Raw genomic sequence first — 72,089 nt, 5'->3', positions numbered from 1 at the left:
GTGGAGTGGGAAAGCCTGGGAGGTCCCAGGCTCATTAGCTCCCTCCGCTGTTCGATCTTTCTGTGGCTGCAGCCTGGTGGAGGGGAGTGGGTTGCGGCTCAGACTTTCCCAGGTGATGATGTAAGGGTCAGGATGGCCTTGAGGTTTGGGTTGAACAACCAGAGCTTTAACCTCCAAAATAATGGTTATATTAATGGTACCATCCCTAGGCCAGCCCACATTAAAAGTGGGTCATTCTGAAGAACAGAAAGTTTGCTATCTCTTCTTTCAAACCTCCATGGCTTCATCATGGGCCAAGTCCAGGATGTCTGGCCATTGATCTAAAGTCAAACTTAAGGGGGTTGTTAGAGATTGTCCCATGGGTACAGATGAAGACAAACAGTACGAAAGACAACAGACAGGCCGCGGCTATAAAGGAGATTCTGATTTTGGTGCGGGCACGAAATACAGGTCTTGCAGGCACTTCAGGTCCTCACGACTTTCATCTGAGGTCCCTGGCACCTCTGTCCAGGGCAAAATACAGGTTCCTGGAACTTTTGTCCCAGGGCACAATACAGGTCGCTGGGGCGCAAAAACCAAACCCGGGTAATACAGGCCCCCTCAGAGCACACATACAGGTCCTTCTCCCATATAGACTCAGACAGGAGAGAACACACAGAACATAAATTGTGAGCTCAGTCTTACCTCCAATTGGCAGTGGGGTTGAGTCTGGGGGACATGATCTCGGTGGGACCACCAATGTTGGGGTTCCCCAAATTGAGGAGGGGTCCGCAAGCTGGATTCATCGCCCCAAGAATCAAGAGTCCATGCACCAATTGATTCAACATGCAAGAGGCTTTTATTAGGCATCTGCAGATGGGCCTCTCAGTCAGCTTTTAGACTGACTAGCCCCGAGGTTTAGTTACAATCAGCTTTTAAAGACAAAAACCACAAGCCTTTGGGAGGGGTCCCTATCTTGTGAATGGGGGATATGTGACTACTGACCAGGGGAAGTAGATGTCTTCCTGACCTACCCATTGTAAATTCCTCAAACCTTGGTATGAGTTAATCATCTTTCCCTAAGTAAATGGTGGTTATCATCTCCTTGTTTCCCACAAATCTTGTTTGCCCATCTCTGACGCCCTGGTCAGTTCGTCACAGGTGGTCAGCAGCCCAGAATTTGGCCTTTTGTGGGTTTACAGCCCTTCTGCAATTAAGGTTGCTAAATCTTACATCCCATTCTGTGGTCTTTCAAATTGATAATCAATTTACAGCTCACAGGCGCTTACATCTATTTATGTTCTCCAAAATAGTAAAATATAGTCCTGTAAAAATTGTTGTGCAAGTTTTTACTAATTGTTATTCTAATGGAACAACAAATTATGGTATAGATGGTAAGACATATGTGGAGCAAGCAACTATATCTTCAGCCCAGATAGTTGAGTTATGAGCTGGTACACTGGTGTTTCAACTTCTAGTAAATAATTCATTTAATTGTATAGTGACAATCATGATGTTTTTAAAGCTCTTCAAATAATAAATACTGTTCAGTACATTAAAACTAACAATGGTCAGGTTAAAATATTATTTAAACAAATTCAAAATGCAATTGCCATGTTTTGTGGGTAATATAAGAGCTCATTCAAACCGTTCCAGCCCAGTCAACAAACAAATTAACAAAGTTGGTTACTTTGACTCATGTGGAGAGAGCTCTGCAGCCTCATTAATTTTTGTCATTATAAAAAAGTCTAGGACAGACTATGGACACCCACATCGAGGGCCTCACCCTCCCTGGGGAAATTAGAGGATAATGGGGGGATTGGTGGGAGGGCACAGGAGGAGGGGAGGGAAACGGAGAGGGACCTGGAATTGACATGTGAAGCAATCCTGTTTCTAATTTAAATTTAAATTTAAAAAGCAATTTTGTTTAACTAGAGAGACTGCTTATCAAAATTGTCAAATAATGAGGTGTGCCCACAATATTTATCTGTAACTAATATAAGAGTGAATCCTACAGGACTACTTCCTAATTATTTATGGCAATAAATTTGTGCATTCATGGTACAGAATTTGACAAGTTACAATATGTGCACATGACAGGATACATATTCAGGTTTTTGATTGTCACCACACAAACGGAAAAAGTTACTGACCATGTGATGAATCACTGTTTAAAATGTCTTACACATTGGGAATACCAAAAGTGATAGAGATTAGACAATAGGTCTGGATATTATAATAAGGCATTCAGTTATTTTGTACTCAACAGAAAATTGATTACAACAGGTTTCCTTACAATCCTCAAGTAATTTTAAATCATGCTCATAGCTCTTTTAAAATGCAACTTTCAAAAAGTAAATAGGGGGAGTTATAGTAATGTCACTAATCCCTACCTTGTAAGATTTTTACAATAAAAATGAAATGTCCAATTCCACACTGCCTACACATTTAACAGGTTTATGTGTATTAGACACCTTTCTCCCAGATGTAGAGCTTATTTCAAGAAGTGAGCCTGTTGGGGTTTAGGTCCCACAGGGTCTCTATGTTGTTTGTCAGGTGCATCCTGTTTTCTAGTCCTGGATTACTGCACTAACATTGCCCCATTGATATCAACCTCTAGCATGAGGAAAACACACTCTTCCACCTGGATTTTTCTACTCTGTTGTAAGACTATATATAAGACTGTTCCCTCCTACAAGATGGAGAATTGCAATAAACACACACACACAGACACAATCTCTCTCTTGGCAATAAAGGCAGCACATGCATTCTCTTCATAAAATCAGTTGGAAATCTGGTCTTTCTTTTCCTGATACCTCGGAGTTGTGTGTGGCATGGGTGCCACGATTGGAGGTTCCACCAAGATCCGGAGAGACTTGGAAAAACTGCGAAAGAGTGGCCAGAAAGAAGACACAGGAGAGGAGAGATTAGAGAAAGAAAAGATTAAAAACAGGTACCTCCCCTCTGGCATCATCAGGTAAACAGGCCAGCTTCCCGGCCTGGGTTACAGAGCCTGCAGATCACCTGGGAACTGCACAGAGCTCCCAATCCCGGCGGGAGCATCAGGTAAACAGGCCAGCTTCCCGGCCTGTGTTCCAGAGCCTGCAGATCGCCTGGGAACTGCACAGAGCTCCCAATCACGGCGGGAGCCAAGCACCCCAGACTCCAGATCTTCTCTCCCACCAACGAGTCCAGGAAACTAGAGAAGGCTGGGAGCACAGGGAAGTAGCTGTCCCTCTGGCATCATCAGGTAAACAGGCCAGCTTCCCGGCCTGTGTTCCAGAGCCTGCAGATCGCCTGGGAAATGCACAGAGCTCCCAATCCCGGCAGGAGCATCAGGTAAACAGGCCAGCTTCCCAGCCTGTGTTCCAGAGCCTGCAGATCGCCTGGGAACTGCACAGAGCTAACAATCCCGGCAGGAGCATCAGGTAAACAGGCCAGCTTCCCGGCCTGTGTTCCAGAGCCTGCAGATCACCTGGGAACTGCACAGAGCTCCCAATCCCGGCGGGAGCATCAGGTAAACAGGCCAGCTTCCCGGCCTGTGTTCCAGAGCCTGCAGATCGCCTGGGAACTGCACAGAGCTCCCAATCCCGGCGGGAGCCAAGCACCCCAGACTCCAGATCTTCTCTCCCACCAACGATTCCAGGAAGGAGAGGAGGCTGGGAGTACAGGGAAGTAGCTGTCCCTCTGGCATCATCAGGTAAACAGGCCAGGTTCCCGGCCTGTGTTCCAGAGCCTGCAGATCGCCTGGGAACTGCACAGAGCTCCCAATCCTGGCAGGAGCCAAGCACCCCAGACTCCAGATCTTCTCTCCCACCAAAGAGACCAGGAAACTACAGGAGTCAGGGAGACCAGGGGAGTAGAAGTTCCGGATCAGGTACAACAGGACCCAGCATAAGTCCAGGGGACCAGGTAGGAGGCTAAGCGCCCCAGATTCCTGTTCTTCTTCTCTACCCACGGACAAGCATTTGGACAAGGCATAGAAGAACCACCAGATTACTGGACTTACTAGCACCCACCAAAAGGGAACTCTGGTCCCCAGACCAGTAAGGGGCTCTTTCTGCACCCACTAGAAGAAGAGATGGGAAAGAGACAATACAAAAACACAGTCAGCAACAGAAAAACAAATATGACACCGCCAGATTCTAGAGACTCCACACCAGCAAGACCCCAATATTCCAACGCGAAGGAAGCAGAAGAGAACGACCTTAAAAGCACTTTCATGAAAATGATAGAGGCCCTAAAAGAGGATATTGGAAAATCCCTCAAAGAAATGGAAGAAAAAACAAACCAAAAAATGCAAGAAATGGAAGAAAAAACAAACCAAAAAATGCAAGAATTGGAAGAAAAAACAAACCAAAAAAGGCACGAAATGGAAGAAGAAATGAAGCAAAAAATGCAAGAAATGGAAGAAAAAGCAAAGCAATAAATGCAAGAATTAGAAGAAGAAACATACCAAATAAGGCAGGAAATGGAAGAAGAAACAAAGCAAAAAATGCAAGAAATGGTAGAAAAAATAAAGCAAAAAATGAAAAAATGGAGGAAGAAACAAACCAAAAAAGGCAGGAAATGGAAGAAGAAACAAAGCACAAAATCCAAGAAATGGAACAAAAAACAAACCAAAAAATGCAAGAAATGGAAGAAAGAACAAACCAAAAAATTCATAAAAGGCAACAAACGGACGAACAGATAAACAGAAAATTGCAAGAAGCAATGCAAACGCTGCAAGGGTTGAAAACTGAAATAGAGACACTAAAAAAAACACAATCTGAAGAAAGGCAGAAAATAGAAAAGCTGGACAAACAGTCAGGCACTACCAATACAAGCATTACCAACAGAATAGAAGAGATGGAAGAGAGAATCTCAAGTGTTGAAGATACATTAGGAGAAATGGATTTATCAACCAAAGAAAACCTTAAATCCAACAAATCCTTAACACAAAACATCCAGGAATTATGGGACACCATAAAAAGACCAAACCTAAGAATAATAGGTATAGAAGAAGGAGAAGAAATCCACCTCAAAGGGGCAGAAGGCATATTCAACAAAATCATAGAAGAAAACTTTCCCAACCTTAAGAAAGACATGCCAATGAAGGTACAAGAAGCCTACAGAACACCAAATAGAGTGGAACACAAAAAAAAAATCCCCTCGCCACAAAATAATCAAGACCCCAAACATACAGAATAAAGAAAGGATATTAAGAGCAGCTAAGGAAAAAGGTCAAGTAACATATAAAGGCAGACCTATCAGAATTACACCTGATTTCTCCATGGAAACTCTGAAAGCAAGAAGGTCCTGGATAGATATTCTACCTACACTAAGAGACCATGGATGCCAGCCCAGACTACTATACCCGGCAAAGCTCTCAATCACTATAGACGGAGAAAACAAGATATTCCATGACAAAACTAGATTCAACCAATATGTGTCCACTAACCCAGCCCTACAGAAAATTTTGGAAGGAAAATTCCAACCCAAGGAAGCTAACTACAACCAGAAAAACATAAGCATTAGAGAATCCCTCTCTACCAACAGCCAAAAGAACAAAGGGGTGAAATTCCACCCATAATTCCACCAACAACAACCATCGCAAATCGAAGAAGGATGAGCAATCAATGGTCATTAATATCCCTCAATATTAACGGCCTTAACTCACCCATAAAAAGACACAGACTAGCAGAATGGATTCGAAGACAGAACCCTTCCTTCTGCTGCATACAAGAAACACACCTCACCCTCAAAGACAGACATTACTTGAGAGTTAAAGGTTGGGAAAAATTTTTTCAATCAAATGGACCCAAGAAACAAGCAGGGGTAGCAAACCTAATATCTAGCAAACTAGACTTTAAAATAAAATCAATCAAAAGAGATGAAGGAGGTCATTACATACTCATCACAGGTGAAACCCACCAAGATGAAGTGTCTATCCTGAACATCTATGCCCCCAATACAAAGGCATCCACATTCGTTAAAGAAACATTATTAGAAATTAAATCTCATCTAAAGCCCCACACAGTTATAGTGGGAGATTTCAACACACCACTCTCACCACTAGACAAGAATACCAGACAGAAACTCAACAAAGAAGCAAAGGGTCTAATAGAAGTAATGACCCAACTGGGATTAACAGATATCTATAGAACATTTCATCCACATAAAAAAGAATATACCTTCTTCTCACCACCACATGGAACCTTCTCAAAAATCGACCACATACTTGGCAACATATCAAACCTCAGCAGCTACAAAAAAATTGGAATAACTCCATGCATCTTATCAGACCACCATGCCTTCAAATTAGAATTCAACAACAACACAAATTGCAGAAAGCCTACAAACTCATGGAAATTGAATAATGCTCAACTGCACCATCCCTGGATCAAAGAGGAAATAAAAAAAGAAATTAAAGACTTCCTCGAATTCAATGAGAATGAAGACACAACATACCCAAACCTATGGGACACTTTGAAAGCAGTGCTACGGGGGAAGTTCATAGCACTAAGTGCTCAATGAAGAAACAGGAAAACAGTTATACCAGAGAATTAACATCACAGCTAAAAGCTCTAGAACACAAAGAAGCAAACTCCCCCAGGAGGAGTAGACGCCAGGAAATAATCAAATTGAGGGCTAAAATCAATAAAGTAGAAACCAGGAAAACAATACAAAGAATCAATGCAACGAAGAGTTGGTTCTTTGAGAAAATCAACAAGATAGACAAACCTTTGTCCACGCTTACCAAACAGCAGAGAGTGAACACGCAAATTAACAAAATCAGAAATGAAAAGGGGGACATAACAACAGACTCTGAGGAAATCCAGAGAATCATTAGGTCATACTTTGAAAACCTGTACTCCACAAAATTCGAAAATTTAAAGGAAATGGATGACTTCCTGGACAGCAATCATTTGCCAAAACTAAATCAAGGACAGATAAGCAATTTAAATAGACCTATAACCCCTATGGAAATAGAAGCTGTCATCAAAAGTCTCCCAACCAAAAAAAGTCCAGGTCCAGATGGCCTCAGCGCAGAATTCTACCACAAATTCAAAGAACAGCTTATACCAATTCTTCTCAAAGTGTTCCACACAATAGAAGCAGAAGGGTATTTGCCAAACTCTTTCTATGAGGCTTCAATAACCTTGATCCCCAAACCACACAAAGATACAACCAAGAAAGAGAACTTCAGACCAATATCCCTCATGAACATTGATGCAAAAATACTCAATAAAATACTGGCAAATCGGATCCAAGAACACATCAAAACAATCATTCACCACGATCAAGTTCGTTTCATCCCAGGGATGCAGGGATGGTTCAACATACGAAAATCCATCAACGTAATCCACCATATAAACAAGCTGAAAAACAAAAATCACATGATCATCTCACTAGATGCTGAAAAAGCCTTTGACAAAATCCAACACCCCTTCATGATAAAGGTCTTGGAGAGATCTGGGATAACAGGGACATATTTAAACATAATAAAAGCCATATACAGTAAACCAACAGCCAACATCAAACTAAATGGACAGAAACTCAACGCAATTCCTCTAAAATCAGGAACAAAACAAGGCTGTCCACTCTCTCCATACCTTTTCAACATGGTACTTGAAGTTCTAGCTATAGCCATACGACAACAAAGGGGGATCAAGGGGATACAAATTGGGAAGGAAGAAGTCAAACTTTCACTGTTTGCAGACGATATGATAGTTTACATCAATGACCCAAAGAACTCTACTAGGGAACCCTTACAGCTGATTAACACCTTCAGCAAAGTGGCAGGCTACAAGATCAACTCAAGAAAGTCAGTAGCCCTACTATATACAGATGATAAAAGGGCTTGAAGAGAAATCAGAGAAACATCACCCTTTACAATTGCCACAAACAACATAAAATACCTTGGGGTAACGCTAACCAAACAAGTGAAAGACCTGTATCGTAAGAACTTTGAATCCTTAAAGAAAGAAATTAAAGAAGCCCTCAGAAAATGGAAAGATCTCCCATGCTCTTGGATAGGTAGGATCAATGTAGTAAAAATGGCAATCCTGCCAAAAGCAATCTACAGATTCAATGCTATCCCCATTAAAATCCCAGCACAATTCTTCACAGACCTTGAAAGAACAATAATCAATTTTGTATGGAAAAACAAAAGACCCAGGATAGCCAAAACAACCCTGTTCAACAAGGCAACGTCCGGAGGCATCACTATCCCTGACCTCAAGCTCTATTATAGAGCTATAGTCCTGAAAACAGCTTGGTATTGGCACAAAAATAGACAGGCAGACCAATGGAATCGAATTGAAAATCCGGGTATTAACCCACACACATACGAACATCTGATCTTTGACAAAGAAGCTAAAAATATACAATGGAATAAAGAAAGCATCTTCAACAAATGGTGCTGGCATAATTGGAGACTGGCATGTAGAAAAATGCGGATCGATCCATGTTTATTGCCATGCACAAAACTTAAGTCCAAATGGATCAAAGACCTCAACATAAATCCAGCCACACTGAACCACTTAGAAGAGAAAGTGGGTGGTACCCTTGAACGAATTGGTACAGGAGACAGCTTCCTGAACATAACACCAGTAGCACAGACAGTGAGATCAACAATTAATAAATGGGACCTACTGAAACTGAGAAGCTTCTGTAAGGCAAAGGACACAGTCAGCAAGACAAAAAGGCAGACCACAGAATGGGAAAAAATATTCACTAATCCCACATCTGACAGAGGGTTGATCTCCAAAATTTACAAAGAACTCAAGAAGCAAGTCTCCAAAAGAGCAAAGGACCCAATTAAGAAGTGGGCTGCAGAACTAAATAGAGAGTTTTCAATAGAGGAGTCTAAAATGGCTGAGAGGCACTTGAGAAAGTGCTCAACATCCTTAGCCATCCGAGAAATGCAAATCAAAGCAACTCTGAGATACCATCTCACTCCTGTCAGAATGGCTAAAATCAAAAACACCAATGACAATTTATGCTGGAGAGGATGTGGTGAAAGGGGGACACTCCTCCATTGCTGGTGGGAGTGCAACTGGTTCAGCCACTTTGGAAATCAGTATGGAGATTCCTCAGAAAAATGGGAATAAACCTACCACAAGACCCAGCAGCTGCACTCTTAGGCATATATCCAAAAGATGCCCATTCATATAACAAAGATGTCTGTTCCACTATGTTCATAGCAGCTTTATTTGTAATAGCCAGAACTTGGAAGCAACCTAGATGTCCCTCACCCGAAGAATGGATAGAGAAAACGTGGTACATCTACACAATGGAGTACTATTCAGCAGAAAAAAATAATGGAATCATGAGATTCGCAGGCAAATGGATGACACTAGAAGAAACCATCCTGAGTGAGGTAACCCAGTCACAAAAAGAGAAACATGGCATGTACTCTCTCATATATGGATTTTAGACATAGATTTGGGGAGTGCCAGCCTACAATCCTATTGCCAGAGAGTCTGGGAAACAGAAACTTCATTTACTGGCTGGTTAAGTACTGAGCTGAACTCAAGAAAGCCAGTATCAGAGAGGGAGGAGTGATGATCAAAGGGATTAAGACTGGGCTGGTTGAACCCCCAGAAACAGCTGACCAGACAAAGGTTAACTCTTGAATCCCAGGCATCAGCCTGGGAATCCAGCATGGGGCTGATCATGACCCCCTGAATCTGGGTGTCAGTGAGGAGGCCTAGGTAATCTATTGAGCCTTGGACAGCAGATCAGTACCCATCCCAAGTATACACACGGTCTCTGGACTCCCATAGAACAATGTGAGGTGCACTCTCACCCTGAACTCTTGGGGAAGGGTCTAGGCCCTGCCCTATATGAAATGACAGACTATGGACACCCCCATGGAGGGCCTCACCCTCCCTGGGGGAATGAGGGGATAACGGGGGGGATGGGGGGATGGCACGGGAGGAGGGGAGGGAAAGGGAGAGGGACTTGTGAAGCAACCTTGTTTCTTATCTAAATTTAAAATGGAAAATAAAAAAAATATTAATAAAAAAAACTGAAAAAAAGGAAAAAAAAAACAGGTACCTCAACTTCTAACAGTAAAATTGAATTGTCAAATCCCCAGGCTTTTGCTTGAGAGATCACCATCTAAGGAGAAATTTTATTGAGTTAGTCTCCAGCCTTTGCCTGATCCATTGAGGTCAGGAAAGTAAAGGGGAACTGATAGATCACCCTCAAAGGCTGGCCAGCAAGTAAAGCTATGAGGGTGTATTGGAAAGGGGTATAAAGTTAGGGGTACCAGGGTAAATCTCCAGGCTTTTGCCTGCAAGGTCAGGAAAAACAGGGAAACATGAGAGATTGCCCTCAGTTGGAGGGTGGATTGAGTAAATCTTAAGACTTTTGCCTGAGGGATCATCCTCAGTTGAAGGATGGATTCCTGGTCCCACATTGCCTGACTGACATCAAAATCTAGCATGAGGAAAGCAGGCTCTCTTCCCCGTGGGATTTTTCTACTGTATTGTAAGAATATATATATATATATATATATATATACGACTATTCCCTCCTTCAAGAGGGAGTTGATGGTGGCACGGGTGCCACATGAACCCATAGATTATCTTATTCCTAGACACAAGAGAGCCATCTAATTCATGCCCCTGTTAGTGGTACTTGGAGTATCGTGCCTTATCCACCGGTTCTGCAGGCATGGGATTAGCTACTCAGGCATATTCCACAATGAACCTTAGTCACATACCAACTTCAAAAAATGCTATCAAATCATCTATGTCTCCACATGATGCTTTAAAACAAGCACTCTTCATTTTAAATTTTAAAAATGTGGATGGCAGTAAAACAATCTGCTACAAACAAATTCTGGCATGATGGAACTCGAGCGACTTTGCTCAGGTCAGATAAAACACCCATACACTAGACAGTGGAAAAGACCCAATTTGGGATGGAGGGAATTTTTGTGTTTTCTTACAGGAAAAGAAAAAAGCTTTGTGGCTGACAAAACTTGGTGGGATGCATGGAGCAGAGAATACAAATGGACTTGAAACCATGGAAAGCTGTCCAAATCAGTTCCAGTGAAACATGCTGAACCAGTGTTCCTGACTCTGCATAGTCCCCTCCCCTGCCAGGTTTCCAAATTTCCTCAACCAATCCCCACCTCTACAACCTCACTCTCTTTCGGATACAAACTCAGCTTATGTGATCCCTGAGAACGGTGGGCCCCTCAGGATGGCCTTACTATCTCCTAAATTCTGCACCTATGTTTTACATTTTAGTTAAATTAATTCCCAGCCTTAACTATTATTCTAAACAAGATGTGCTATTAGGGCTGGGAGCCACAGGAGCAGGCACTAGGATTTCATTTCTTGTGCTCTCAAACAAGGAATAATCTGTCTCTTATGTTAACAAAACAGCAAGAGTCTAAGATAGTATGAAGAAAAACAGAAAGGGTCTAGAAAAAAGAAAAAAGAGGGAGCAACAGGAGAGATGATATAATATTTTTTTCTTCTTCTCCCTGGCTATCTACCTTATTACTCAACATTTTGGGTACAGTTTTAGGCTTTATATTACTTACTTCTTTTGGGCCATGGGCCCTTATTCATCTGACTGAATTTATTAAACAGCAAATAGATAATCATGCTGCAAGGCCAATCCAGATCCACTATCAGAGGCTGGCCATGAAGTAGAGTGGTCCTTATCAGAAAGCTGATGATAGTAATGGCAAGGAGGAAGGCAAACTTCGCTTAATGCTCCCAGTCTCCTCTTACTAGAAGGAGACAAATTCCCCCGGAGAACATAATATGCTCATGGGCCCCACGCTGCCCCAGCCAGAGACCTTGGAAGGCCCCTTTACCCACAGAATAGTAACCACCACTATTGATAGCTGCCCAAGGACAAACTCTCTTCTGATGCTTCCTCCTTAACACAGGAGTTTTCAAGGCTGGCAAAGTAATCTGATGACAAGTAAGGGATGAAACCTCTCAGATTGATCCTAAGACAGGCTACATCATTCTTGTGGTTTTTCTGGTAACTTACACTCTGGCTGTGCCTAATTTTTGTTTAAAAAGAAAGGGGAATATGTCAGGGGCCTCCAGCCATCAGTCAGGTAGGCTATATCACATACTCATAGAGAAGACATGACACTAAGGCCACCCTGAAACCTCTTCTGACATGAAGCAAATTCCAAGAAACAGGCCTGTGGTTTACCTGTCTGTTATAGATTAGCTTAACTGGAAAACTATAAGGTCCTCAGGAGATAGGCCTGAGCAATAGTAAATTATTAGATAGGATCAGACCCTGCTGTCAGGTTACCAAGCAACATAGGAGTTCCTCCCCCTGACCTCTTGCCCTGTAGATTAGGTAGCCAGGCAACACAGCAGACCACCTCTCCCACTGACCTGTTGCCCCTGCAACTGCAAGTACACCTTCTGCCCTTTCCCTCCTCACTTCTCCTATATAAATCCCTTTGTGATGAATAAATAGGTCACCTTGATCAGAATCTTGTCTTAGTGTCCATTTTTCATATCTCCTCTTCTCATCGTTCTCTTAGGTACACTCCAGCACCCATGTTGAATGTCCCACTGGTCAGGGCAGTTAAATATATCTGTTCATATGATCATGGGTGTGGTGAATTCTGGTATATATATTCAGGCATACAGAATTAAGGTCAACAACAGATTATTATTATTATTATTATTATTATCATCATTGATATCATCATCATCTTTTGGACTAAATCTATCATTGATCACAGAGCTCAGTAGTCTGTTAGGCTGGAAAACCACTTCTGAGACTACACTAATATTGTGTGTGTGTGAGTGTGTGTGTGAGTGTCTGTGTGTGTGTCTGTGTCTGTGTGTGTCTGTGTCTGTGTCTGTCTATCTGTGTGTGAGTTTCTGGGTGTTGGTAAAGAAGCAATGAATGTCAAATCTAAATGTATTTGTAGAAGACATAGTAATTTTCAGAAATATTGGGAAAAGTGAATACAACATGAAATATGAATTCCACACGAAACAACACAGAGTCACTTAGAAGGGCTAATATATTAATATATACCTAAATGCAAAAAAATTTCAAAGACTGCAATGTATATGAATTAATAATTGTACCATTAACGAAAGCAATAAAATGAGGGATACAGAAATGCCTGAAAGAAAGGAATTAATACAAAAATATGCATGTTATAAAATGAATTATATTGTCAAACAGATGTGATGACACAAATACAGGATTTGGGGAACAATATTTGCCAGTGAGGTAAGGTATGAGGAGGAGGTGTCCCTGAACAACAATAGGCAAGCTGCATAAAAGTTCCTTGAGCTGCAATATATCCCTACCAATCTCTTCTAACCCTTTCCTCTGCCAACTCCATTTCCCAGTATAATTATCTATACCATGGCTAGATTTCACTAAAGCTGCACCACTGACTCATATATCTTATCAATAACTAATATCTACCTAACCAAACAAAGTCCTACTTAAAAAGATATAACTCATGCCTAATATTATAAATCATAAAATATCACAAGACTCATGGTTTATGGAACTTAGAGGCCCCTAAGAGCACTTTAATAAAACATTAAGATATCTAACTGCATTCCAATTTTTGTGGTTATATCCACTGAATATTTGAGAGCTAGAAACAACAAATGAATTCATCATGTTATTCTTTTATATCATTAATATGTAAGTGGTCCTGTGTATATATGTTCAACAATAATAATTTATGAAGAGGTAATAAAATTGTGAGTAAAAGTTTGAGACATAGTGAGGTGGAGATTATTTAAATGTTCTAGCAATGAATTAAATTCTTGTATTTTTAACTGAAAAATAAGTAATATATCAAAAGTACTTGGAGAATACAGAGTAGAATGGGATAGAATGATTGGGATGAATATGATTCGCAGTCATATAAACGCATGAACACAATGTATTTTTAAGAAAGATTAATCCCCTTGTATTAAGGCTGGAAAAGGCAACCCAGTATGAGGAACAGGTGCCTGGAAGCCATGCAATGACACAGAGATAAGCCTTGCTTCCACAACTGGGAGTCCCACAAGTAGATTAAGCTACTCAACTGCTACAAATATGTAGAGGACCTAGGTCATTCCCATGCAGGTTCACTAGCTGTCTGTCTAGGGTCTGTGTGATCTTAAGAGCCCAGGATAGTTGATTCTGTGAGTCACCTTGAGATTACCTTCATTCTCCAGGCTTCTACAAACCTGCATCCCTGTCTTCAACAGGATTCCCCATGCCTTGGCCAAACTTATTACAAGGGGAGGTTCTTAGTCTTACTGCAATTTGATATGCCATGCATTGTTTAAAGCCATTGGAGGCCTATCCCTTTCTGAAGAGAAACAGAGACGGAGTAGATCTGGGGTGGGGGGGTGGTGAGGTGGAAGGGATTGAATTATGGGAGAGAAGGGATCAAAACTGTGTTTGGGAAGTAAAATTAATGAAAACATTTCATAAATGATAAAAACGACAAATTAATACTAAAATAACAATTGCAGGTGAAGAGTGACTGGTAATCACTCTTGTGAAGTTAATTTTGTTGCTGGACACCCAGGGTTGAATGGAAATATACTCTGGATGTACAGGTGCAGATGTATACAGAGAGGATGATCCACTAACTGTTTTATATATTGATGAATTAAAATATGAAAATCAGTAATCTATGGAAAGTAGAATTTCATTACAGAAATGGGTTTCCAAGGGCATACCTGTAGGAGGGTACTTCTTGGACCTGATCATTTATGGTCACTCCTCTCTGCTTCCTGGTTTTCATGAAATGAATATCTGTGCTTTATAATGCCCTGCAATCATGGCAAACTGCTGAACACAGCCCCAGAAGCCACACAGCAAGACAGCTGTGCATGGGAACCTCTGCAATCACAAGGTAAGTGAAATGTTCCTTTGAATGTTTTGTCACAATAATGAAATCTGACTGACAAACTGTGTTTTAGTGAATAGGGATGTATTCCAGCAAAACCACATTTGTAAAAGCATGCTATGGAGGATTTGACTCTCTGCACCTTGATATTATTGTGAATATAAGAGGACATTTTTCTTTCTAATATCTTTGTGAACTTATTGTGTAACATTCTTATTAAATAACGTAAAAATGGGCATAAATCCTTGTCTTGCCTAAGAAATACTTGGGCTTCCGTAAATGCGAGTAAGCATGGTGGTAAACATGTTCCATGAAGTATGACATGACTATTTCATGCTTCATAATTAAATGGAATGGAATTCATTGAACATATTCACTCTGTTAGGAATGAACTCACAAATAAAAGTATTATCTTGCTAATTAGGTAAAGGAAAGACTATAGCACACAGGGGTCTTTAGTTTGATGAACTCACTCAAACAAATCAACCAGGTCCTCACCTACTTCTCCAAGCATAACCTCCTATTCCATTCACTAGTTCAAGGTAAAAGATTACTTTCCAGTAGTGGAATGTTTTTGTTCTTATTTTGTTTTGTTGTTGTTTTTTTAAGTTCCTGTCAAATTCTAAGTTTAACAGAAATGACTATTGCCTTCTGTCAATAACACCAACTACTGGGTCTTTGAAACATTTGAAAAATAACAACAATAGCAATTCTATTTACCCTGAAAATATAATAAAAATACTTTGTTGTGGTTATGTAAACTCAAGAGGTTTGCAAAGGAAATTTCAGATGCAGTGAAAAAGACTAAATCTAAATTCATGCTTCTACTTCTAACTTATTAAAAATGTAAATTCAAGTTTCTGTTCATAAAGTGAAAGGAACAAAATTTCTTTGTAAATAAATAATCACATGAATCAAAAAAAGAAAAAGGAAAGACTAATCCAAGAAGAAAAAAGGCCTCAACAAATCAGGTCAAGTGTATAACTGTAATTTCATTAATTTAAATGGAAGAAAATACACACAATCCAAAAACCTTCAGAATATGCCCAAAAGATAAAAAGTGTATGCCACTTCACAGTACATGTATTGGATATTTTCCTCGTATCAATTACTGAAGAAAATTAGCAGCTGGTGTTTCTGTGGTAAAAAGCATAAACTACATCTCTGTGGAAAGAATATCCTGCGACATCTAAAGAAATAGCAATATATAGAAATAACATAAGGATTTTAAAATTTGGCCAGCATACATGATAACAAATGATGTATAAAAATGGAATTTTACTTATGAGAAATTAATAATGGAAATGGACAAAGCCTGATTTACAATACCACCAGGTAGTTGTGATGACTGCATCTTCAGAGAGAACGTGTCAGCAGATGGGGAGAACCATCCATCTTCCATGCCTGAGATAAGATTATCATGAGCCGGCTTGTGAAACCCAACCTTAGCTTCAAGAAATTAAACAGAAATATTTACAAATAAATAGTGAGAAAATGTAAATCATGTACAATTCAAGAGACATTCTACATAGGTTTAGAAAGTCCCACACTCCTAGACAAATAGTAAGTCATAATATTTCCATGAATGTAGTATTCACATGTAGATTTGTGGTACAGTGGCCATACAGCTCTCCATGTGAATCATTCTTTACTTGTAATGATCAACATTATTCTAAAATATTTACAGAACCACAAGAAAATGTGTATTGATAAATAGTTCCCAAATTAAGAACAATATAAGTGTATTCTCTTCACTTCCTGTTTTCAAAACGTATCTACGACATGACACTAAATACTAAAACACACACACTTATAAATTATTTGAGATAATTTACAGTTTCAAAAGTTATATATTGTATTAATGACTTTACTCATCTTATAAACTCACAAGTGGTAATCATGGTAAAATGTTTCTCATATATTCTCTAATAACTGGATAAAACAGTTACCTGGATTTTTCACATATATAGCACATATAGTTGATATTTGTATTCATGTATTTAGGAGTGTGAATGTGTGTGTGTTTGTGTGTGTGTGTGTGTGTGTGTTTGTGAGAGAGAGAGAGATAGAGAAAGGGAAAGAGAGAACAATGAAAACGACCATCAATTTAAAGTGATCAGGAGTGTCATATGCAAAGAAGACAGTAAATGGTAAAATATAGCAAATGCATGATAATGTCAACTATTCAAATATAGTTAATAAAAGCACACATATATAATTTTTTAGATAAGAAAAATTCCAATATCTTATAATTAACCTATTAATTATTAATAAGAACAATACATTCTAAGATGTACAGCAAAAATTTTTATTGCAAAAGAGATAAAGTTCATCTGTGCACCCTCTGGTGGATGAACTACCTCTGTGGTTCCATGGGCTCCTAATATGCCACATGATGCTGGAGAAATAAAAATTTCCCAAGGGTCCAGGAAGTAGAATAACAGAAAGCCTGGTATCAAATAAATAACTGAGGAATATAACTCTGAAAATTTGAGTTCCATGGATGCCAGATGGACTTTCATGTGGACTTTAGAAAAGTAAGTGTCTGTAAGAATGCTCAAAAGACTAAATTATTTTTTTCATCTGAGGTATATAAAAGATTGCTGGAGGAAATATAATTAAATCAGGAGATTTAGAAAGAAAGTTCCTTTAACAAGGAAAACACACACAAAAAAGTGTTAACGGTCAACCCTGAAAACATATAAAATTAATATTACACAGACATAGCAGGATGTAATTATTTACTTAGAAATAAACGTGCCCATGAATATAGTTGTATATGTGTAACATCAACTTATGTTTTAAAAATCCATGGAATTTAAGGAGAGTAAGGAGGCATGTGTAGGAGGATTTATAGCAAGAAGAAAAATATAAAGTTAAAATTAGCTAATCATATCATAATCAAAAACTGAATGATTTTTATATGAAAATATAAATTGCACCTTTGTGTGCTTTCCTGTTGTTTATATTTACCAATAGAAACAGGAAAAATGTACATTCAATCAGAATAGGACATCCATAAAATTAAAAGTAAATGTTCTATAATTCTGCTTGGTGGACCAGGTAGCTTATTAGGGCTTCAAATGGAATTCAGGAACACGCATAACCAAAAAAGCTCAAACCACCAAAGATAATGACTTGGGACACGGTCACAACTATATGTTCCCTGCTCTGACTGTCAGCAACTCCTCCAAATAAACACCACTCACATAATAATTATTTTGATAAGCATATCTGAAGCAATTTTAAGGAACATTTTCATGCTTGGAAGTTAATGAGCTTCTTTAATAGTGTAAGTGAATTCAGGGCCCTAGTCCAGGGTATATCCCCCAAAAAGGAAACACTTGAACTCTGCGAAAATGGATTCACAACAGAGAAAATACACTAAGCTGGATTATGTAAGGAAAAAACTTGAGGACAGAATGACACCATACAACACTTACAAATTATTAATTAACTCACCTCAGATTGAGAATCAGGCAAGGAAATGAGAAGATTGTGTGATTCTTGGTAGAATTTGATGTGTGAATAGAGAAATTCATTAAACTGTTAGCAGGTGTGAGCAAAGTACAGGTAGTAATTTGTAGTGTTAAACTATCATTTAAAAATGTGTAATTCAATGAATTCCCCATTTTTGAATTACAACTTATAAAAGCCATTAATAAAACATGGCATAATAAATTCCCTTTGTTCTTTATTTTTAAACTTTTATTTTTGGAGGGTCAACAGAGGGTTTCTCTGTGAGGCCCTGATGTTCTGGAACACAACAGGTATACCTGGTTAACCTCAAACTCTGAGATCCAAATGCCTGTGCCTTCCAGGTCTTGGGATGAAAGGTGTAAACCATGACTGCCTTGACAAAATGAATTCTTAACACTTCAGTTTTTATATAATTGTGTAAATATAATAACATTATTAAATTATAAGGAAATGGAGTAAACTAAATAGTCAGATCCATCTTCCTGAAGTGTTTTCCCATAACAATGTCCACCACTTCCCTACACTATCAGGCTCACTACTGATCTCAGGCTTTGTTGAATCAGCATTTATTTACAACTTCCATATTGCCCTGAAGCATTAGCTTTCTAAGCTATACTAGTCACACTAGAAGTTACTATAGAAACTACATCTCAGAAAGGAACTGATTGGATACTTTTAAGCAAACACCCACATGAGTATATAAGAATAATCTAATCAACAGAGTTTTCACAATAAAATATAATCTCTACGTGCACAGAATTCACTAATACTTGTGGATCTGACTGTTTTCAGTATTACCTGAGTCATCACAGAGCCAACATGTTGGTCTTGTGGCTATAGTAGCAGGAGTTTCCTCTCCATCCACCACACCTGGCTTCCGTAGAAAGCCCAGGCTGTGCAGGTCATGCTCTTTGCAGCATACCTTTTCACAGAAGACAGGAATGAAGATTTTAATTTCGAAGCATAGTTGTCCGCATCAAGGATAGGCTTGATTGTCATCACATATGTTGGTTTATCATAGATGCTCTCTGTGAAGTTCTAATGAGTGTTGAAAGCCTCCCAGAAGCATTTCAGTATGTTCCCATAGGAGCTCTACTTCAACAGAAATCATAACATCACAATATAGGCCTCTTGCTTTGCTTATACTTTGTTTCCTATCAAACAAGATACAATATCACTTTATTGACACGCTTTACATGCTGGTCTATGTCATGTAAAAATGCAAAAGACTTTCAATCTTTTAAAGGTGTTGCTGAATATAATGCTCAGCAAAGCCAATAAATGTCCATGATAGTCTCAAATCCTTGCTGTGAACACAGCACTATCACCCCAAGCAACTGGGCATCAAACATGACTATCTTCATACTTAGTTCCCTCAGAAGTACTCATCCCAATCTATTGAACTTTAGCTTCTGTCTTCCTTAGGGAATTCACTGTTGAAGGACAGGCAGCCCTGATGGCTACATGAGACAACCATCAGATAACAATGTGCGTTGTAATAGAGCTTTTCATGCATTCTGTTTCTCAAGAGTGAATAATAGGCGTACTTCTCCACAGCACTAAGATTGATCTTGTTTGCCCCTTGTTGCACAGATACAGAAGACAGCCTTTGAAATAGTCTCACTTTGTGGTTATTTAAAACTTGTTAACACAAATATTTTCTATGTTGAATTATTTTTATTACAATGTCTCACATATCTGATTCTAAATAATACCTGTGGGTAAATGCTTCCAAGCAGGTATTAAATTGTATTATAGACAGTACTCATGTGGTAACTTTTTTGCTATTATAAATCCCTTGTTCTTGATTTACTTCATGAATCTCCCCATGGTTGCTGATCCCTGCCGTTGTTTTATATTATTTCTTTACTATGTGACATTTCTACATATGCCCACAAAAACATAGGAATCCAACACCACTGTTAAACACTCAGTCTTAAATTGAAACCTGAAAGTAATATTACATGAATCAAATTGTTTACATATAAGAATATACATGTAGGTATATGTATGCAGCATCAGTTAGTGAAAAGGTAGGTTACAAATTTGAAGGAGAGTGTGAAGTGGCATTTGGAAGGCTTTGGAAGAAAAGAAAAAGGAAAACATAGGAAAATCCATATCTCAAGTATGCAAAATCTAAAAGAGAAAGAGTAGTTTTTCAGAAATGTGCTTTCCATGGAGTATGGACTGGTTTCTTCCCTAATCCAATCTCAAATTGTACAGAATGCACAGAAGCAGTAATCCCATTTAATTGTCACACATTGGAAACAATATTCAATTGATAATAGGATCTGGTTTGGAAAGAAGAATATTTGTGACTCCTGATAGTAGAAGTAGGGTAGGACAAGGTGGATGTAATTGTCATAGTTCCATGCACACTTAAAGATGGCCATTGGATACCAGGCAAGACAAATCCCCATCCCAGAATAAGAAACTATCTCTAATTGATAACTGAAATAAGAGGAAATAAGATTTCTCCAATGAAGACAAACTGCATATACATACCTCTCCCTAAGGCTGGCTCCAGATTAGAATGTCCCCAACAACAATCAGTCGGTAGCATTTTTTTCACATTCTTCATCTCACAGTGCTTCATCTGGTCTTTTTATTTAACCCTACAGTTTCTATATATTATGGTTTCTGATTTTGTGTTATTGTGAGATTTCTGTGACTGTGAATTAGTGTTGGGGGAAGTCCTGTGCATTTGTCAATAAAGTACTGTTGAGCCTATAGGGAACCAAGATAGGAGGGACTAGGAGTCCAGGAGAACTCTGGGAAGGAGAAACACAGGGAGTCGAGATGTAACGCCATTGGGGTAGGAAGCCCAGAAACCTCTCCAGTAAGAGACATACTTAGAATAACAATTATGGGGTAATTACTTAAGTCAGAGCTAGCCAGTAAGAAACAAGCAAGGCCAACAGCTTCATAATTAATATAGCCTCTTGTGTGTTTATTTGGGACTGATGCGGATCTGGAACCAGGCGGCGGGAAGGCTCCTCTCAAGGAAAGCTTCTCTTAACAAAAAATTAGTATGTGTTACGCTTGAGGTTTTCTTTTTCTATTTTATATCTGGTTGTTATTTTCTTTCTTTGACCTTATTATGGTTTGTTATTGGTTATTATTGCTATTGTTGTTCTTGTTATTAGCTGTACTACTACTAATAATAGTAGTATTATCTCTCCCTCTCTCTCCATCTCTCTCTGTGAGGGTGGTTGAAATGCACATGCCATTTCAATATGGGGAGGGGACACATATGTTAATGTAGAAAACAGAGCATATACTCTGCTAAAGGTTCTCTGGTGCCTTCAATTTTTATACACGTTTTATTTAATATGAAGCTTTGAATATTGCTTGTTTGTGAAAGTATATCATTCATACCCTAAGAAAAAATCCATCCCAATACCTATGAAAACTATTCTATGCTAACACTGAGAACTCTCTTCTTTGGGGGCATGTATGCATATATGCATGTGGTGTGTGTGTGTGTGTGTGTGTGTGTGTGTGTGTGCATGTGAAAATCTGATGTGAGGGATGAACATGTGTGTATATCTAGGCAACTTTCAGAGGACACACTTTACTACCCATTCTCTGCTTCCTTCTTTTCTTAAAAAGATTTTATTCAATATAAATATATAAATGCTGTATACTTGTTAAAAGTTAATCTTCATAAACCAATCTAAAATTCCTCCCATATCCTCATTAACACTATTTTATGTTAACTTGGAGGACTCCCTTCTCTCCGTGTCTGGGTCTGTGTGTGTGAGCATGTATGTGTTTAAGCACATGCATAGATTTCTGTGTATGTATATGTAAGCATGTGTAGATATGTGGTGGAGTATTACCTTTCCTTTATGCTTTTTTAATTTAAATAAGAAATGAGCTTCTTTTTCCATGCCAAACCCAGTTCCTTCTCCCTCCCCTCCTCCAATGCCCCCGAATGCCCCCCATCCCATCCCTTTTCTGTTGCCCAGGGAGGTTAGAGCTTCCATGGGGGCTCTTCAGAATCTGTCATACCATTTGGACGCATAGCCTAGATCCTCCTCCATGTGTCTATGTTAAAAGAGTATCCCTCTATGAGGAGTGGGCTCTCAAAGTCCAATCATGGACTAGCGATAAATACTGATCCACTACCAGAGGCCCCATAGATTAACCAGACCTCCAAACTGACACCCAGGTTCAGGGGGTCTAGATAAGTCATATGCTGGTTTCCCAGCTCTCAGTCTGGGGTCCATGAGCAATCCCTTGTTCAGGTCAGCTGTTTCTATGGGTTTCTCCAGCCTCGCCTTGATGACTGCTGTCCCTGAAAATACTCTTCTATATTCTTGAAGTAAACTCTGGAGCTCATAATTAAAAATGTGGTTTTGCTTGAAACTATGGCACCTAGGCATATTTGATTTTAAAGGGAAAAGTAACCATTTGAATAAAATTCAAGGATGATAAGACTGGCTGTTCTATGTAAAGATCAGGAATTCATTTAACAAATCTCTGAGTGGCTCCTCAGGTTCTAGTTTTCTTTTTCTGAAATGCTACAATGCAAGAAAATGTCTATGTTGTTCTACTGTGAGCCACTATGTTGTAGTGGAATATAAACTGCACATGAGAATCTCTGCTACATATTAAACTTTATCTCTGAGAAGCAGCTTTCAGAGACCAGGAAGGAAGTAGGAAAGCAGTTAAGGGAAGAAAGTGATGAAGTGTGCAGTCTATCCAGTCTAGTTATGGTGTCATTGAATGACCAGCATGGCAAGATATTATTAAAGATAAATAGTGTCTTTTACAGATTGTCCACAACTAACACCTAACAGATGGGAACCATGACTTTCCTAACAAGAAAATAAATCATGCCTCATGATAGAAAACAGCAAAGATAATGTGAGTAATGACCCAAAGAAATTAAATGAAATTAACACTGCTTTCATAAAGCATTATGAACTCTAACTGTAATGCAAACTCTTTCTTTATGCTCAATGGATATTATTAACCCAGGAATACTAATGGGAATCAGCAGATTCTGTTTATATATGAGTGTGTGTGTTGTGTATAATCAACAATAATAATGAATAAGACATGAATATGAAAGGAATGAGGAGTACACAGAAAGTGTCGCAGGGACAGAGATGTGGAAATTATGTAAGTACTCTAGTCTTCTGTGAAGTAGTTAATTTCTTTAAAAAGCATTAAGGAGTCTTAGAAAGTATGTTTCAGCAGAGGAGCGGGATAAGATGAGGAATTGGGATTAAATGAACAAAACCCATTGTACAAATCTATGAAAATTACATTTATTAATAAAAATTAATGAAAGATGAGAAAAGACTCAACAGATCAGGTCAAGTATGAAGCTGATATTTCATGAAATTAAATGAAATGCAACACTTATAAGCCAACAAAGGAGGAGAGCTTTACCAATAGTTACAAAGGAATAGAATCAAGTGAATGCCACATCACAGAGAATTTGCAGGACACTGTGCTCAGGTAAATTAGTGTGGAAAATGAACAGCACATGTATGTGTGTCAAGTTTTATAAATTACATATAGGTGTAAAGAACATCATGTGATATCTAGAGAAATAGTAAGACATACACAAAATGTATGGAATTAAAACTATGGTGAGAAAAATGATAATGCACAGAAACATAATAATTTAATTGTGGTTTACACATATGAAAGTTATAGTGAATCACAAAAGAAGATAATCCCCCAAATTACAATACCACCAGCCAGGTGCAGTGTCTGTGTCTTCAGCAAAAGCTTCTCAGGAGAAGGCAGAGAAGGACATCTTCAGTAATTAAGTCTGAGGTCATCATGAGAAGGAGGTTGATGTCATGTGTCAGCATCATAGAAGGAAAAAGAACATGTTTAAGAAATAAACAGTGATTATTATGTAAGATTACTAAATCCCAAATTCATAGGAAAAATGTGTTAATATTATTACAGATACCATATTCACAATTAATGTACACATTGGATGCAGTATACATTTAGTTTACCATATGTGCCATTCCTTTGTGCTAAAAATCAGTATAAATATAAAATATGGACAGAACCAGAGTAAATCTGGTATCAATAATGCTATCCTTAAAATAATCATATTTCCTGTTTAAGAAACTTACTACAATAGGACAGCATACACACATAGACACACACAGAGAAACACATACACACATTTATATAAATATCATACAGGGAAAAGGAACAAGTTTAAAAACAAATAGTGAGCAGAAAATACATGAATGTATGCAGTAATATACATGTATTCAGTAATCATTTTCATATGATTAGTAAAATCTAAATGAGGTATAAAAATGCCCAATTTGATATCCTTATAAATCAATATTCACACGTAGTGGAGATAAAGAAGGAGTTGGTGTTCAGGTCCCCATATGTGTCATTCTTTTTTGTGTTAATGAAGAAAATAACTCTAAAACTAGTTGACAACCACAATAAATCTGGTATCAATGAAATTATTCTTAAAATGGGAACAAAACCAATACATTATGTGAATTAAAAATTTACTGTAATTTGCAAACACAGACACAGAAAAACATGTTCATGTGAATAGAAAATAGAAAAATATTTGAGCTAAGCTGTGGTCCAAAAATCTTGTGAAATGCATCTTACAGATTTTGAAAATACATGCAAGGTAAAATGTCCCTCAAAAGTTTTAGTACAAATGGATACTACAAGAAAATTGGATTTTCATTCACATAAAACATATTATAGATATTTATTTGTGTATTTAAGAGAGTGTGTGTGTGTGACTCTGTGTGTGTGAGTGTGAGTGTGTGTGTGTTTGTGTGAATAATGGATGAAAAAGAAGTCATGAATTTGAACTGAATAAGGTAGATTGTATGGCAGGATTAGGAGATAAGAAATGGAATGGAGGATGATGAAATTATATTGAAATTTCAAAGACTTAAAAACATATAATTGAGAAAAAACAGATCCAAACAAAAATATAGCTATATATATATATATATATATATATATATATATATATATATATAGCTTGAGATTCATGGTAACTTTAGACAAATAAGTGTCCATAGAAATGCCCAAAATACTGAAATCTTTCTTTAATGTGATTTAAAGCAACAACAAATTCAGATACTACAACTCATCTGAAATATTTAAGGGGATAGGTAGGATATAGTGCTGCCTTGATCCAACATTTTTGTATAATCTCAGGATTGGGTTTTAAACAGTCCACCTGGTCTGCATTCTCAACAGAAGATTAGGCATCCACGTATTCATAAATGGTTCAGTCTGGACCAGATCTCCTACTAACTCATCTCTAAGTATTGGAAACAGGAATGCTGTTTAGTATTTCCTATTAAACTCAATCACTGAACATCATAACTTCATACAATATTGGCTAAAACTGGAGACTCTGCTCATATCTTATCTGTAAAGTCACATACATGATAAGTTAGTATCTGAAAACTCAGCAGGGTTTCAGAAGTTCATAAATTTTATGGTGTCAATGATATTTAACTGCGATCTAAGACTCCATCCTCCCTAACCATGAAGTCACAGAAGGTTAGGTTTGTGTATTATATGTGTTCCTTGAACTTAGTATTGTCCCTTCTATGTCATATTTCTCTGTGGTGAAGGTGTTGGAATGTGTGTATGTGTGTTTGTTTACCTATTCAGAGGGAAAATATTCCATACTACAATCTTTGTGATATATGAGTTAATAATCTAAATAAAACTCTCCAACATATAGAAAGTATGACATCATTAATGGAAGTTGCACATGTGCAGACCATTAAAAGACATGACTTCTGAATACAGACAACGTTCTTATTACTTTTGTGAAATTACCTAACCTGGTGCAAGTAAATCAGTCAGTAATCATGTAATGTACTTAGCTCTAATAACTTCAGCAAATTCCAGAATATACCTAGATATCATGCTCTATCTAATTATTTATATGAGTAATCCACAGTCCAAATGACATGTGGAAGCAGTTGGCTTTACAATCCCATAAGCTCACGGAAGTGTTCTCCTCCATTGTCAGCTTCTCAGGATGCCGGCAGGAATCATGGCTGTAGACCTTGATTGCAACTTCATTATGCAGCACTGTCAGAGTCTATATCAGAAACAAAAGACATTAATTAATGGGCATCAAAGGGTAAATGAATGTCAGTATTCTTAAAGCAATAAACATGCATTTAAAATAACTAAAATTTATATTTTTAAATGTCACAATTTATTGACTTTAAGAAGCCAATAATTCTCAAAGCTTTTCAGCGATTAATAGTTTCCCATCCGAGCTAAGGGGTTGGTGATACACAACTTTAATCCCATCACATAAGGGGCAGAGGCAGGGGAACACTCTGCCACTGCTGGTGGGAGTGCCAACTCGTACAGCCGCTTTGGAAATCATTATGGAGATTCCCCAGGAAAAGGGAAATCAGTTGGAATTCAGGCACATGCAAAACCAAAAAGTTCAAACCAGCAATGGCAATGACTTTGAAAAGCCGCACAGGTATATGTTTCCTGTCCTTAAGCCAGCAGCTCTACTGACTAGAGACTACTGTCCAGCAGCCATTATTTTCTATGTATATAAATGAGGCATCTTTAAGAAGCCTTTTCAAGCCAGGCTTTGGTGGCACATGTGTTTAAAACCATCACTTGGGAGGCAGAGGCAGGCAGATCTCTGTGAGTTCGAGACCTGCCTGGTCTACAGAGTGAGTTCCAGGACAGCCTCCTTATGCACAAGGAAACCCTGTCTCAAAAAACAAAAGAAAGAAGCCTTTTCAAACCAGTAAGTTCATGAGCATCACTAATAGGCTACGTGAATATAGGGACTCTAATCCATGTAATAACCCCCCAAAAGGAACTGATTGAATTTACATAAAATACTTTCAAAGCAAAGAAAATGCACTAAGCTGGGTAAATAAGGAAAGAACATGGGGAGAGAATGAGCACATCCAAGGTTCATCTATTCAATTATTACTTCTCTCAAGATGAGAATTAGGCAAAGAAATAATAAGAGTGCCTGATTCTTGATATAATTTGAGATTAGATTAGAGTTAGGAATCCAGTAAACTCTAGCAGTTAGTATAAACTGGTAGTATTGTGTAATGTTAATTCTTCTTTCACAAATATGTAATTCAATCATCAACTCCTTATTTTTGAGTAGCAATAAATAAAAGCAATGAATAAAATATGACATAAAATTGCTTTTTTGCTTTAATTTTTACTTTTATTTTGGAGGGCTCTTGAACAGGATTTGTCTGTGAAGGCCTGTTGTTCTATGGTGTTTTAGAACTGACCATGTAGACCGGGCTAGCCTGAAAATCAGAAGTCTCTCCCAAGACCTGGGATGAAAGGTGTGAGTAATGACAGCTCTGCAGAAATAAACTCCTAGCACTTCACTTCTTACCCACTTGACCAGTAAGTGTATTTCCATGGTTAAATGATGTAAAAACCCAATAAGCTAAACATTCTGATCCAACTCCATAAATGGTTTTTCCTTCACATTCTCCACCATTCCCCACACTGCTAAGCTTACTAATGATCTCATGATTTGGTGAAGCACCATTTATTTATAGCTTCCATGTTGTCCAAAAGCAATACCTTTCTGAACTAGAAAAGTCACGCTGCAGGATGTCATAAAAAGAGCATCTGTGAAAGGAACTTATGGGATATATTTGAGTAAACATCTGTATGAGTATGTAAGTATAATCAACTTAGCACTGCTTTCTCACTAAAATAATTTCATCCTTGCAGAATACACTACATAGAGATTATTAAACTTTATTGGTATGATGAGAGTCATCAGGGAGTCTAAAGGCTGACCTTGTGTCTGTAGTAGCAGTGATAGCCTTTCTGTCCAGCATACCTTGCTGCTGGTGAAAGCACAGGCTGTGCAGATCATCCTCTTCCCAGTATAACTTTTCACAGAAGGCAGGGGAAACATCTTAATCTGGAAGCATTGTTGCCTCCATTAAGAACAGGGCAATAGATTATCTTCAACTCTGTGAAGTCCTAATGAGTCTTGAAACCCTACGGAAACAATTTACCACAGAATTATTCTTTGTTTCAGTATTTTTCCATAGGAACTATGACTCAACACAAATCCTAACAACTTTCATTCTAGTACAACAATACAGACCTCTTCCTCTGCATATGCATTCTTTCATGACATCCAAGATGCATTATCTTTCTATAGACACTCAGTACATGGTGTTATATATCACTTAAAAGTGCAAAGGATTTTCAGGCTTTCAAAGATCATGCTGAATATAGGAATCGGCAAGGCTCCTAAATGTCCACAACAGTCTCAAAGCCCTTGCTGTGAACAAAAAAAACAAACAAATGGGCATCATACATGACTATGCTCATACTTAGGTCTGTCATAAGTGTTTGCTCCACCTCTAATCTCCTGTATATTCTGACTTTCCTGGTTAGCCATTGCTCTATGTCTAATATCCACTGATGACAGAGTACGATGCAATGTTTTTCTTTCTGTGTCTGGATAACATCATTTAGGGTAGTTTTTTAATTGTATTAAAATCAGTACTCATGTGGTAACTCTTTGTTTTTAAAAACATCTTGCTTCCTTTTTACTACATGATTTTTTTCCTCCAAAGGGTGCACTTGTTGGGATCCCTTTGCTTCAAATTATTTGCTGAGGTGGGATAATCCTTCTATTCACAGTGAAGAGATTCTGCTTTCATTGTTGTTAAAATTCTGATTGGCAGAAGGCTAGGCAGGATTTGTGGGCGATGTGAATGCTGGGAAGAAGTGTTCAGTTAGAAAGATGCATGTGACACAAATCTAGAATAATGGGAAGTAATGCATGAGGTAAAGGAGCCTCAGGTCCGCAAACACAATTGTTTTTGGAAATGTTTGAGTAGAAAGGAATGTGAAAAGGTAATAAGATCATGATCTCAAAGGGGTAAAAAACGAGAAAGGATATTTTGGTAAAAAATGTTCTTTCTATGGGAGTGTGGACCAATGATGGGATAATGAGATAAGAGGAAGGAATAATGGCAATGAAATTATTGAATGCATTATTCAATATATTGATAAAATATTGTATGTTTGTACAGCTCCATTATCTATACCCTAACCTAAAATCCATCTCCAACCCTACTATGACATAGCTACACTAAGAAGAGAATCATCTTCTTTGTGTGTGTGTGCATGTATTTTGTGTGTGTGTGTGTGTGTGTGTGTGCGTGTGCGTGCACATGCAATTCTGCCATAAGGTGTACATTTAGGAAACATGCAAAGACAAAAATTTACTAACTGGTCCTGGTGCCCTCATTTTTTAAAAAGTTTCATTCAGTGTAAACATATAAATATTGTATATTTGTAAAAAGCCAATTTCCATAACTTAGTATAAAATTCCTCCCCTATACCCACTTGTTGGGGAAGTCCTGTGTATATGTCAATAAAGCACTGCTGGTCAATAGGAAATAGAGATAGGTGGGACTAGGAGTCCAGGAGGACTCTGGGAAGGAGAAACACAGAGGGTCAAGATGTAGCACCATGGGGTAGGAAGTCTGGAAAGTTCTCCAGTAAGAGATATACTTAGATTAACAATTATCGGGTAATTACTTAAGTCAGAGCTAGCCAGTAAGAAACAAGCAAGGCCAACAGCTTCATAATTAAAATAGCCTTCTGTGTATATATTTGGGACTGATACAGCTCTGGAACCAGGCTGGCGGGAAGGCGTCTCTCAAGGAAAAGGATTCCCTTTACACTTATTAACACTATTATAAGCTGACTCTGAGGACTCCCTTCTCTTTGTGTCTGTGTCTGTAGCTGTGGACATATATGCATTTATGCACACATATGTCTCTGTGTATGTTCATGTGCACATGACTACATATATGTGTGTATATGTGGGGGCCCATTTCCTTTGCTTTTATTTTTGAATGTATAATAAAACTACAAAATTTCTCCCTTACCTTTTCTCTTTCAAATCCTCCCATACACCACTATATACACTCTTTCTAATAATCATTATTTGATGAATGAAATATGTTTATGAATACAGATATTATCTTAAATATACCCTAATGAGTCTAATAATGCTACCTCTGTGTATGTTCTCAAAGCAGATCTTGGATAGTAAACAAAACTGGTGTACACATCGCTAAGAATGGCATCTGCCTTTTACAGATTTCTTCAGTTACATATAGAACTTTTTGTAGTGTTGAGTCATTGCAGGCTTCTATTTGTCCAGTTTGGTAAGTTTATATTTGTCATGTTTAATCAGATGATTTTTAGCTTGGCATATTGTTGAGAAACTATTAGCAGTGCATCTTATATAACTAAAAGACGTAATGTCATACCCAAGTCCTTGAAAATCTGCCTCTTTCAATTTTTCTGCCACATTCAATTCAACATTGCCTGAACATTGTGTGTGGAAGAGTTTTCGAGATGTATCCATCATGACTGTGCAGGCTTCCAACAGAGCAATGCAATCAGCACTCTTACATAACTGCAAGTTATAAACAACATTAGTGAACAGCAGAGCAAAATAACCCAAAGGGTGCAATATTGACACACATACCTGGAGAAACCCAACATCTCTCAAATTACAATCATGACTTGCATAACAAGAAGGATATCATGCTATGTACTGGAAAAGTAGTTAAATATTCAGTCGTATGAAATCATAATTATTGGAGGATAATCTACTACTATAAATTTATTAAATAAAATCAACATGATCTCTGAAATTTATAACTATGTTCCCTCATATCCAAGAAGATTTTTAGCCTTCCATTCACACCAAGGAACTTCTCCTGAATGGAGACCATAAAAAATGAGTTGTGGAGCTCAATATCCAAAAGCTACATAAGAACCACTTAGGTTTTACTTTTTATACATCCATGTGCAGAAAACTGGGAAATCGTGGGTAGATTCTGCAAGCAAAGCTCCTGAAGAAAACTGACTGTCCCTTCTGCATAAATCCATAAAATGCCAGTAGCTACTAAAATATGAGTGAGATATCATGAGGTCCTCCACTAGCTCTTCTGAGTCTTTTACTAGCTTGACCTGAGACAAGCAAGTCTTGTACATAGATTTATAACTGTAGGGCATACGTGCCATTCTGCCACCATGTTCAGCAAATACTAAATGATTCAAATATCTTCTGCCTCTGGCCATTTGATACAATAATACTCACAAATTTACCAAATAATAGTATTTTGCTTTCCAGCTATACTCATGTATCTGTCATTGACCATCATCTACTTGTATTGCAAAATCCACAACTATCCATGAATGTTTACTTTTATATTCTAGAAATAAAATCTGGTGCTCATAATTAAAAGTGTGATTCTGCCTGAACGAACTTCACATCCAGGCCTATTTTGAGCTAAAGGAAAAAGTAACACATTGAATATATTTCAAGGTCTATTAAAGTTGACCACTGAATATAATTGAAAGGCCATTAGACTTAACCATTGAATAAAATTTATGGTCCATAACCATGAACATTCTATGTAAATCTACAGAATTTTCTTCCATGTCACTGAGTGATGCCTGAAGCTGCAATACATTTTTCTGAAATAATAAAATCTAGGGAGGTGTCTTTGTTGTCCTAATGTGAGCCACTAAGATTTAAGGGTACGTAAGCAGCACATAGGAATCTCTACTACATTCCACATCACGTGTGAGCCAAAATTCTCTGTAAACATTCATATTTGCTATACTTGCACATAAGTTTGATTTTAGAATTTCTTATAATGCTAATGTGTTAAAGAGAATCTTGTATGCTGTTCAGCTCATATTTCGTCTAAAATATAACCACACAATCATTTTTTAATATGTGCTTTTTTATTTTTATTAAAAAAATTTACCTCTTATCTTGCTCACCTCTATTCCTCTCCCCACTCAATCTTCCTGATGCCTCATATTCTCCCCCACGTCCTTTTCACCCCTCCTCCTTCTCCTATCTTCCTTCCCTCTTCTTCCATAATCCCCATTTGTTCATGGGCTCTTGTCCCTTTCTGCTTCACTGGGGGACTGTGTATGTCTAACTCAGGGTCCTCCTTGTTTCCTAGCTTCTCTGGAGGTGTGGATTTTAGGCTGGTAATCCTTTTCACTATGTCTAAAATTCATTTATGAGTGAGGATATACCATGTTTGCCTTTCTGTGACTGAGTTATCTCATCTAGGATGGTTTCTTTTAGTTCCATCCATTTACTTGCAAATTTCAAGATTCCATTGTTTTATTTTTTCCACTGAGTAGTACTCCATTGTGGAAATGTACCACATTTTCTGTATCCATTCTTTGGTTGAGGGACATCTAGGTTGCTTCCAGGTTCTGGCTGCTAAAAATAATGCTGCTATGAACATGGTTGAAAAGATGCCCTTGTTGTATGAATGTGCATCCTTTGGGTTTATGCTTAAGAGTTGAGTTATTTGATCTTGAGTTTGACTGGTTCCCATTTTCCAAAGAAACCGCCATATTGATTTCCAAAATAACCATGCAATCCTAAGCTGACCACTGCTGGCAAACTTACTGCAAAACTTAAATGAATTTCATGATATTCCAAACCTTCCATAAGCACCATCATTTCCAAATTCTAAGCCCTTACTCACATATGAGACTCCTGGCAGTTTAAATATACATGTGAATTGTTTGTGATATCTCTGGTCAATGGAGTAGACATATATAATGAGCATGGAAAAATTGTGTCAAACAGTGTACACCTGGCCAAATATCGACTGTCAGTCAGATAATGTGTATTTGAAAGAACCTACAGTCAGAAGTTTTTAAGGCAGTAAAATACATTTAAAACATGTTTCCTTTTATACACAGATCAGTGTAGCACTCACCCTCAGCAAACTAGCTTCATTTTCCATAGAATGATATGATAACAATAATCCACTGGTCAAAATACAACGGACTCTGCTATGCCCAGTAACAAAAAATAGTGTTTATCCCTGGCGTACAAATGGACTTTGTGTGTCCATAACACAAAGAGGGATGCTCTCTCTCAGCCTGGACTCTTAGGGGAGTGTCTGGACCCAGCCCTGAGCAAACTGGCAGACTATGGATATCCCCTATGTGGAAGAAAGTGGGGATAGGGTGGGAGGCTGGGGGGATGGTAGGAGGACTGTGGGAGGAAGGGAGGGAGAGGGAACTGGGACTGACATGTGAAGCAAGCTCCTTAAAATTAAAGTAATAAAATACTTTAATTATTGAATTAAAAAAAACCTCACTCAGCAATGCACACTTGGATACTATTGTGGAAGAAGTAGAATAAATACCATACAATACAGAGAAATATTATTCCTGCTGTGAGAAAGTATCTTCTATACATGACTGTAAAGGTTGATTGTTTATATTTCAAAATTGGAAGCATAAAGATTAATAAAAAGTATAAAACTCTTGGATTAATGGTGTGTGCTTAGGGCTGAGCCTAACCACAGCTCGAAGAAGGTTCTTCCAGTAAACAATTCCATCTCAGAATTCACACTGTGATCAAATATCTCACAACACATGATATTTTATAAATTTATTTAAAATTTACTTAGTCCTGACCAATAAGATTGTTTCTTTACTCTTTTGCTGTTTGATTCATCCATGCTGTACATTTTACATTAATTATGCCATATAAAGGTTAGAAGTATTGCCGGGCAGTGGTGGTGCATGCCTTTAATCCCAGCACTCGGGAGGCAGAGGCAGACGGATCTCTGTGAGTTCGAGGCCAGGCTGGACCAACAGCCCCGAAAACAATACAGAGAAACCCTGTCTCGAAAAACCAAAAAAAAAAAAAGGTTAGAAGTATTACCATGTTACTTGAAGTATTACTAACACAATTATTATAATATATTAAATATTATTTATGCTAGGTAAAATAATGCGGAACACATAAGAAATATAGTTGTGAAAAATTGCCTGTCCATATGCACACAAGTTTATGGAGCCATGGGATGCAAATAGGAAAAAATGAATTTGTTCTAGAAGGAATTGTCTGAGGGATCAGCACAGTTTTTGTCTGTGGAAAGGGGAACACCTGTCATATGCTGAAATGCCAGTGGGTTTTTATTTTTTTCAGGTCTCACAAAAGACCTTGTGATAATCAATTTCAAGTCTGTGAATAGATCAAGCGGATATAATCAATCCCTACATCTAAAACCTTACATTCATGCTAGCATAGGACCACCTCTTAACCTTAAAGGAAAGTGTGCATGGGAATGATATAATAATGTGGAATGTATATAGTTTTTTAAAGATCTGACTTACCTAATAAACAAGATTTACTTTTTATGATATCTGTACATGCATATTTACGTTGGGATATTTATGTTCTGATACTTTTTTGAAAACACAAAAAGAAGTCAGTGATGACAAGTATGCAGAAGAATGGATGCCTTCTCTCAGCATTCAGAGAGGTGTACATTCAATTAATAAATATTCTTCATAAAATGCTAGTAGATACATCAGACACTTAAAACTCATAAACACTTTGGTTTGGCAATTTTCAAAAAAAAAGATTAATAAAAAGTATAGTGATTCTTCAACTTTAAATGCCAAAGTAGACGGGAGATATTCACAGGGTCTAACTGCTAACTATAGAGCTACTTGTAAATGATATATGCTAAAATATGAAGAAGCAGGCTTCTCCAGGGTGAGCCCTTTGATGGGAGAGATTAGTCAAGAACACAGCCCTAAACTCATGCACACATGCTCTATATGAGGAATGTACAAATGCTGAAAGATTCAACAGTTTTTTTAAAATTACATTTAATTACATATATGATACTATAAAATTAATAAAAAGTTAAGTTATGTGTCAATTTTTCAAAACTCTAGAAATTTCAGTGTTGAATAATCTTTGATAATCATTACCACAGACACCTGAGATCATTACTACATGACTCCATCAGGCTCCATTTTTGCTGGTGCCAGAGGCTACTCTGCACTGTTGATCTAAAAGGTCCCCTATTTCACTTTAGACCTCCATACCTATAAAGAATACTACTGTAAATTTGCATGCATTTCTTTAATCCAATATACCTACTGTATGGGAAGCCATTGGCAAATTGTCAGGTTCACATTGCATTTTGCTACATATCTTACCTTACAATACAAGTATCTCTCATAGCTGAATCTTATCATGAGACACATTTCTCTGTAAACACAAAAGGATCCATGTTTCCTCTGCATCAAGTTGCTGATACTTCTGTTACTGACGTGGCATTCCCAGGTAGAAAACAGTCATGTAGGTATCAAGCATACCTGCCATCAAGGAGAAAAAGTCTGTTATTCTGAGATTTTTCAAAACATTGCCATTCTGCAGGTGGCCTCATTTTCATGATACACCTCATACTCGAGCCTGTATACAAAGCCATTTACATTCTTGCCAGACTCAGACTTGCATAAAAATTAGTGGCAAAGTAATAATATACCTTAAATGATAGTTCTGCAACAGTCAGATATTTGGGTAAATCCCATAGAGAAATTTAGAATTATTAGCAATTCATAAGTCATACCTGACTGTCCAGATTTGGCCTTAATCAAAAGAGTCAAATCATTTTACATTGTACTGCAAAAGTTCAATGACTAAAAAAATATAAAATATCTTACAATTCTAAATGTAAAGGACTATCAGAACTATGTAAATAAGTCTTGAATAAAAATTTCTGCAAATCAGTTCTATCCAGATTCAGGAGTTAAATCTGAAGAAAAAGAGAAACACAAGGACTGATGAAATAACAAGGTGATTATTTTATATTTACCCAAAAACATATGGTGTAATTAAATATATGTGAATATATTTAACTGAAATTATAAATTCTTGGAATGATAATACAGCCTCAAGAAGAATATATGTAATCTCACAGTACCTCTAGATAGAGGCAGAAGGAAACTACTTTTGAGTTGTTTGTAATTGGAGTCCAAGAGACCACCAAAAAGGTAAAGTCTATTACTAGTACACTTGGTTGAATCCAACAAGTGACAGTTTAATCCCCACTGCAGATATCACTGCATTTATCTGGATCAATGGGAATTTGAATTAGAATTTATCAAACTTTATCTCTGAGGAGCAGCTTTCAGAGACCAGGAAGATGTTAGGAAATCAGTTAAGGGAAGAAAGTAATGAAGAGTCCAGCCTAGTTATGATGCCATTGAATGACCAGTGTGGCAAGATATCATTAAAGATAAACTAGTAGTTTTTACAACTTGTTCACAACCAACACCTACCTGGTGGGATCCAGGGCTTGCCTAACAAGAAAAAAAAATCTTGCCTCATAATGGAAATCAGCAAATGTTGTGTGAATGATGACCCCAAAGAACTTAAATGAAATTGAAACTACTTTCATTAACGACTATAATCCCTAACTGCAATGCAAACTCATTCCTTATACCCAGTGGATATTATTGACACAAGAACACTAATGGGATTCAGCAGATTCTGTTTATATGTAAGAGTAAGTGTGTGTGTGTGTGTGTGTGTGTGTGTGTGTTGTAAGTAATGAGCTACAATAATGAAGAGGTTATTAATATGAAAGAGGAATGAGGATAACTGAGAAAGGATTGCAAGGATATGGAAATCATGTAAATACACTAATCTTCTATGAAGCAGGTAATTTTATAAAAAAATTGCAAGTGATCTTAGAATCAATGGTTTCAGCAGAAGAGCATGAAGAGATGAAAAATTGGAATGAAATGAACAAAACTTGTTGTACAAATGTATGAAAATTATATTTAATAAGAATTATTAATCCAAGATAAGAGAAGACTCAACAGATCAGGTCAGATATACAGCTGGAATTTCATGAAATTAAATGAAATGTAATACCTATAATCCTAAATGGTGGAGTGCATTCTCAATAGTTACAAAGGAATAGAATCAAGAGAACATTTACTGGAAGACATGCTCAAGAAATTGTTGGAGAAAATGAACAGCAGGTGTATCTCTGGCAAAATAAATAAAATACATATATGTGTAAAGAACATCATGTGGTATCTAGAGAAATAGGAAGACATGTATAAAATGTATCGAGTTTAAACTATGGTGATATATGTGAAGCATGCATGTTTCTAATTTAAATAAAAACATACACTGGGGGAAAAACTTCTAAAAAACTATGGTTAGAAAATAAAATTCATGGAGACATAATAATTTGTGATTTACACAAATGAAAGTTATAGTGAATTACAAAAGTAAGATAATCCCCCCAAATTACAATACAACCAGCCAGGAGTGGTGTCGGTTTCTTCAGTGAAAGCTTCTCAGGAGAGGGCAGAGAAGGACGTCCTCAGTTACTGAGACTGACATCATCATGAACAGTAGGTTGATGTCATGTGTCATAAAAAGAAAAAGAACATGTTTAAGAAAAAATAGTAATTATAATATATATGCTTATATATACATATATACTAGAAGTAAGTCATTTTCATATGATTAGTAAGATCAAAATGAGGATGAATAAGTACCAAAGTCTTAGAAGAATTGTGTTACTATTATTATAAATGCCATATTCACAATTAACGTATACATTGGATGCAGTGTACATTGAGGTTCCAATATGTGCCATTCCTTTGTACTAATGATCAACAAAAATATAAAATATGTACAGAAACAGAGTAAATCTAGTATCAATGAAATTATCCTGAGAACAAGAACAAATCACCAAATTATAAATCACATTTCTTGTTTACAAAACTTACTACAATGAGACAACATACTCAAACACACACACATACTTATATAAATACAAATTATTTGAGAGAAGTTGTGTGTTCAAAATTATCATATAATTATTATCATTTAACTCATATTACAATTGCGAAAATGCATACTAGGTAAAATATTTCTCTAAAGTCCTAGGACAAGTGGATACCACATGAAAATTGACGTTTTATTCAAATAAAACTTATAGCTGATGATAGATTTATTTAAATATTCGGGAGGTGTGGTGTGTGTGTGTGTGTGTGTGTGTGTGTGTACAATTAATGAAGAAGACATCATGAATTTTAAAGTGTACAAGGATTATATGGCAGGATTAGAAGACAAGAAATGACAGGGAGAAATTATGAAATTATATTAAAACTTCAAAAATTTTAAACAAATGTTCATGCATAAACTGAAGGTGAATCATAGGAAAATAAAGGAAAAATGGAGTTCTAAGGTGTGTGTTATGTTCCTAAAAAGGAAAAATTTATTGGGCTGTATTTGATACGGTGGATCATCTGGTAGACTACAATAGCTTTCAATTTTAATATTAGCATCAAAATAGCATCTCTGATTTGAGGTTATTTTATGTGCATATAAAGGAGATTCCACTAATTAATATGTATTCTAAATAATGTTGTGATATTATTTTAGTTCCTTACAAAACCAACGTGGCAGAGAGAAAGACAGTTTCATACTTATTTATCATCCTATTTTTGTACTTCATTCAGATATGTCCATGCAAATATAAACAAATAATACTGACAGGAAAGGAATTCACATAGAAAAGTCGATGATATCTAGTAATTCAACCACTTTGCTCATATTTAAACAATTTTCTCATTTCATTCACTACCATAAGAGCACATTGTACCTAATTTAAGATGTGTAACCATTTTTTTCTACAAACTAAGTTCTTCATGGGTCAAATTCATTTCTATATAATTCATCATCCCACAAATGAAAATTCATTTCATAGTCAAGGCTGGGGAGAATAATGAAGGTTCATCTCTTCTGTATCTCCTTCTAAGTTTATCTTTCTGTGGCTCTGTTTCATTTCCTGACCATGCAGGAAATTTTCTCTTGGGAACACTGGCAATAATTTTAAAAATTGTGCTAATACATAACTTTCAAAATCTTTCCTGGGGTCTATTTGATAACAAAATAGTTAAAACTATAAAAGGGAAGAAAATTATGAATCCACATGACAATAATTGGGAAAAATACCAACTAATAGCCAAAGCAAAACCGTCCAGAATATACAAAATGTTATGTATTACATATGGGAGTAGCACACGTGCAGATCTTTAAGGGACAGTAATAATCAAGAATATTCACCCTTGTCATCTCCATTTTGCATTTCCAGGAACGTTTCCTATACACAGTTGCTGTGGAAAATAAACACTGCACATTTCTGATTCTAAGATATCTGATGCAAAAGGCAAACAATATTTTTACCATTTTTGTTAAAGGGCATAACTTTGTGTAAAGTAAACACTCAGTAATCTAAACAATTACTTAGGTCTGATAATGTTCAAATTTCAAAATATAATATATGAGAAAATATAAGTTTGAATCTAATTATTGACATGAGAAATTACAATCCAAAATGAAATTAGGAAACAAGTGGTTTTACAATACCATAATCTAAGGGAACTGATTCTTCCAGTGTCATCTTCTCAGGATGCAGATAGGAAGCATGGCTTTACTGCTTGAGTTGCCATCACACTAAACATAATGGTCAGAAGATATGTCAGACATACACAAAAAAAATTAAGGCAAAGTACATGAAGAATTCACTATGAGTATTTCTAATGCTAAAAATATATTTAAGATAATTAATAACAAGCATTTATATTTTAAATGTTGCAATTCTGATTTTTAAGAAGCCTATAATTTTCAAAGATATTCAGAGATTAAAAGTATCCTATCCATATTGAAGATATATTAGTATTTTCTCTATTCCAAAACTTATTTATTGATCATAAGGTATACATGAGAGTTTTCTTGTCTCAGCAACCCACTGCGCTACTCTGCCCCAAATAAACATAGAGATGCTTTATTATTTATGAAACTGTTGACCGATGGCTAGGGATTCTTATTGGCTACCTCTGTCTTAATTGTTAACCAATTTCTATTAACCTATGTATTGCCACTAGCTGTGGCTTACCAGGTAATGCCCTGGCTTGTTGTTAATCCTTCAGCAGAATGGTGACTCTGATGGGCTCATGCCTATCATTCCCAAAATTCTCCTCATCTGCTAATTCCTCCTATCTTCCTTTCTCATTGGCTGAACTGTGTTTTTTATCAACCCATAAGAGAAATTTATATAAAGAAGATGATCCCAAATCAGTAAGGAACTTCCATGAGGGAGCCAACATTGACACAATATACAGATAGAAAATGAAAGATTGAGAACTTGATATATCAGTTATATTTTAAAACTTAGGAAAACCTGGTAGTCATGAAATCATTGGGATATGCCTAAATAACATCTAGTACAATGAAAACAGGTGCTTAAAATGAAGAATATATACGTGTGTGTGTGTGTGTGTGTGTGCGTGTGTAATCATTGGTGTCTGAGGGTTCTGCTATATGTACACAAGGGTATGGAGCCAAGGACAACACCAGATCACTTTCTCCATCCAGATCCTCGTCCTTTTCTTTGACACAGAATCTGCCATTTCTACTAGAGCTCATTAGCATGTTACCCTGGAAAACCAATTTTGAGCTAACAATGGTATTGTGTGTGTGTGTGTGTGTGTGTGTACGTGTATAAGACACTAAACAATCTCAAAATCACCTGATAGTTTCAGAAGACCTAGTAATTTTCAAAACCAAACGGACAACTGGATACAGCATGAAAATTGAGTTACTCATTCATGAGCCCACAAAATACATTTAAATTTCCCAAATACTAATACATACCTAAATATTAACACCTAGCACAGATACTAAGTTATGAATAAGTTAACATATTACTGATAAAAATTTTAAGTTGGAGGCAATAAGGACGAAAAGGAGAGAAAATACGACAGTCAGCACAAAATATGCATTTTGTAAAATGTTCTATAAACTCCAACAGGTATGATGACACAAATATAGGACTTTACAGGAACAATACTCTTCAGTGAGGTTGGTGTGGGAGGAGCCTAAGAATAAGAAATGACATTTTGCCTACAAGTCCCATTTACTGCAGGAAATCACCACCTGCCTCTTCAAAACCTTCCTTCTATTACATAAATTTCCATGTATAATGTCTCTTAAGGGATCACAAATCCTCATAAAGCAATAAATTCTAAAACAGTAGCCACCATCCATAACAGACAAAACAGTAAAATCAAAATCAAAATCCACAGCAGGTCCTGACATAACTAAGTAATAAAGATCTCTCAATCAAGGGAATGCAGTATTTTCAACATCACATTGGATAAGTTCACTGCTCAAATATTATAAAGGACTCTATAAAGGTAATTTAAAAGGATGAATATGTGAACTACATAACTAATCCTCTTAATAGTCATTTCTGCAAAGCAGTTTTACGAGGATTCTAGAAGTAAACTTAAAAATAAATTAATAGAAATCCAGACAATGAACAAAAATGACAAGAAATCATTATTTTATAATCATTCCAAATTATCTAATGCATACGAATTATGGGCACTGTTTACACAAAAAAGTGCACACACTTTGGAAGACAATCAGCCCATCAGTGGTCATGACTACCTATGTAGATCTTCAGAGACAGTCAGGAGAAACTCCTTTCAAAGTGTTAACGAGGGAGTCTACGAGACTACTAAGAATGTAGACTTTATTACAGCTAAGGTTTGCTTCAAATAAGTGGATGTTAATTCCTTATTGCGGAAATGCTGTGAATTATTTGGATCTATAGATATTTGAACAGGAACTTCATAAAACCCAGACACCTGAAGATTACCATTCAGAGACCAGTAAGCTAATAAAGCAGTTAAGGAAGAAAAGTATAAAATTTTCCAATTTAGTTTTGGTACCTTTAAGAGACAATAACTATCATGGCTAAATGTAACTCAAGTTACACAAGTGGCTTATATATCCTTTCAATAACTAATATCTCCATAACTGAACCCTAGTCCTGCCTAAAAGCAGGTAAATCATCCTGGTGTATGGGACTAACTTGGTGTGTTTCCACGAACCCTCCTCCCTACTACGTGTTGCTGAGAAGAAAAACAATTTTCCTAAGGATTCAGGCAGTAGAGGAAGAATAAGAGAGGGCCTGATATGAAAAAATAACTGAAATATATGCGTGAAAACTAAGAGGGTGCTGACGGCAGCTTGATTTACAAGGTAATTTTGGACAAATAATTGTCCATACCAATTCTCAAAAGTCTGAAATCTTTATTTCATTTGGAGTAATGCAACAAAAGTTTCAGACACTTTAACTCACCCAAAATGTTTAAGGAAACAAGTAGTTTTATACAACAGGGGAAGTACACACAGCAAACCCAATACCAAATGGTGAAATCTGAAAGCGTAACAAATTTATATGTACTTAACAAGTGTGTGTGTGTGTACCCATACACTTACATACATAAACAACAATCTAAAAAGACCATATGAATATGAAATAGAGCAAGTATGGATGTATAGTACGTATTGGAAAACTCAATTTGAAGATATAACTTTTTATTTAATGTAAAAAATTTAAACTTGGCTTAGACATACTTTCCTGCTATTTGCATTTTCCTTGAGATACAGAGTGGAAGGTCCATTCTTCCAAGACAGGGCATCCATAAAATTAAAATAGGGGCACTACACTGCTGTGTTTCTGACAATGAGCTTTGGGGTTTACAGATGGAATTCAGACACATGCATCATTCAAAGTTTCAAACCAGCAATAGTTATAATTTGGGACAACTACAGAACTGGAAAAATCCCATGCTGATGGAAGATAGAAAATAAATGTATTATTTTACTTAAGGACTGTTGCACATTTCTAATGTAAAAATGTTTATATATATCAACAAAAACAATAATATTTATATCACATCACAAAACTGACTTCAAATATGTCTATCTTTCACAAGTATTTGATAACTTTATTAAGCTTTAGCAATTATACTTACTGAACCATATAAAGAACTGTTATTTGGGGATATATGCTGTAAAAGGATAAGGAAAAGGAGGTTCCCAGTGTCTGCATAGATTCTATTTTTGGTTTAAGGATTATTTTATTACAAAAAAGAGCTTCAATCAAAAGATATAAATTTTGAGGCTGAAAAACTGGAGCAGGAATAAACTACTAAATCTGAATATTAAATGATGCATTACTTTGCTGAAACAATCTAGAACAAGTGTAACAAATATGGTCAGTTGTCTTATAAATGATTAAATTATTTAATGTGCTTAGAACTGTGTTTGTAACCTAGATAAACACAAATGTAACTCACTTTAATAAACAGTCTTCAGAAGAAAAATAATTTATAACTCCAATTATACGGCAAGAAACTCAAAATTAGTTTAAAGTAAATTAAAGTTTAATGGAAAATAATTTTCAAAAATATTTTAAATTTATGCAGATATATTTGCTAGCAAAACTTCTCAAAACTCAAGTATTAACCTTTCTCCTTAATGGTACACAACCTCTCCACAGTCAAGGGTTTGTTAGCCTCATTTTATGATAAAGATGAACAGGGAATAAGACTTGCTAGACTTCTGCTCCCCTTATCTTCAGAACCTGACCTTATGTGAAAACTATTGGTGGCAACTATGTAGGCCAGAGCAGGCAGTCCTCCCATTTATGTATATAAGATGAATAACTCCTAGAGTCTCTCAACAAAGGGTGATTAATTCTCTTCACCAGTGGAGGATCTTATGTTTGACACCCTCATGCAAAATGTCAAAACTACATGGGGGCCAATAGTAACTTAACTCAGCACGTGGTATTGCCCAAACTGACATGTACAAAAAAGATGAACAGCAGACACTTGTACCTAAGCCTACAAACCAATGATAATTTACCTGACCATGGCCTTTCTCTGTTTCCAATTCTACCTCTTTGCAAAAGCTAATTCCATTCTCTATAGCATAATCATCCACGTTCCCTGATTAAGGAAAACTTATAGATACTTGGATATTAAACTCACAGAAATAATTGAGTAACTTTTTAGAAATCAAAGTAGTGTAATCAGACCTTTCTAGGCAATCCAGATAGCCTGCTTTATTAGGTGCTGTGAAAAGAAACAAGGAAAGTGAAAAGAGAAAGACAGGAAAAATGCAATTTACTTTGGTATCTGGCTTGCATTGATGATGGACAAAATAAGTTAAAGGTGCTTAGAGGCTGAGCATTTCTCTGTCTTCACTGGCCTTCCTAGCTATTCATTGGAAAGCTTTCATTTCTGTCTGGGCCTTCTGATTATGACTCTGGGCTGACAATTATAGCATCCTGCTGACTCTTCAATTTCCCTGTGTCAGTTTACCCAAACACTGTGATTATAATCAAGAGTTATATCACTATGTGAGACCTTTATTTCTATAACAATGATCATAAAAGCATACTTGGATTAGATAAAGACATATGGTTTGCATCACTGTTTATGCAAAATTCTAAAGTAGCATTGAGTGTTTTACAGTGTCATAATTGTAAAGAAATAATTTAAGGGATATTTTAGAAAACCAATCGTAATCCAATGGGATGGAAGACTCAGAGCATAGAGTTTCTTGCAGACACAGCAATACTGACCCACATATGAGTGCGCAGAGACCCTTGCAGGGAGCACAGGACTCTCAACGACAAAGCCTGATAGCATCCTAACAATGAGAAGAGGAGTGGAAGGGAATAAGATCTCCTATCTCTAAGCAATAAGTTGTCTTCAACTGAAAACTACAAGCAAAGAAAAAAATGTTATTTTCCACTTCAGTTTCACTGGGTAAACAAACTACACTAATGACAGTGCCATGCCCAGAAACAGTTTCCCAAATCAAAATGACTGTTATTGTATTTTGGGAATTGGTTTTCACAAAATTAGTTGCTGGAACACTGTCTGTTTGTGTTAGTCATTTTAGTCACGGTAGTTTTTTTAAATTATTTTTTAATGTTATTGTGATGTTGCTTACATATTATGGGCTCCAAAATGACTTTTAAGGGTTTTCTGCAATTTCATTTCTCTCTCTCTCTCTCTCTATATATATATATATATATATATCATTTTATATATATATATATACCATTTTGTTGGTTTTTTCTTTGAAATTTTTTTCTGTTTTCTATACTATAATATATTACTTGTGTTCTTGCTTGGCTGTTAAATTTCTAAAAAGAGAAATGAAAAAATAATAAATGGAGTTAATTGGGTGGGGAGATGGACATATCCTGGACGCTTCAGGAGAAACAATGATCAGAATTGAATGCTGGAAAAAGTATTTTATTCAATGTTAAACTATATTATGCTTATAAAATTTTCTCCCATATTCTCAGTATCACAATTCTATATCAACTTCATGCTCACTCTCTCTGTCTCCCTGTCTATCTGTCTCTCTGTCTATCTGTCTCTCTGTCTCTCTCTCTCTCTCATACCAAATGAAGCAATTCAATGTTGCCCACATGTGCATGGATGAGGGAAAATCTATATGTGAACAGTAGCCACTCTGGGAAAATATAGTAATCTGACTGTCCCTTTCCAGCAGCCTTTCAACTGCCAATACCTACTCAGACATGATTAGAATTTCATGAGTCCCATCTCCTGCCATAGTGGGATTTTGGCTTTCTTGATCTGGCACAAGTCACATGAATGTTATCTTGGTGTTGGGAGTTAATGACATCTATAACCAGTATACTATTAAGGTGCATATATCTGGCAACTATAGCTCAGCTGAAACAGTGTTTCTCAATGGATTAGAAATTACTACCATGTCTAGGCCACCTACCCAACAAAACTCAGAAATCTGTCACTTCCCATCCTGTCTTGACAGAAAGAGCCCACACTAACAACCTTTGATTTTTCCATATATTATATATAATATTCAGCTGCCCATATCTGCAAGGTAGGTATGTGATAACTGATTAAAATTTCCCAGCACTGTATATTTTAATTTGGAAGGAAAAGTGCATATTGAATATTGTTGTGAATGTCCACAAGTAAACTGACCCATTTAAACTCCAACCATCTAATTTTCTACCACATCCCTGAAGCTTTACAATGAGGTCCTTAATTATCTATTTTACTTTTCTAATACTGAAGTTAAATCTTAGTAATTGATAATTGGGACTGCCATTCGCTTGTGAGCCCTATACATGTATTGGGAAAAAAAGCACAGAGAGAACTCTGATGTATGATCCATACCACACATAGTACAAACATCTGTCAATGACTAAAGAATACTCAATCTATTTCCCAATAATTTCTATATTATAATTTCTTACAGTAATACAGCAGTAGAGATTCTCCTATACCATTCACCTTGTTATTTAGTATGTTCCTTAACACTATGCTATGCTGAGGTTAAAAATGCATATAATACTGCTACAAATGTTCTAAGAAAATTTCATGAATTCATCGTCCTGACTTAGGAGTCATCATTTTCGGGAATCTTAGCCTTTCAAAGGGTGTCAGAGTCTTTGAGGCTACAGGACACTCGTGAATGGCTTACAATATTTCTGGTCAATAAAGTAGACTTAATTTCTGTGAAAAAGTATCATTTATTCGTATTGTGGAGATGCATCCACAAAATCTCAACAACAGAGATGCCTAAAGAAGGTTAACAAAATGACAGTACATGCTTTCATGCCAGGTTGGATGTCAGAAATCTCAAACTCTTTAGTGATACCTGAAAAGCTACAGGAAATTATTGAATGTTAAAAGAGGGAGAATCAGCCCGGTGGAGGCGGCAGGAGCCAAGCCACCACTATAGTTTCCTGCTCCACCCACAGAACTAGGACTAGACCGGCTGCCTGTGTTTAGGGTCAACTGCTGCATCTTCTATCACAGTGGCAGGAATCAACACACCATAGTCTACTGCTCCACACACGGGACCAGGTAATCCAAGGAACATTTCCGGCTGCCTGCTGGTGCTTGGGAGCTGCCAAGGCAGCTTCCATCACAGAGGCAGGAGGCAAGGCACCCCAGCAGCCTAATCTCCGGCTCTAACCATGGGGTTAGGCAGGTGCCTTTGCTTGGAGTCTACCACTCTGTCTTCCATCCCAGTATTGGAAACCAATGCACAATAGTCTCCTGTGCCATCCACAGAACCAGGTAAACCAGGTCCCATTTCTGGAACACCTGCCTGGACCTGGGCTCCACCACTGAGGCTTCCATCCCAGCGGAGACAGCAGGAGCCAAGGTGCCACCATAGTGTTTGTGGGGGGGAGGTGTTTGTAAGACACCAACAATTTTTGTCATCATATCCACAGAGTATTGTAGATTTAAGAACAATAGATACATTCAGATGGTTATATTTACATATTAATATATATGTATTTGTATGTGTACGTATGTAACAATAACAGTTAATGAGGGTTTAAGGTTTGAAATAAGATTGATGAATGCACAGTAAGATTTTGAGAGATAGTTATGTGGATATTATACACATGTCCACGAAAAGATCATGATTTTAGAATAAAAAATAATATGGCAAAGGGTCTGAGAAATTACTGCTTCAACAGAAGAAAAGAATAATGAGCCTGTAATCAAAATTACCAAAACTTATAAAAACATATGAAAACATACATATTAAGAAAGATGAATCCTAAAAGAAGAAGAAAATAGTGAACATATCAAGTCATAAATAGAACTAGAATTTTATCAATATAAAAGAAAGATATATGAAGGATCCCTAAAGGTTCTGTACTTTATCAAGAGTCAAAAAGGAAAGGTACTAGTGGATACCACATCAAAGAATATTTACCAGACATTGCCCTCAGGGCAATTGCTAGAGTAAATGAGCAGTAGGTTATTCTATGGCAAGAAATATAAAGCATGTCTTGTTGAAAAGAATATCATATTATTTCTACAGAAATAGTAAGACAAACACAAATATGTTTAGCCAACATGTTAATACATGAAAACTTGAATGTTGCATGAAAAAATTAATCCTAGGAAACAAGAGTTACAAAAAAAAACAAGTTTTATACTAACACAAGTTAGGTATAGTGAGCACGTCTTCAACGAATTCTTCCCAGCGTTTGGGGAGAAGCATTTCTTCTGTGCTTTAGTCTGAGGTTACCATGAGCAGGTTTGTGACACCTACATCAGAATCCTGAAATAAGGGCGGAAATTTTTAGGAATAAGTAGTGAGAAACTGTAAAACATATAAATGTAATCAAAATATCAATTTCATACAGTTAGTAAGATCTACATATGTTAGAGAGTCTCAAATTCTTACATAAATAGATTTAATATTATTATGAATTCAGTATTCACAAGTTATATAGAGATTATGCAGAGTGGGCCAATTAATCTCCATGTGTTTTACTGTTTTGTCATAATTAATTATTATAACATTTTTACAGAACTAAGAAAAATTAAATGTCATTAAAATTATGCAGAAAGAAAAGAGCAAAACAAGAGCATTATACACCCACTTCCTGTTTTCAAAACTTATTGCACACAAACACACACACACACTCTTATGAATACAAAAAAATGAGATGAATGAATCATTCAAAAGAAAAAATAATCATTAAAAATATCACATCCAGCTTCAGGAAAGACATCAGCCCCTCCATGACCCCAACCCCAGTGAGTCCAGCTTCAGGTGAGATTGGGGCTCCAGCGGGGACTGCCCGCCCATCACCCATCCCCCTTGATCTTCCGGGCGGCTCCTGGCATCCAGAAGACCCGCCCACACAGGAAAGACATCAGCCCTTCCAAGACCCCAACCCCAGCAAGTCCAGCTTCAGGAAAGACATCAGCCCTTCCAAGACCCCAACCCCAGCGAGTCCAGCTTCAGGAAAGACATCAGCCCTTCCAAGACCGCAACCCCAGCAAGCACAGCTTCAGGAGACCTGCACACACAGCAAAGAAGTCAACAATTCCAAGACCCCAACACCAGTGAGACCAGCTTCAGAAAAGACATCAGCCATACCAGGACCCAAACTCCGTGTCAGCATCCCAGCTTCAGCTGCAGGAATGAAGGAGACCAGTGGAGATGGAAAGACCCCACCAGCACCCACTGAAAGAAGAGATGGGAAGAAGACAGAATAAGAGATCACTCAGCAATAGAAACACCAACATGACCCCACCAGAATCGAGGGATCCAACACCAGCAAGACCTGAAAAGCACTACATAGACAAAGAAAAGGCGACAGACCTTAAAAATTATTTAATGAAGATGATGGAGACACTCAAAGAAGAAACGAGGAAATCACTTAAAGAAATACAAACAAAAAATCCATGAAATGGGGGAAAATTTCAAGAAATAAACAAATCTCTCAAAGAATCTAGAGAGCACCAAGAAAGAACAACCAAAAAAATTAAAGAAAAAACTCAAACAGTTGTAGGATTGAAAGCTGAAATAGAAACGATAAAGAAAACACAGAATGAAGGGATGCTGGAAATAGAAAAGCTGGGTAAATGATCAGGAACTACAGATGCAAGTATCACCAATAGAATACAAGAGATAGAAGAGAGAATCTCACGTGTTGAAGACTCATTAGAGGATATAGAGTCGTCAACCAAAGAAAATCTCAAAACCAACAAATCCTTAACACAAAATATCCAGGAAATATGGGACACCATGAAGAAGCCAAACCTGAGAATAATAGGTATAGAAGAAGGTGAAGAAATTCATCTTAAAGGTACAGAAAACATATTCAACAAAATCATAGAAAACTTCCCTAACCTAAAGAAAGATATGCCTATGAAAGTACAAGAATCTTACAGAACACCAAATAGGCTCGACCAGAAAAAGAATTCACCTTGCCATATAATAATCAAAACATCAAACCTACAGAGTAAAGAGAAAATATTAAGAGCAGCTAAAGAAAAAGGCCAAGTAACATACAAAGGCAGACCTATCCGAATTACACTTGACTTCTCAATGGAAACGATGAAAGCCAGAAGATCCTGGACAGATGTGCTACAAATGGTAAGGGAACAAGGATGCCAGCCCAGACTACTATATCCAGCAAAGATCTCAATTACCATAGATGGAGAAAACAAAATATTCCATGACAAAGCCAGATTTAAACAATACGTATCCATGAATCCAGCTCTCAGAAAATGCTAGAAGGAACACCTAGAGCCAAGGAAGATAACTACATTCACAAAGACACTGGCAATATATAATCACACTTTACAAAACACCAAAAGAAAAAGGGATGAGAAACTACACAAAATAACTTCACTAACAATAAATCAAGCACAAACAAGGATCACCAATCAATGGTCATTAATATCCCTCAATGTCAACGGTCTCAACTTGCCTATAACAAGACACAGACTAGCAGAATGGATATGAAGACAGAACCCTTCCTTCTGCTGCATTCAAGAAACACATCTCAACATCAAAGACAGACATTATCTCAGAGTAAAGGGTTGGGAAAAGATCTTCCAATCAAACGGTCCCAAGAAACAAGCGGGTGTAGCAATCCTAATATCTAACAAATTAGATTTCAAATTAAAATCAATCAAAAGAGAGGAAGAAGGACACTTCATATTCATCAAAGGAAAAATACATCAAGACGAAGTCTCAATTTTAAACATCTATGCCCCAAATACAAAGGCACCTACATTTGTGAAAGAAACATTACTAAAGCTCAAAATGAACATAAAATCTCACACACTAATAGTAGGAGACTTCAACACTCCGCTCTCACCGCTAGACAGGACCTCCAGACAGAAACTTAACAAAGAAACAAAAGAACTAATAGAAGTTATGACCCAACTGGGTTTAACAGACATCTATAGAGCATTCCACCCAAATACAAAGGGATATACCTTCTTCTCGGCACCAAATGATACCTTCTCTAAAATTGACCACATAATAGGAAACATAGCAAATCGCCACAGATACAAAAAAATTGGAATAATCCCCTGCATCTTATCAGACCACCATGCATTAACAGTAGAATTCAACAATAACACAAATCGCAGAAACCCTACAAACTCATGGAGATTGAGCAATGCACAATTGCACCATCCCTGGGTAAAGGAATAAATAAAAAAGGAATTAAAGCCTTCTCGACTTCAATGAGAATGAAGACACAACATACACAAACTTATGGGATACTTTGAAAGCAGTGCTGAGAGGAAAGTTTATAGCACTAAGTGCCCACATGAAAAAACTGGAGACCAGTCATACTAGAGGATTAATAGCACAGCTGAATGTTCTAGAACAAAAAGAAGCAAACTCCCCCAGGAGGAGCAGATGCCAGGAAATAATCAAATTGAGGGCTGAAATCAATCAAGTAGAAACCAGAAAAACACTGAGAAGAATCAATGAAACAAAGAGTTGGTTCTTTGAGAAAATCAACAAAATAGATAAACCTCTGTCCAAACTAACCAAAAGATAGAGGGAGAGCATGATAATTAACAAAATCAGGGATGAAAAAGGGGACATAACAACAGACTCTGAGGAAATCCAGAGAATCATCAGGGCATACTTTGAAAATCTGTACTCCACAAAATTTGAAAATTTAAAGGAAATGGACAATTTCCTGGATAGATATCACTTGCCAAAACTAAATCAAGAACAGGTAAACAATCTAAACAGACCTATAACCCCTAATGAAATAGAAGCAGTCATCAAAAGTCTCCCAATCAAAAAAAAGTGCAGGCCCAGATGGCTTCAGTGCAGAATTCTACCAGAAATTCAAAGAAGAGCTAATTCCAATACTTCTCAAAGTATTCCACACAATAGAAGCAGGAGGCTCACTGTCAAACTCTTTCTATGAGGCTACAATTACCTTGATACCCAAGCCACACAAAGACACAACTAAGAAAGAGAACTACAGACCAATTTCCCTCATGAACATTGATGCAAAAATACTCAATAAAATACTCACAAACCGGATTCAAGAACACATCAGAAAAATCATCCACCATGATCAAGTAGGCTTCATCCCAGGAATGCAGGGATGGTTCAACATTAGAAAATCTATCAATGTAATCCACCATATTAACAATCTGCGAAAGAAAAACCACATGATCATCTCACTAGATGCTGAAAAAGCCTTTGACAAAATCCAGCACCCCTTCTATATAAAGGTCCTAGAGAGATCAGGGATAACAGGAACGTACCTGAACATAATAAAAGCAATATACAGTAAACCAACAGCTAACATCAAACTAAATGGAGAGAAACTCAAAGCAATTCCTCTAAAATCAGGAACAAGACAAGGCTGTCCACTCTCTCCATATCTCTTCAATATTGTACTTGAAGTTCTAGCTACAGAAATAAGACAACAAAAGGAGATAAAGGGGATACAAATAGGAAAAGAAGAAGTCAAACTTTCACTATTTGCAGATGATATGATAGTTTACATATGTGACCCAAAAAACTCTGCAAGGTTACTCCTAGAGCTGATAAACACCTTCAGCAATGTGGCAGGATACAAGGTAAACTCAAAAAAATCAGTGGCCCACCGGGCAGTGGTGGTGCATACCTTTAATTCCAGCACTCAGGAGGCATAGGCAGGCGGATCTCTGTGAGTTCGAGGCCAGGCTGGACCGACAGCCTCCAAACCAGTACAAAGAAACCCTGTCTCATAAAAAAATATCAGTGGCCCTATTATATACAGATGATGAAGTGACTGAGAAAGAAATCAGAGAAACATCACCATTTACAATAGCCAAAAACAGCATCAAATATCTGGGGATAATGTTAACCAAGGAAATTAAAGACCTGTTTATCAAGAACTTTGTGTCTTTAAAGAAAGAAATCAAAGAAGATACCAGAAAATGGAAAGATCTCCCATGCTCTTGGATTGGTAGGATCAACATAATAAAAATGGCAATCTTGCCAAAAGCAGTCTACAGATTCAATGTAATCCCTATCAAAATTCCATCACAATTCTTCAAGGAACTGGAAAGAACATTAATCAACATTATATGGAAAAACAAAAGGCCCAGGATGGCTAAAACATCCCTATACAATAAAGGAACTTCAGGAGGCATCACCATACCTGACTTCAAGCTCTATTATAGAGCTATAATCCTGAAAACAGCTTGGTATTGGCACAAAAATAGGCAGGTAGACCAATGGAACCGAATCGAAAGCTCTGATTTTAACCCACACACCTATGAACACTTGATTTTTGACAAAGAAGCTAAAACTGTACAATGGAAAAAAGAAAGCATCTTCAACAAATGGTGCTGGCATAACTGGTATGGATATGCAGAAGACTGCAGATAGATCCATGTTTATCACCTTGTACAAAACTTAAGTCCAAATGGATCAAAGATCTCAACATAAATCCAGCCACACTGAAACTTTTAGAAGAGAAAGTGGGAGATACTCTTCAACGAGTTGGTACAGGAGACCACTCCAGGCACTGAAATCGACAATTAACAAATGGGACCTTCTAAAACTAAAAAGCTTCTATAAGGCAAAGGACACTGTCAAAAAGACAAAAAGGTAGTCCACAGAATGGGAAAAGGTATTCACTAACCCCACATCTGACAGAGGGCTAATCTCCAAAATTTACAAAGAACTCAAGAAACATGTCTCCAAAACACCAAAGGATGGGGTACAGAGCTAAATGGAGAATTCTCAGTAGAGGAGGCTAAAATGGCCAAGAGACACTTAAGAAAGTGCTCCACATCATTAGCCATCAGGGAAATGCAAATCAAAACAACTCTGAGATACCATCTTACTCCTGTCAGCATGGCTAAAATCAAAAACACCGAAGACAATTTATGCTGGAGAGGATGTGGAGAGAGAGGAACACTCCTCCACTGCTGGTGGGAGTGCCGACTCATACAGCCTCTTTGGAAATCAGTATGGAGATTCCTCAGGAAAATGGGAATTAATCTACCACTAGACCCAGCAATTCCACTCTTAGGCATATATCCAAATGAGGCAAGTACATACAACAAGAGCATCTGCTCCACTATGTTCATAGCAGCACTGTTTGTAATAGCCAGAACCTGGAAGCAACCTAGATGCCCCTCAACTGATGAGTGGATAGAAAAAATGTGTTACATTTACGCAATGGAGTATTACTCAGCAGAAAAAAATAATGGAATCTTGAAATTCGCAGGTAAATGGATAGCCCTGGGAGAAACCATCTTGAGTGAGGTAACCCAGTCGCAAAAAGACAAACATGGTATGTACTCTCTCATATATGGATTTTAGACATGGATCAGGATAGTGCCAGTCTGCACTTCCACTGATAGAGAGTCTAGGAAACAGGAAAGAACCTAAAAGATATGTATATATGCATAGTACCCAAGAGGATTGAGACAAGATCCTCTGAATGGATGGGGAACACAGCCAGGGGTGGGGGAGAGCGGGACCTGGGAAGAAGAGAGGGGGTGAAGAGGAAGAGAGTTCTTCATGGGGAAACAGGAAGTTGAGGGGGTGGGGGTAGAATAGGGGGAAGAGGGAATCATAGGCTAGAATACAGATCAGGCACCAGAGCGACCTCGAGTGATCTAAAGGGATAACACCAATTTGCAAGCTAAGCAATAGTGGAGAGATCACTTCGAATGCCCATTCCTGATAATGATCTTGATGTCTATAACTATCCGGGAGCCTTCATCCTGTGACTGATGGAAGCAGAGGCAAGCACACAATTAATCACTGAACTGAACCCAAGGAACCCAGTGACAGAGAGAGAGGAGTGATGAGCAAATTGGCAAAGAATGGGCTGGCAAAACCAGCAGAGACAGCTGATCTGAACAGGGGAGAGCTCTTGGACCCCAGACCGACAGTGGGGAGGCCAGTATGGGACTGATCTGGACCCCCCCAAATGTGAGTCAGCAAGAAGGCCTGGGCAACCTATGGGGCCCTGAGTTGTGGATCAGTGTCTATCCCTGATATACAAACAGTCTTCGTGTGCCTATAGCACAAAGAGGGATGCTCTCTCAGCCTGGACTCTTAGGGGAGTGTCTGGACCATACCTGGAGTAAAATGACAGACTCTAGATATCCCCTATGTGGAAGGATTTGGCAATAGGGTGGGAGGGTTGGGGGGAAGGGGAGTGCCGGAGGAGGGGAGGGAGAGGAAACTGGGATTGACATGCAAAACAAGCTATTTAAAATTAAAATAAAAATGATTAAAAAATATCACATACTAATAACCATTATTCTCCTTTAAAATGCCAAATGATATACGAGGTTAAAACATTTTTTTCAATAATTATCATAAACGGATGGAAGGAGAAGCAGACTGCCAAACTAAACACTAAGCTGAACTCAAGGAACCCAGTGACAGAGAGGGAGCAATGATGAGAAAGGGGTTAATTCTGAGCTGGTTTAACCCCGAGAAACAGCGGATCTGGCAAGGGTTAGCTCTTGACTGATGGGTGGGAATCCAGCATGTGACTGATCAAGAACTCCTGAATGTGGGTGTCAGTGTGGAATCCTAGGTCATGGGACTTGGGTAGTAAGTAGTTCAGTATTTATCCCAGGCAAACAGATGGAATTTGGGTGCCCATTCATCGATGAGAGATGCACTCTAAGCCTGGACTCTTGGGGGAGGGTCTAGGCCCTGCACTGGATGAAATGACAGACTATGTACACCCCCATGGAGGGCCCCTCCCTCCCTGGGGAAATGAGTGGATGTTGGGGGGTTTTTGGTAGGGGGTGGGAGGAGGGGCAGGAATGGAAGATGGACCTGGGATTGACATTTGAGGCAACTTTGATTCTAACTTAAATTTAAATTCAAAACTGAAAATTAATAAAAAAGAATGTACCTGAATTACAAAGAAAACACTGCACACTATTCCCACATTTAGAAGGAAGAGGCTAATCTTCCTATTGTTTGCTATCTCATCAGATATAAAATACAAACATTGACTCTGCTTGTTTTCTGTGGCCTTGGTTTTGTTGGGCCAACAGAGCTTTTCCTTCCTGGCATCACCAAAGTCATCACCATTCAGTGCAACAGCATAAGAACATGTCAACAGCAACATGGACAGGAACTACCTTACTTGCAATTCAAATGACAATAAATTCACTTCAGGCGATATGGATGAATGTCAGTTCACAAGCCCATATTTCGGGTTTGAAGACTTCTACTTAATATCCTTTATTCTTTTTTTAATTACATTAATTTTAAATAGCTTGCTTCACATGTCAATCCCAGTTCACTTTCAATCCCTTCCTCCTGCACCTCCCCACCATCCCCCAGAGCCTCCCACTCTATCGCCACTTCCTTCCACTTAGGGGATATCCATACTATCTAAAACCACTGGGAGGTAAAAAAAATTTTCATAAATGAATAATACATTAAAAATTTATTATTCTCTTATCCAGGGCATATTCTTTAATTTTGTATTATGTATTTAACAGTGCATTTTCTCTCTCTCTATCTCTCTCTCTCTTTCTCTGTGTGTATGTGAGAGAGAGAATGAAAGAGAGAGAGAGAATGAGAGAGAGAGATCATAAATTGACAAGTGAAAAAGGAGGGTTAAATGAGAGGAATTGGAAAGAGGGGAATCGATAAAATTATAAAATAAATTAAAAAATTAAACATTTTGTTCATTTGCATCCCCAATATTAAGGAAGAAAAGTAAGCAGCATGTCTTATGAAGGGAACGGAAGTTTCAAATATTACTTGAGAGAAATTGTGAGTTCAAAATTATCATATACTTATCATTTAACTCATATTACAAATACAAAAGATATACTAGGTGAAAGCTTTCTCAAAAGTTCTAGGAGAAATGGATACCAGATGAAAATTGGAAGAGAGAAGTAGATCAGGACAAGAGATACCATAATAGAGGGATCCATATTAGGTTTGAAGAGAAATCTGGAACTAGGGAAACATCAAGATTTCTACAAGGTCAACCTCAATTAACAATTTAAGTAATAGTGGAGAGGCTACATTAAATGCCATTCTCTGATAATGAGATTGACGACTACCTAATATGCCATCCTAGAGCCTTCATCCAGTATCTGAGGGAAGCAGAAGAAGACATGAACAGCTAAATATCTGAGCTGAAGTCCTGGAATCCACTTGCAGATACAGAGGAGTGATGAGCAAAGGGGTCAAGATCAGGCTGGAGAAACCCATAGAAACGGCTGACCAGAAAAGGGAGTAGCTTAAAGAACCCAGACTGATAGCTGGTAAACTAGCAAAAGACTTATCCAGATCCCCTGAATGTGGATTTCAGTTTGGAGGTCTGAGCAATCTATGGGGCCTCTGGTAGTGGATCACTATTTACCCAAAGTACACAACTGAACTATATGGTCCCACTCTAAAAAGAGAGATAGTCTCTCAGCCTAGACACATGGGGGAGGGTCTAGGCCATGCTGCAAATGGTTTGACAGACTTTGAAGATCCATTATGGAAGGCCTCACCTTTCCTGGGGAGGAGAAAGAGGATGGTATAGGGGGCTTGTGGGGAGAAGGTAGTGGAGGTAGAGGTAACAGGGACTGATATGTAAATCAAATTTGTTTCTAATTTAAATAAAGAAGAAAAAAATTCTAGAACAACTGGATACTACTATTGACTTATCATTCACATAACAATCATAGTTGACTATTTTATTTGTATATTTGTATGTCTTTTCTTTTTCTCTCTGTATATTGTGTCAATGTTGGCTCTTTCATGCAAGTAGATCAAAGTGTTCGTAACAAAAAACTGCCTGCATTACAGTAATAAATTATGTCTCAAGATACAGTTTACCAATATACCCAGTGACAATGGAGAGTCCTAAAATGACATGATGTTATATAAATGAGTTAATATGTGTTTTAGAAACCCTGTCATTATCTCTCAGTCTCTCTTACACACTCTCTCTCTGTCTATGTGTGTGTGACTGTGTATTCTTTTGTGTGTGTATGCAAAAGCAGTTTTAACGTGGGGTTAGCACACACAACTTCATGGAGGAGACAGCCAGAGGACAAATCCTTCTATTGATTCTTTGGGATCTTAACTGCTTAAAAATATTTTATACAATGTAAACACATATTTACATACATATTGTGTGTTTGTATAGAACCATTCTACATGCATTAACCTAAAATCACTACACAACCCTAATATCGATACTGTGCTAAAACTGATGACTCTCTTCTTTGTGTATAGGTATCTGTGCATGTATATGATCTCTGTCACTGTCTCTGTCTCTCTCTCTGTCTCTGTCTCTCTGAGAGAGAGAGAGAGAGTGTGTGTGTGTGTGTGTGTGTGTGTGTGTGTGTGTATGTTTGTGTCAATCACAGCTCCCTCTCCTTCCCCTCTTATATCCACTCTGATCCCCAGGGAGGATGAGGCGCTCCATGGTGGATATGCAGTGACTGTCTTTTCATCCATGGCAGGGAAGAAAAGAACAATCATATCAAGGACAAAATCCTGGTCCTTCCCAAGCAAAACTACAATTGTGGAGTATTCAACTTCAATTTGCTTGGTCTCTCACACAAGTTGTCATCAGATTGCCTTTGCCCAGCAGTTGCTATGGATTTTATATAGGTGCACAGATAGAGCCTTCTAAGTTCATAATCTATATCCTGTATCCTCAAAGCTGTGTATAAAGCCATTTTCATTCTTGTCAGACTTGCATAAAACAAGTCGGGGCAAAGTAGTTACATGCCTTACATGATAGTTCTGTGAAACACAGATATTTGGGGAAATCTCAAAGGAAAAGTAGAATTATCAGGCCATTATCTTTCCTTTTTCCTTAACCAAATAGTCAAATAACTTCATAATATAATAAAACGACCAGTGACAAAAAGTCTAAAATATAAGTTAAAATAAATCCTTTCCTCCCCCCACAAAAAGTCTCAAATACCTTACTATTATAACTTAAAGACTGACAGAACTACATAAATATTACTTTATAAACAGTTCTGCAAGTCAGGTCTATGAGAAATCAGGAAGTAAACTGAAGAAAAACAGAAACACAAAGAATGATAAAAAACAATGAAATTATTATTTTATATTTACCCCAATTAAATACATATGAATGTATTTACTGAAATTAACATGCTTGGAAAGGTGATACACCCACCAGGAGATTATATGTAATCTCAAAATACCTACAGATATAGGCAGAAGAAACCACTTTTGAGTTTTTTTCAAGTGGAGTCCAAGAGAGTCACAAGGGAGTACAGTATATTACTGTTGGACCTGGTTGATTTCAAGAAGTGACATGTAAATACTCACAGCAGATGTACTGCCCAGCCTAGTTATGTATCATTAAAGATAAACTATTGGCTAGGCACTACCCTTGATGAAATGACAGACTCTGGAGATCCTCCATGGAGGGCTTCACCCTCCTTGAGGATCAGAATGGAGATTGGGTGGGGGACTGGGGGCCTGGTGGGGGACAGCGGGGTGGAGGGGAAGGAGAGGGAGCTGTGATTGACATGTGAAACAAGATTATTTCTAACTTTGAAAAAAGGAAGAATAAATATATAAAACAGTGGCTCTTATAGCTTGTACTCAACTAATACCTACCTGCTGGTATCCAAGACTTGCCAAACAAGAAAATCATCATGCCCCATAAAGTAAAAAAGTAAAAGTCATTTGAGTGATGACCCCATATAACTTGGATGAAATTGACATTATATTCATAAATCATTATGATCCCTAACTGTATTTCAAATTCTTTCCTTATAGCCAAAGAGTATTATTTACCCAGTAATACTAATGGGATTCAGCAGATTCTGTTTATATGTGATTGTGTGTTTATGTGCGTGTGTTTATGTTTGCTGTATAAAATCAATAATGATAATGAAGAGGTTCTGAATACGAAAGAGGATTACACAGAAACATTTGTAGGGACAGAGATGTCTAAATTATGTAAATACACTAGTCTTCTATGAAGTAGTTAAGAAAGGGCAAAAGAAACCATTGTTTCAGTAGAAGAGTAGGATGAGATGAAGAATTGGGATTAAATGAACAAAAATCATTGTGAAAAATGTATGAAATTATATTTATTAATAAAGATAAATTCAAAATAAGAAAAGACTCAGCAGATCAGGTTAGGTATGAAGATGGAATTTCATGAAATTAAATGGAAGGTGATATCCATAATCATAAAGGTGGTGTGCTTTCCCATTAGTTACAAAGAAATAGATACAAGTAGATGCCACTTCACAGAACATTTACTGGACACTGTGCTCAGGGATATTAGTGAAGAAAATGAACAGCAACACTTTCTGTGGCAAGTAATATAAACTGCATATAGGTAGAGAGAGCATCATATGATTTCTACAGAAATAGGAAGATGTGTACAAATGTATGGAGTTAAACTATGGTGAACAAAAATGTGAATACGCAACCATAAAACGTTCATCGAGTTTTACACACATGAAACTAATAGTGAATATATAAAAGGAAGGAAGGCCTTAAAATTGCTGCACCACAAGCCAGGTGTGTTGCCTGTGTCTGCAGTGAGTGAAAGCTTCTCAGGAGAAGGCATACAAGGATGTCCTCAATGCCTGAATCTGAAACCATCATGAGAAGGATGATGACATCATGTATAAAAAACATAGAAAAAAAAGTTTGTTCTTAGCCTCTATGCCAAATTATAAGCTCATGGAAACAAACAACAAAATGAAATACTGTTTTATCCTCCTTTGTAGTTTTAGCACTTCATATAGACTAGTGGAAGAGAGCCCATTAAAAATCAAGCAGTGTTCTCAGCATTTGTAATAGATTATCTCATTGAATCCTCAGAACAGCCCTGTAAACCCTGCTGACATTTCCATTGAACACTCTGGGACAGTAAAGATTATGTCGTTGTACTGGTTAGATTCATGCCAACTTGACAACAAACTAGAGTCATTGGAGATGAGGAAACCTCAACTGAGAAAATACCTCCATAAGATCAGACTGATTAATGGGTGAGGGCCCATCCCGTTGTGAATGGTGCTATCCCTGGGCAAGTAGTCCTGCGTTCTATAAGAAAGCAGGCTAAGCAAGCCATGAGATAAACCAGTACACAGAACCCCTCCATAGTCTCTGCCACACTTCTGCCTTCAGGTTCCTGCCCTGTGGGGGTTCCTTTCCTCTCCCAAAAATGATGTTCTAGGTGAAGAAGGAGTAAGGCAAATTAAAAAAAAAACATCAGGATGGCTAAAATCAAAAACGCCAACGAAAATTTATGCTGGAGAGGATGTGGTGAAAGGGGAACATTCCTCCATTGCAGGTGGGAGTGCCAACTTGTTCAGCCACTTTGGAAATCAGTATGGAGATTCCTCAGAAAAATGGGAATAAACCTACCACAAGACCCAGCAACTCCACTCTTAGGCATATATCCAAATGATGCCCATTCATACAACAAAGATGCCTGTTCCACTATGTTCATAGCAGCATTATTTGTAATAGCCAGAACTTGGAAGCAACCTAGATGCCCCTCACCCGAAGAGTGGATAGAGAAAATGTGGTACATTTACACAATGGAGTACTATTCAGCAGAAAAACACAATGGAATCCTGAGATTTGCAGGCAAATATATGACACTAGAAGAAACCATCATGAGTGAGGTAACCCAGTCACAAAAAGAGAAACATGGCATGTACTCTCTCATATATGGATTTTAGACATAGATCTGGGGAGTGCCAGCCTACAATCCCATGGCCAGAGAGTCTGGGAAACAGAAACTTCATTTAGTGGCTGATCAAAGAAGAGGCAGACTCCCTCGGGTAAGTACTGAGATGAACTCAAGAAAGCCAGTAACAGGGAAGGAGGACTGATGACCAAAGGGATTAAGACTGACCTGGATTAACCCCCAGAAACAGCTGACCAGACAAAGGTTAACTCTTGAATCCCAGGCATCAGCCTGGGAATCCAGCATGGGACTGATCAAGAACCCCTGAAAGTGAGTGTCAGTGAGGAGGTCTAGATAATCTATTGAGCCTTGGGCAGCAGATCAGTACCCATCCCGAGTATACACACGGACTTTGGACTCCCATCCAACAATGTGAGGGGCACTCTCACCCTGAACTCTTGGGGAAGGGTCTAGGCCCTGCCCTATATAAAATGACAGACTATGGACACCCCCCATGGAGGGCCTCACCCTCCCTGGGGAAATGAGGGGATAATGGGGGGGTTGGGGGATGGACAAGGTAGGAGGGGAGGGAAAGGGAGAGGGACCTGGAACTGACTTGTGAAGCAACCTTGTTTCTTATCTAAATTAAAAAAAAGAGTGATTACAATACGACATATAAATATATATATATATATATATACATGCTGTAAATCATTTTCTTATGAGTAGTAAAATCAAACTGAGGATTAATAAATACCAAAGGAGATACAATAATAGAGGGATCCATAATAGATTTGAAGAGCGATCTGACACTATGGAAATATCTAGAGATCTACAAGGATGACCACAGCTAACAATCTAATCAATAATGGAGAGGCTAACTTAAATGTCATTTTATGATAATTAGATTGACTACTACCTTATAAGCCATTCCAGAGCCTTATTCCAATATATGAGGGAAGCAGAAGAAGACATGCACAGCTAAATATCTGAGCTGAAGTCCTGGAATCCACTTGCAGATATGGAGGAGTGATGACCAAAGGGGTCAAGATCAGGCAGGAGAAACCCACAGAAACAGCTGACCTGAAAAGGGAGTAGTTCAAAGACACCAGACTGATAGCTGGTTAACTAGCAAAAGACTGTTCCAGATCCCCTGAATATGGATATCAGATTGGAAGTCTGAGCAATATATGGGGCCTCTGGTAGTGGGTCAGTATTTACCCAAAGTACACAAATGAACCTTAGGATACCACTCCAAATTGAGGGATAGTCTCTCAGCCTAGAAACATGGGGGAGGGTCAAGGCCCTGCTGTAAATGCTTTGCCGGACTTTGAAGAACCACCATGGAAGGCCTGACCCTCTTTGGGGAGCAGAAAGAGTATGGGATAGGGTGCCAGTGGGGAGAAGGGAGTGAAGGGAGGGGTACCTGGGACTGATATGTAAAACAAGTTTGTTTCTAATTTAAATAAAAAAGAAGAAAAAAATCTGTATTACTCATCATCCCACTAATGAAAACTTATTTCATAGTCAAGGCTGGGGAGAGTAGTGAAGGTTCAACTACTCTGTATCTCCATCCATTTCATTTTCTGACTATGCAGGAAATTTTCCCTTGTGGAAAGTAGATAATATATTTTGGGGAAGTCCTGTGCATTTGTCAATAAAGCACTGTCTGGCCAATAGTGAATCTAGATAGGAGGGACTAGTAGTCCAGAAGGACTCTGGGTAAGGAGAAACACAAGAGAGTCAAGATGTAACCACCACGGGGTAGGAAGCCCGGAACTACTCTCTGGAAAGAGACATACTTAGATTAACACTTATGGGGTAATTACTTAAGTCAGAGCTAGCCAGTAAGAAACAAGCAAGGCCAACAGCTTCATAATTATTATAGCCTCCTGTGTGATTATTTGGGACTGATGCGGCTCTAGAACCAGGCTGGCAGGAAGGCTCCTCCCAAAGAAAAAAGCCTCTCTTTACAGAATGGTATCAGAGTGGGATTGAATTTCCACGTAGAATGACAAAAGCTATAAAGGAATTTTAGAAACAGAAGAATGGAGAGAAGCACAGATTTTTGATAGCAGCATTTTTCTCAGGTGTTTTGTTTGTGACAAGCCGAGATTCACGTGGCTCGCTTACCGGAGTCTTCCTATCTCGACATAAAAAAAAAAACAGCAAGGTTGTTTTAAGAGACTCTGCTAATGATTAAAAGGTGTGTACGTACAGCTGGAAGTGGCAGCTTTTGCTGGATGTCAGCAGTGACTGAGGCAGTAAGCTGGAATCACACTTACGCCCGCCATCTTGGAAACAGCAGTTTAAACAGCCGCAGTTTTAACAGATAACACATGTGGCCAGAAAAACATAAAGATTTACAGTAAAGGATTACAGTAAAAGACTAGGATGAAGAAAAACCTCTAAAAGTTTACAGTGTGTTTAAAAATATGAGTAAGATTGACAGAGAAAATAAAGAAGCCGGTTGTGGTGGCGCACACCGGTAGGAATTGCTCCAGAGGCAGAGGCAGTCAGATTTCCAAAGAGAAACCCTGTCTCAGAGAAAAATAAATAAAAGTGAAAGAAATAGAGTAATAATAATAATAGATAAATAAATAAGCCACGTAAAGATGGAAAATACACAGAGAGTATGGATACTGTATGCTATTGTGTTTTTCAGTTTTTTGGTTGCTCAGGAAGGAACTGCTACTAAAGTAGTCTTGATTATAAATGCTGCTAAATTAATCCAACTTCTATCTTTTGAAAATGCCTTGACTTCAAAATTTAAGTATAAGGATATGTTACTTGGAAAAGGAGATTTTGCTTATGTTTCTACAGAAAATGAAAAGCTGAGGATTCCTTCCAGGCTTCTGTGGATGACGAACCAAGACCCCCGGAAGCAGTGGAGCAGGTGTTCCAACAATTGAAACAGCTAAGATGATGGAGCTTTACAGACCCTGAAAATAAGGACTTATACAGGCTTCTGTGTTTTGTCATGATCCCCATGGTATGAACAGTGCCCCCTTCCAGCACGAAGCAGTTTGGAATGAGCGACGTCCTAATTCCAATCTTGTTTATAAATCTTTGTTTTCACTTAAATGGGGTTGTTTATAATTGGCTAGTAATCACAGCCAATCTTTTTAATGGTAAAAAAGGGGAATTATGGTATGGGTATTGTTTTTCATTTATTGATACAAATTCAGGGTCAATTTTGTGATGTGTATATTTCTCCTCTTGATTAAGTATTGTGCTTATACTGATCTTTTAAAACATTATGCGTAATTAAATACAGACTATAGATAGTTACTTATAATAGTCAGAACTTATAGTTAGGTTAGTTTGGTTTTCTAGATATACAGAAATATATTTGAGATAGATAAACTGTCTTCAAACCTCTCAAAGACCTTCAGAAAATGCCATTTAAAATGGTTTAGGTTTTTCTTGACAATGAGAAATGTCTGCTCCTGGCAGCACCAATTATGTCTGAGAGGAACATGGGCATCGAAGAAAGTTGTTAGGGAGTTTGCTTTCAACATGCCAAGATTAGCCATTTGGCAAGGAACTGCTCTTGCCTGAACTGTTTGTTGTTGTATAATCTGGACATGAAGGACCCACAGGAAAGTGTCTACTAAACTCAGTCTTACAGGGTTCCTGCTTCATGGAAGAGTCTACAGGACTTTCTGCAGGACACAGAAAAATGACTGACAGACTGCTGATGCAGATGGAGAGTTTGAAATTTCCTGCTTGGCTGAGAAATCTTCTGGATACATTGTGGCCTATGGGCTGAAGATGGATGCCCCAACGTTACAGTGGAACTTCGGGTGACTGTCCAGGCAGTAAGATGTCTCTATCAATCCTAGTGTTTATATATTATCCTTCTGTGGTCTTTGATGGAGTTGAAGACAGATAGTTATAATTATAGTTTTCCTTAGTTATGATAAAAGATAAGCTACATATAGGACTTTGGACTCACAAGAATGACATAGATGATATTTTCTTTAAATCTTGCTAAAATATTGTAAATATGTTCTTATTTGATAACTGTTCTGTTATATATAATTTGACTGTGTTAAAGTTAAGACTTTCTTTTTGTTTAAACAGAAAAGAGGAGATGTTGGGGAAGTCCTGTGCATTCGAGGTGGTATCTCCACTATTGCTTAGCTTGCCAATTGGTGAAAAAAAACAATGGAATCTTGAAGTTCGCAGGTAAATAGATACCACTGGAAGAAACCATCCTGAGTGAGGTAACCCAGTCGCAAAAAGACAAACATGGTATGTACTCACTCATATATGGATTTTAGACATGGATCAGGATAGTGCCAGTCTGCACTTCCACTGATAGAGAGTCTGGGAAACAGGAAAGAACCTAAAACATAAGCATATATGCATAGTACCCAAGAGAAGAGGATTGAGACAAGATCCTCTGAATGGATGGGGAACAGGGCGAGGGGTGGGGGGCAGTGGGATTTGTGAAGAAGAGAGGGGAAGAAGATGAGGAGAGAGTAGGTCATGGGGGAACAGGAAGTTTGAATGGGTGGGGGTAGAATAGGGGGAAGAGGGAATCATAGGTTAGAAGACAGATCAGGCATCAGAGTGACCTCTACTGATCTAAAGGGATGACTACCATAAAATCTTAAGGCATCCACTGCTGGTAAAATTACTACAGAGCGTATGTGAAATTTATGATTTTCCTAAACTTCCCCAAGCATCATCATTTCCTAAAACTGAACCCTTTCTTGGTTATCAGAGTCATTGCATTTCAAAACCAAATATGAATTGCTTGTGATAACTTAAGTCAATGGAGTACACGTATATAATGTTAAGGGGAAAATTATGACAAACACTGTCAATCTGGCCAGCTATCCACAGACAGTGAGATAACAGGTATTCGAATAGAACCTACTGACAAAATTTTTAAGACAGTAAAATTTCTATATGCATTTAAAATATGTATCTATTTACCCACAGATGAGTGTAGCACTCACACCAACAAAGTAGCTTCATTTTCCAGAAGATGGATACCATAACAATAATCTTCTGGTCAAAATACAACTGGCATTGCTATGACCAATCAAATTTAAAAAATAGAAAAACTCACTCAACACTGCACACTTGGGTAATATTGTGGAAGATTTGGAAGAAAGACCATAAGATGCAGAGGAATATTTTTCCTGCAGTGAGAAAGTATCCTCTATGTATGACTATAAATATTCAATGTTTATATATGAAAATAAGATACATAAAGTTTAATAAAATATATAAAGACTCTTGAACTGGAAATGGCAAAGTAGACAGGAGAATACTCACAGGATCTAACGGCTAGTTGAAGAGCTACCTGCAATGATAGATGCTAAAATATGACGAGGTAGACATCTGAAGGATGAACGCTTTCATGGCACAGATGACAAAAAGGATAGAGCGCTAAACACATGCACACACGGTCTATATGAGGAATATTCAGCAGTTTTTTAATTATACATAATTACATATATCCCAAAACATTGTGGAAGTTTTTCTTAAGCTCTAAAAATCTCAGTGTTTAATAAACTTTGACAATCATTTCCACAGACACCTGAAATTATAACTACATGACTCCATTATGTTACATCTATATGGGTGCAAGAGGCTGCTCTGTACTATTGGTATAAACTGTATCCTATTTCCATTTTTGATCTCCATACCTATAAAAATACTACCTGAAATTTGCATGTATTTTCTCTATTCTAATACACCTGCTATATGGGAAGCCATTGACAAATTGTCAGGTTCACATTGCATTTTCCTACATCTCTTACCTTAACACAAGTATCTCTCAGAGCTGAATCTCTTCATGAGACACATATGTCTGTAAAAACAGAAGGACCCATGTTTCCTTTGCAGTGAGTTGCTGATGCTTCTGTCATTGATGTGGAATTCCCAGGTAGAAAACAGTCACAGAGGTATCAAGCATACCTGCCATCAAGGAGAAAAATTCTGTAATCCTGGGATTTCTCAAATCGTTGCAATTTTCCAGGTGGCCTAACCTTCTTGGTATACCTCACCTTCTCTGTTTTCCATGTCCCTTAAAGGAAACTTTGTCATCTCTTCCAAAGACAAAAGAAAGGACAAAAAAGTGACTCTGTAACATAAAGTTAATTTCCACACTTTATGTTCAATTACACTTCACTTTCCTGATATCAAAAACAAAATCATCGTTCATCCCAAAAAAAACCTGCAATTTTTGTGAATTCATATTTATTGACACAATGTACAAATAGATAGGAAACAGTGAGAACTTGAAATTTCAGAACATAGGAAAAGCTTGTTGTCATGAAATCAGTTGGATATTGTTAAAGATTAGTAAAATGAAAAAAGGTGCTCTAAATGAAAAATTAAATATATCTTTGTATATGGCCATGGATGTATGAAGGTTCTGCTTTATTTGCACAAAGGTTTGGAGCCAAGAACAATACTAGGTCATTTCCTCCATCCAGATCCTCGTTGTTTTCTTTGACACAGAATCAGTCATTGCTCTTAGAGCTCAGCAGCTTGTTACAATGGTAGGCCAATTCTGAGACAACAGTGTGTTTTTGTGTGTGTAAGACACCCCCGATTTTTGTCATCATTTCCACAGTATATTATAGATGTAAGAACAACAGAAAAATTGAGAGAGATATGTTTACATGTTAGTATATATGTATTTGGATGTGAATGTGTTTAACAATAATGATTAATGAGGGGCTGACGAATTTGAAAGTGGACTGATGAGTGCACAATAATATGAGAGATGGTTATGTACATATTATGTAAATGACCATCTCTTGTATTGAAATCTCATATTTCTATAATAAAGAAAAAATTTTGAAAAGGGAGTTAAAAAGTACAGTTTTGCCAGAGTGGGAGAATAAGAGAATTGGGATTAAAATTACTAAAATTTATATGAATGTATGAAAACACATGCATTAACAAAGATTAATTCAATAAGAATTAAAAGAGACTCAAGAAATCAGGCCATACAAAGAACTTGAATCTTATCAACTTAAAAGAAATAAATACCCAGGATACTAAAGGTTCTGTACTTTCCCAGGAGACAAAAAGAAAAGATACAAATGGATGCGACTTCAATGACAATTTACAGGACATTCACCTCATGGCAAATACTGCAGTAAATAAGCAGTAGATTTTTCTGTGGCAGGAAACATAAGCCATGTCTAGTTGGAAACAATTTTCATATGATTTCTACAGAAATAGGAAGACATACACAAATATGGTGAGCAGACAAGTTAACACATGAAAATGTAAATGTATAATGGAATGTTGTGTGAAAGGAATTAGTAATATAATATGAACTTTAAAAAAACAAGATCTACAATACCACAGGTTAGGAATGGTGAGCATTTCTTCGATGATGCATTCCCAGATGTTGGGGAGAAGCATTTCTTCCGTGCTTTATCCTAAGATTACACATGAGCAGGCTTGTGAGACCTTATATCAGGATCTTGAAATAAGAGAGGAAATTTTTAGTAATAAATAGTGAGAAATTGTAAAATATATAAATGTAAACAAAATATCAATTTCATATAGATAGCAAGATCTACATATGTTAGAGAGAGTCCCAAGTTCCTAGATAAGTAGTTTTAATATTATACTAAATGCAGTATACACAAATATGTAGAGATTATGTAGAGTGGGCCAATAGATCTCCACAAGTTTTATTCTTTCGTCATAGTGAATTATTATAACATTTATACTGAACCAAGAGAATTCCAATATCAATGAAAGTGTGCTGGAAAAGAAAAGTACACCACAGTAATTCACTTTAAACAGTCTTGGAGAACAAAACTAACTTATAACTCCCATTAAATAGTCTTCTGTATATGACCTTAAGTTCAATTTAAAGAAAGAAACTCAAAATAATTTTAAATATATGAAATGACAGACTATGGACACCCCCATGGAGAGCCTCGCCCTCCCTGGGGAAAAGAGTGGATAATGGGAGGGTTGGGGGGAGGGCACGGGAGGAGGGGAGGGAAAGGGAGAGGGACCTGGAACTGACTTGTGAAGCAACCTTGTTTCTTATCTAAATTTAAACTGAAAAAAAATGTAAAACTAAATTTTAAGGGAATATAATTTTCAAAAATATCTATAATTTATGCAGATATACTTGCACAACATGATATCTCAAAAGACAATTAGTATTCTTTCTCTTAGAAGGTACACAACCTCACCAGAATCAAGGGTTTGTTAGCCTCATTATATGGTAAAGATGCCAGGGAATCAAGACTTGCTAGACTTCTGCTGCCCTTGTCTCCATAACCTGGCCTTATGTGAAAACTATTGGGGGAACCTTTGTAGGTCAGAAGATGCGGTCCTCCCCTTATCTACAGAAAAGGAATAACTCCTAGAGATTCATATTAAAAGGGTGATTAATTCTAGGAATTTTACTCAGCAAGTGGTAACGCCCTAACTGACATGTACAAATAAGATGAACAGTAGACAATTGAACCTAAGCCTACAACATGACTTTAAAAGACATGACCTGGTGTAAGTGAAGCACTAATTAATCAAGGAATAAACTTATCTCTAATATCTTCAGCAAATTCCAGAATATAATTAGATATTAAGTTCAATCTAAATATTTATATGAGTAATCCACAATACAAATGAAATGTGGAATCAGTTGGTTTTATAATACCATAAGGTCAAGGAAGACGTCTGCTCCAATGTCAGTTTCTCAAGATGCAGAAAGGAAGCATGGTTGTAGTTTTTGAATGCAACTTCATTAAACAGCACTGACAGACTCTGTAACAGAAATAAATGATATAAATTAATGAACATCATAGGGATAAATATCAGTTTTCTTAAAGCTATAAACATGTACTTAAGATTACTAATAACTTGAACTTATAGTTTTAATGACACAATTTGTTGACTTAAATAGAAAATAACCAAAAATTATAACTATAAAAAGTCAATAATACTCAAAGCTCTTCAGAGATTGAGGATAACTTCTGAAAACAAAGGCCTTGAAAAAAATTAACAATCCTTTCTCCATAAATCCATAAAATTCCAGTACCTTCGAAAATATGAGTGAAGTATCATGTGGTCCTCCACTAGATTTGCAGAGACTTTTGTTAGCTTGAACTGTGCCAAGCAAGTCTGGTACATAGAGTTATAACTTGAGGGATTCATGAGTGCCATTCTGCTATCGTGTTCAACAAATATTAATTGATTCGAATATCTACTACCTCTGCCCCATTTGAGACAATAATTCTCATTAAATTTCACAAAATAATCTTACTTTGCTTGAAACCAATATGTATGTTTCTGTCAATGATCATCATGGACTTGGATACTAAAGACACAACTATCCATGAATGTTTACTTCTGTATTCTAGGAAGAAACTCTGGTGCTCATAATTAAAATTGTGTTTCTGCCTAAACCAACTTCCCACCCAGGCATATTCTGACCTTAAAAGAAAAAGTAACCCATTGAATATATTTCAAGGTCTATATGATTGAACAATGAATGTAATTCAAAGACCTAAAGACTGACCATTGTATAAAATTAAAATATCATAAACGGGAATACACTATAAATCTATGTAACTCTTCTACCATATCTGAGTGCCACTTCAATATTCAATTTATTTTTCTGAAGTATTAAAAATCAGGAAAGTGTCGATGTTGTGCTACTGTGAGCCACTAAGATGTAAGGGAACATGAGCAGCACATAGGAATCTCTGCTACATTCTACATCCATGTGAGCCAAACTTTTCTCCAAGCATTCACATTTACTATATTGCATGTAAGTTTTTTTTCAGAATTTCTTACAATATTAATGTGATAAAGAGAATCTTGTATGTGGTTCAAATTATATTGGTGCTAATCCTTACAATCGTGCAATCTTAAATTCACTAAATACTGGTAAAATTAAGTTAGAATTTAAATTAAATTCATGATTGTGTTACCTTCCCCCAGCATCATCATTTCCTAAATCTTAGTCCTTACTCAATTATCCGACTCCTAGCAGTTCAAATCCACATGTGAATTTTTTGTGATCTCACTGGACAATGGAGTAGACTTACATAATGGGCATGGAAAAAGTTGTGGCAAACAGTGTAAAACTGGCCAACTATACACCGATGCTCAGATAGCAGGTATTTCAAAAGAACCTACAGAGGGAAGTATTTAAGGCAATAAAATGTATATAAGAATTTAAAATATTTATCCATTTACCCGCAGATCTGTGTAGCACCCCCCCTCAGCAAAGTAGCTTTATTTTCCAGAAGAAAGACAACAATAATTCACTGGACAAAATGCAACAGACCCTGTTATGCCCCTTAACAATTGATAAACACAAAAAGAAAACACTTTGATAATATTGTGGAAGAGGTGGCAGAAAGACCATAAGATATAGAGGAATACAATGCCTGCTATGAGGAAGCATCATTTATATACGACTATAATGCTTCATTGTTTGTATCTCAAAATTTAAAAGAAAATGCCAAACTAAATTGGAAAAAACATCACAGGGTGTAACTGATAGTTAAACAGCTACCTGCAGTGAT

The 72,089-nt window shown here is 37.3% G+C and overlaps 2 long non-coding RNA genes across 2 annotated transcripts; both read right to left on the bottom strand.

The window, feature by feature from the left end:
- Positions 1–23,579: 23,579 nt before the first annotated feature.
- Positions 23,580–35,924, bottom strand: LOC121134781. The gene is made up of 6 exons (XR_005872008.1): positions 35,381–35,924; positions 30,634–30,782; positions 28,443–28,622; positions 28,170–28,333; positions 26,316–26,411; positions 23,580–24,113 (listed from the first exon to the last, which is right to left on the bottom strand). It is a non-coding gene; the product is annotated as an uncharacterized LOC121134781 (long non-coding RNA).
- An 11,863-nt stretch (positions 35,925–47,787) lies between these two features.
- LOC121134768 lies at positions 47,788–70,373 on the bottom strand. Its single transcript, XR_005871993.1, has 4 exons — positions 70,214–70,373; positions 68,894–69,016; positions 67,335–67,491; positions 47,788–48,209 (listed from the first exon to the last, which is right to left on the bottom strand). It is a non-coding gene; the product is annotated as an uncharacterized LOC121134768 (long non-coding RNA).
- Positions 70,374–72,089: the final 1,716 nt, after the last annotated feature.

Source organism: Mesocricetus auratus, unplaced genomic scaffold (assembly GCF_017639785.1).
Source record: "Mesocricetus auratus isolate SY011 unplaced genomic scaffold, BCM_Maur_2.0 Super-Scaffold_100030, whole genome shotgun sequence".
Taxonomy (NCBI): Eukaryota; Metazoa; Chordata; class Mammalia; order Rodentia; family Cricetidae; genus Mesocricetus; species Mesocricetus auratus.
This window is presented reverse-complemented; position numbering and strand designations above follow the sequence as displayed.